At 40.7% G+C, this 72,089-nt stretch overlaps 5 protein-coding genes and 1 pseudogene across 6 annotated transcripts; 2 read left to right on the top strand and 4 right to left on the bottom strand.

Moving 5' to 3' along the window:
• Positions 1-7,046: 7,046 nt before the first annotated feature.
• On the bottom strand, positions 7,047-7,994 carry LOC101714465 (olfactory receptor 51I2-like). The gene has a single exon (XM_004863479.1). The coding sequence runs from the start codon at positions 7,992-7,994 to the stop codon at positions 7,047-7,049; it is 948 nt and encodes a 315-aa protein (XP_004863536.1).
• Positions 7,995-24,360: 16,366 nt separating this feature from the next.
• Positions 24,361-25,317, top strand: Or52d1 (olfactory receptor family 52 subfamily D member 1). The gene has a single exon (XM_004863361.1). It carries the CDS (start codon positions 24,361-24,363, stop codon positions 25,315-25,317), a length of 957 nt encoding a protein of 318 aa, XP_004863418.1.
• Positions 25,318-42,967: 17,650 nt separating this feature from the next.
• Positions 42,968-44,129, top strand: LOC101720963 (cytohesin-3 pseudogene; annotated as a pseudogene).
• Positions 44,130-48,470: 4,341 nt separating this feature from the next.
• Ubqln3 (ubiquilin 3) lies at positions 48,471-51,167 on the bottom strand. 2 transcript variants are annotated; one of them, XM_004863362.3, is made up of 2 exons: positions 51,033-51,167; positions 48,471-50,768 (listed from the first exon to the last, which is right to left on the bottom strand). In XM_004863362.3, the coding sequence occupies exon 2, from the start codon at positions 50,730-50,732 to the stop codon at positions 48,786-48,788; it is 1,947 nt and encodes a 648-aa protein (XP_004863419.1). In that variant the 5' UTR covers positions 50,733-50,768; positions 51,033-51,167; the 3' UTR covers positions 48,471-48,785. The 2 variants fall into 2 exon arrangements, with proteins under 2 accessions (XP_004863419.1, XP_087067960.1); XM_087211834.1 differs by having other exon boundaries at positions 48,471-50,865; positions 51,033-51,143.
• Positions 51,168-55,251: 4,084 nt separating this feature from the next.
• On the bottom strand, positions 55,252-62,762 carry LOC101715180 (olfactomedin-4). Its single transcript, XM_013064935.2, is given in 8 exon segments — positions 55,252-55,561; positions 55,563-55,979; positions 59,062-59,221; positions 59,602-59,667; positions 59,670-59,760; positions 59,962-60,186; positions 60,861-61,013; positions 62,694-62,762. Coding segments are annotated over 8 exon segments (1,491 nt in total).
• A 2,092-nt stretch (positions 62,763-64,854) lies between these two features.
• LOC101715537 (olfactory receptor 52D1-like) lies at positions 64,855-65,871 on the bottom strand. Its single transcript, XM_004863480.1, has one exon. It carries the CDS (start codon positions 65,869-65,871, stop codon positions 64,855-64,857), a length of 1,017 nt encoding a protein of 338 aa, XP_004863537.1.
• Positions 65,872-72,089: the final 6,218 nt, after the last annotated feature.

The following is a 72,089-nucleotide window of genomic DNA, read 5'->3' as shown; positions in this document are numbered from 1 at the left end:
GTAAGTGCAAAGGAATTGAAGTTATCCCCTGTATATTATCAGACAATAGTGTGATGAAATTGGAGATCCATAGCAAAAAAAAATCAAAAAATTTCATAAACATGTGGTAATTGAACAACACACTTCTGAATAACCAATGGGTCACAGAGGAAATTAAAGAAGAAATCAGACAGTTCCTTCAATTAAATGACAATGACAATACAACATATCGGAATCCATGGGACACAGTGAAAGCAGTCTTATGAGGGAAATTTATCGCAGTGAATACACATGTTAGGAAAACAGAATGATCCCAATTAAACAACCTGATGCTGATCCTCAAGCGTCTAGAAAAAGAAGAGCAGGACAACCCCAAAGCTCATACAAGGGAGGAAATTATAAAGATCAGAGGAGAAATCAATGCAATGGAGACTAAGAGAATGATACAAAAAATCAATGAAGCCAAGAGTTGGTTCTTCAAAAGAATCAACAAAATTGACAAACCTTTAGCAAACCTTGTCAGAAAAAGGAAAGAAAAGGCCCCAATCCATGCAATTAGGAATGAAAAGGGTGAAATGACAACAGACCCAGCAGAAATCCAGATGGTCATCAATACCTACTTCCAGAACCTATACACCAAAAAGATGGACAACACAGAAGAAATGGACAGATTCCTAGATACATATGAATTACCAAAGTTGAACGGAGAAGATCTAAAAATTCTAAACAACCCAATATCAACCAATGAAATTGAAAATGTAATTAAAAACTTATCAACCAAGAAAAGCCCAGGCCCTGATGGCTTCACTGCTGAATTCTACAAGACATTTAGAGAGGAACTGCTGCCACTACTGTTGAAACTCTTCAATGAAATTGAAAGGGAAGCAATACTCCCAAATTCATTCCTGGAAGCAAGCATCACCTTGATTCCCAAACCAGAGAAAGATCCAACTGAAAAAGAGAACTATAGGCCAACCTCACTAATGAACATAGATGCAAAAATCCTTAATAAGATCCTGGCAAACAGAATTCAGAAGATCATCAAGAAGATCATACACCCTGATCAAGTGGGATTCATCCCAGGGATGTAGGGATGGTTCAATATACGAAAATCAATTAATGTAGTACACTATATCAATAGAGCCAAGGACAAAAACCCTATGATTATCTCCATAGATGCAGAAAAAGCATGTGACAAAATCCAACATGCATTTATGATAAAAACCCTACAAAGAATTGGAATAGGTGGTCTCTACCTCAAACTGATAGAAACCATCTATGAAAAACCAACAGCCAATATCATACTAAATGGTCAAAAACTGAAATCCTTCACACTAAAATCAGGAACAAGACAAGGATGTCCGCTGTCACCACTCTTGTTTGATATAGTTATGGAAACGTTAGCCACAGCAATTAGACAAAAGAAAGAAATAAAAGGAATAAAGATAGGAAATGAAGTCAAATTGTCATTATTTGCAGATGACCTGATACTCTCTATAGAAGACCCCAAGAACTCCACCAAAAGTCTTCTAGACTTAATAATCAAATTCAGTCAAGTAGCTGGTTACAAGGTTAACACACAAAAATCAATAGATTTCCTCTACACCAATGACAGACTCACTGAGAGAGAAATAGGGCAAATAATTCCTTTCACAATAGCATCCAAAAAACTGAAATACCTAGGAATCATCCTAACGAAAGAAATCAAAGACCTCTTCTCTGAAAACTATGGCATTCTGAAAAGAGAGATTGAAGATGATATCAGAAAATGGACAGACATCCCCTGCTCCTGGGTAGGAAGGATTAATTTAGTGAAAATGGCCATACTTCCAAAACTGCTCTATAGATTTAATGCAATTCCAATTGAGATCCCAGCAGAATACTTCATAGACCTCGAGAAAACAATCCAAAAATTCATTTGGAGCAAGAAGAGACCCAGAGTAGCAAAAGCAATTCTAGGGAACAGAGACATGACAGGGGGTATCACAATCCCCAACCTGCAACTCTACTACAAAGCTACTGTGATAAAAAACAGCATGGTACTGGCAAAGAAACAGACTTGAGGATCAGTGGAACAGATTAGAAGATGCAGAAACAATGCCAGACACACTCAGCCATCTCATCTTTGATAAAGGAGCCAAACACCCTCACTGGAGGAAAGATAGCCTCTTTAATAAATGGTGCTGGAAAAATTGGGCTTCAACTTGCCAAAGATTGAAACTAGACCTATATCTCTCACCATGCACTAAACTAAAATCAAAATGGATTAAAGATCTAAATATTAAAATAGAAACTCTGAACCAGTTGGAACAGAGGTTAGGTAGAACCCTTGAAGACAGCAGTGTAGGAAAAGATTTTATGAACAAAACCCAAGTTGCCCATGAACTAGCCCAAACAATCAACAAGTGGGATCTCTTCTTATTAAAAACCTTCTGCACAGCAAGAGAAACCACCAGCAGTGTGAAGAGACAACCTACAATGTGGGAAAAAATCTTCACCTGCTCTTCCTCAGACAAAGGTCTACTATCTCGAATCTATAAAGAACACAAAAAGATCAGGCCTCTCAAATTTAAAGACCCAATTTGAAAATGGGCATCTGAAATGAACAGACATTTCTCAGACAAAGAAGTACAAATAGCAAATAAATACATGAAAAAATGCTCAACATCACTGGTCATTCCAGAGATGCAAATGAAAACAACACTGAGATTCCACTTCACTCCAGAAGGAGTGGTTGCTATCATGAAATCAACCAATAACAAATGCTGGCAGGGCTGTGGGGAAAGAGAAACCCTGCTCCACTGCTGGTAGGAGTGTAGACTGGTGCAACCACTGTGGAAATCAGTATGGAGATACTTCAAAGAACTAGGACTGGAAGTCCCATTTGACCCCACTATTCCACTGCTGGGGATCTTCCCCAAAGAATTAAAAGAATCATACTACAGTGATATATGTGCACCCATGTTCATAGCAGCACAGTTTGTAATAGCTAAAACTTGGAAACAGCCCAAATGCCCATCAACTGGAGACTGGATAAAGAAAATGTGGTTTTTTTTATAAAATGGAGTACCACTCAGCCATAAAAAATGAGAAATTAGAGACATTTATAGCTAAGTGGATGCACATTGAGGCGATACTTTTAAGTGAAATAAATAGGACACACATGTGTAAATACCAAATAGTTTCTCTGGTGTGAGAAACTGAAAGTGTAAATAAGGACTAAATGTATAATAGGAATGTGAAATAGGAAGAAAAGGGGCAAAGGGGAAGGAAGTGGGAGGGCTAGGGGAAAGGATAGAAGGGAATGGGATTAATATGAGAAAATGGAAAAATAGGAACAAAATCTTTGTAAGTGGGGAGGACAGGAGGGGTTGAAGGGAGGGCCGGAGCTAGGGTGAAAAAATAAGAACCAAGAGAGATTATTTAAAGGTGCAAATTTCCAATGATGAATGTCATTCTATTTTATACCTAAAATGTACCAATGATTAGAATGAATAATTGATAATGTAAAATAGGAAGGAAAGGTCCAAAGGGCTAGGGGTAGTGGGAGGGGCAGGGGAAAGGAAAGAAGGGAAAGGAAAAATGATGAGAAATGGAAAAAATGGAAATAAAGTCTTTGTAAATAGGAAAGGGTGGAGGGCGTGAAGGGAGAGCTAGGAATGGGGAAAAAATAAGAACCAAGATGCATTATGTAAAGGTACAGTTCCCAATGAGAAATGTAATTGTGTTGTATACCTACAATGTACCAATAAAAGAATTTTTTTAAAAAAGTACCTATAAACTTAATGAATAAAAAAAATTTATTCGAACACTATTAAAAATCAGACACAATGATGTCAATCTATTGCGTTGCTATAGGTATGCACTACAATACATAAGATATAAGCAACATAAATATCCAGTATACATTTGTGACGTTTGAATGTACAATTTGTTATTTATTCATAGTGACTATGATATTTAGATTATTATCAAAAACAAAAACTTCATATAGGGCCGGGGATTTAGCTCAGTGTTTCTGCCGCCTGCCTTGCAAGCTCAAAATCCTGACTTTGATCCCTGGTACCAAAAAAAACCCAAATAAACTTCATATAAAATGTTCTTTAATTAAACTGTAATCTATTCTTGAGTAAAATATTTTAGGATTTGATAACACGATGAAGAATAAATAGTGGCTGATCTGTAAATATAATCATTTATTAATTTATTTCTCAATTATTTTTGTTTATTTCAGGTCCTTTGTTAGAGGGTGAAAAGTAAAATGATAGAGAAAATATGATCCCTCCAGCAGAACAGATTAGAAGATGCAGAAACAACTCCAGACACAGTCAGCCACCTTATCTTCCACAAAGGAGCCAAACATCTTCACTGGAGGAAAGATAGCCTCTTTAATAAATGGTACTGGAAAAATTGGGTTTCAACTTGCCAAAGACTAAAACTAAACCTATATCTCTCACCATGCACTAAACTAAAATCAAAATGGATTGAAGATCTAAATATTAATAAGATGAGATCCCAGTTGTAGATTCTTTGAAAACAAATAATTTATAATTTGAAATAGGAAGAAAAGGTCCAAAGGGGTAGGGGTGGTGGGAGGGGAAGGGGAAAGGAAAGAAAGGAAAGGAAAAGTGATGAGAAAAGAAAAAAAATGGAAAAGAAGTCTATGTAAATAGGGAAGGGTGGAAGGGTTGAAGGGCGCACAAGTAATGGGGAAAAAAATAAGAAGCAAGATACATCATGTACAGGTACAAGCACCCAATGATAAATGTAAACGTATTGTATACCTAAAATGTACCAATAAAAGAATTTAAGGGAAAAAGATCTAAATATTAAAACAGAAACACTAAACCGGTTGGAAGAGAGGTTAGGAAGAACTCTTGAAGACATTAGTATGGGAAAAGATTTTATGAACAAAACCTCAGTTGCCCGTGAACTAGCACAAACAATCAACAAGTGGGATCTCTTCTTACTAAAAAGCTTCTGCACAGCAAGAGAAACCACCAACAGTGTGAAGAGACAACCCACAATGTGGGAAAAAATTTTCACTACCTGTCCCTCACACAAAGGTCTACTATCTAGAATATATAAAGAACTTTAAAAAATCAGACCTCCCAAATTTAAAGACCCAACCCAAAAATGGACATCTGAAATGAACAGACATTTCTCAGACAAAGAAGTAGAAATAGCAAATAAACATATGAAAAAACATTCAACATCACTTGTCATTAGAGAGGTGCAAATGAAAACAACACTGAAATTCCACCTCATCCCAGAAAGAATGGCTGCTATCATGAAATCAACCAATAACACATGCTAGTGGGGCTGTGGGGAAAGAGGAATCCTGCTCCACTGCTGGTGGGAGTGTAGACTGGTGCAAGCACTGTGGAAATCAGTATGGAGATATCTCAAAGAACTTGGACTGGAAGTCCCATTTGACCCAGCTCTTTCCCTGCTGGGTATCTTTCCCAAAGAATTAAAAGAATCATACTACAGTGATATATGTGCACCCTTGTTCATAGCAGCACAATTCGTGATAGCTAAATCTTGTAAGCAGCCCAGTTGACCATCAACTTGAGACTGGATAAAGAAAATGGGTTTTTTTTTATAAAATGGAGTATTACTCAGCCATAAAGAATGAGAAACTAGAGACATTTATAGCTAAATGGATGTACATTGAGGTGATGCTCTTAAGTGAAATAAATAGGACACAGATGGGTAAATACCGAATAGTTTCTCTAGTGTGAAAAACTGAAAGTGTAAATAAGGACTAAAAGGTATAATAGATAATGTGAAATAAGAAAAATCGGTGCAAAGGGGAAGGGGAAATGGGTGGGCAGGGGAAAATATAGAGGGGAATGGAATTAATATGAGAAAAAGAAAAAATGGAAACAAAGTCTTTGTAAATAGGGAGGAGTAGAGGGGTTGAAAGGAGGGCAGGGGAATGGGGGAAAAATAAGAACCAAGAGAGATTATGTAAAGGTGAAAATTTTGAATGATGAATGTCATTATACTGTATACCTTAAATGTACTAATATAATTAATAAAAAAAGAAAACATGGTCCTTGCTCATGAGTTGCTTACAATGTCATATAGGACACAAATTACTTACACAGGATGTCACCTCCCATATATAGTTCTCCTACAGAGGGCTTATCGAGCACAGAGAGAGAAGAAACATCTCCCAAAATTAAACTGCTTTGAGAAAAATCACTGTCTGTTCATATATTCACTTATTAATTTATTTAATCATTATTTTATTCTCTTATTTATTCTATCACTATTCTTCTTCAAGTACTTTTTCACATATTCTTTATTCCCTTGCACTATCAGATGATATCTGAATGATGGGCACATGTTAGCCTAATGGTGATGAATACTTGAAACTAAGACAAAATTGCTTTGCTACAGATATCAGATTCCACCAGAGGAAGATTATAAATATGAAGAATGGTTGAATGGTCTCAGGATTTACCTAAGCAAAGGGCTGGTGGGCTCAATGGAGGCAAATCCAAGTGCTTACAAATGTCTGACTCTCCCAAAGGGAAAAAAATGCTAGGAATCCTAAAATCAAATTTTGATGTCACAAATATCACAGCTATCAAATTAAAACATTACATTTGCAGACACCGTGGTAGCAAAGGACCTGGCCTTTGGCAACATCAGAAATTAACAGTTCACATTAGCCTTGCACATTGACAATGACGTATACTCACCCCATAATTACTTCTGGATGTCCTCTAGTCTTTTTCAGAGTTGTCCCAGCATACCCCCAAATATTTTGAAGTTATTTTCCTCCAGAACATAATCCTGCCCTGTAGTGTTGCTCGATATTCTTTTGTAGCTATTAAAAAAGACCTTTTACCTGCCTCTAGAGGACACTGACAGAGTTAATTTCTGGATACAAGCCAAAATGGTCCTGTCAGGCCTGTCCTAGTATTAAAGATTAAATAATTGATCATTGGCTCTAGAACTTGAATTGCAACACCCACTTCCCAATGGATCTATTTCTACTCTGAGGTCTTGGTTGCTATACTCTAGATCATCCAGGACTTTTAGTTTTGCCAGAGTCAGAACTTGACCCTAAAAAGCATCTTAAGCAGCCTGCGGTGTATTTCCTTTGTCTTAATGGAGTAGATGACAGGATTTAGCATGGGAGGCACAAAGAGGTAGAGGAGTGACATGAGGATATGGACAGAATGGGGCAGGCCAGCCCCAAAGCGATGCACAATGGACACACTGACCATGGGCACATAGAAAATGAGCACAGCTGAGATGTGGGACACACATGTGTTGAGGGTCTTGACACGCTCCTCCCGAGCTGCAATGGCTAGCACGGATCTCAGGATGAGCACGTAGGAAAGGAGAATGAGTACAAAGTCTAGGCCAAAGGTGAGCAGCACAATAGATAACCCATAGTGACTGTTAAGAGAGACATCAGTGCACGCCAATTTAATCATGTCCACATGAAGGCAGTAGGCATGGGAGAGGATATTCTGGGAGTGGCAGAAGGGCAGTCTTTGTAGCAGCAGTGGGAAAACTAGGATGAGAACAAAGCTGCGGAGGACAGTACCCAGGCCCATTGCCACTATGCGGGCACTGGTGAGCACTGTGGCATAGCGCAGTGGGTTGCAGATGGCCACATAGCGATCAAAGCTCATAGCCAGAAGGATGCCAGACTCTGTCCAAGAGAAAAGGTGGATGAAGAACATCTGGGTCAAGCAGGCATTAAAGGTGATTGCTCTGGCATGGAAGCAAAGGGCAGCCAGTACAGTGGGCAGTGTGGAGAAGGACACACCCAAGTCATTGACTGAAAGGAGGGACAAAAAGTAGTACATGGGCTGGTGCAAGCTCTGCTCCAACTTGACAATGAGAAGGATCAAGGTGTTTCCCACAATGGAGATGGAGTAGAATAAAAGGAGAGGGAGGAATAGCCAGGGCTCCGTGGCCTCCATTCCTGGAAAGCCTGTCAGAATAAAGCTGGGAGCAGCAGAAGCATTGATCCTGAAGTTGCCCATGAGAAGATGCAAACATTTGTCATCAGCCAGCTGGGTCTTTCAGAGAAAGTACACTATGTGTTTAAGATTGCTGATGTTCCTAAGGAGGAAAAGGCAACACACGGGTTTGTAAACTGATATTACATGTGGACTTTATTTCTGAGATTCACTGGGGAAATGACTAGGATATTATGGAATGCTAGCTGTTGAAAGTATCTGACTTCTTGAGTTTCAGAAGAAAGATTAGCAATCTTTTTCTGGGATGTGGTGGCTGACTATCCACTCAGAGTCACCAATGGGACTCCCTGGATGCCCTTCTCTGGCCTTTTCACAGCTTTCCTTTGTATGCCTCAAATTTCCCAGGCATTACCTCAGGTGATCTAAAAGTGACGTTAACACTTTCAATCATAAAGAAAAATGAAGAATAGACTTGCAATGGGTTGTGTATACTACCTATTAGCAAGAATTAAAAGCATGCTGCTCTTCTGATATTTAAAAGAATGCTTAGATGAAAAATTGAGTGTGCATTTCAGTTTTTGGCAAAAATCATTGCATATGTTTATATAAAACTTATACTTTTAAAGCCTACAACATCACATAACAGATTATAGTCAAAAGAGCAAAAGTATATGTGCTGCTGAAGTGAGCACTCAAAAAAGCAAAAGTAAAATAAGAAAGATTGAGAAAAGTCATAACATTGAAAAAACTCTGTCCCTTACCTTATTTTTCCTATAAACTGATAAAGAATGACATTTATTCATTTCCATAGCAACCATTGCTGCTCCTCCTACTAAATGTCATACTTCACAGAAGAACATGAGAAATGTGTTACAACAGCTCAAATGAGGTTGTGAGAAGATGCAACAAAGGAGTAACAGTGCATTTTACATCCTTCGCCTCACTGTCTTGCACTGTGGTGTTTGAGGAACAACCATTTGGAGAAGGAATTCCATTAAAGAATATTTCGTATTTTTTCTGTGCCATATCTCAGAACCTCTGCATCCTTCAGGGAAAAGTGGCTTCATTCACTTTCATAATTTAGGTATTAGCTCCCATTTGGTTTCTCACAGACAGTTCCTACCGTTTGAGTGTAATTGCCTAACATCCAAAACTTTAGTATATCACTGTCATATTTATTATTTTATATGATTCTCAGAAGCAAAAGCTAAGTATTATATTAATGGAGAATCACATAAGACATTGGGGAAAATTCTCTTCTGGGAGTTAAGTGTCAGGAAAGAGCACTTAGGACCTGCTGCTGCTGAATGGGCTTGCTAGAAAGCAGCTTGGGGGTTAAAGAGGTAAAGGCAATGAACCAGATAAGCCTGGGGAAACCTGTGTGGTCAAGCCAGCCCCCACTACTGTCATGTGAAAGAAAGGACCCTGAAGACTTTAGAGGAGATTGTCTGAAGGTCGCCTACTTCTTCAAAGAGCTGCAGGAGTTTCTTTCCACCACGTAACATGTTTCAGTATAAGGAAGTCTAAAACTGTCCTAAAATCAGCCATTGCTCAATAAGGTCAATGATAGTATCTCTTTCCTGATGTAACTGGAGACGTCAGAGATCAGCCGAGGGTCCCTGCTGACACTACTGTCCTCTCTGTTCCTTAATAATCTCCAAAACAGTTGGGGTAGAGTAAAAAGAGAAAGACAGGGACAGAAGGTCAGGGGATAAAGCAGTGAAGGAGAAAGAGACAGAATGGTAAAGAATATAGAGGAAATAATATGGACATGGGGAGCAGCAGGTGAGAGAAGTGGAATGCAAGATCAGAGGAGGAACTGTGGGGAAATGGGGACTGAATCATGGAACATGGTGAAGAAGAAGGGGAGGAAGACAAAACAGAATAGCTATAAGGAAATGTTCCCAGTGTGCATGCATGGAAAGGGCTGTGCTCCCCCCAGGCCAGGCCAAGGCTGTAGAAGACCCAAGACTCACACCACATTACACGGGAGCCACTGCTCACCCTCTGAGCCATGGAAGGGCTCAGCAAGCCCTGATGTCCACTGGCCAAACCGTGATGGGATTAGGCTCCTCAGAGTGGAATCCCAGAGTTTGCTCTCTATTCCCCTGTGTGGTTCCCAGCTCTGTGCAAAGGATGAAGCAACACCACCTCTCTCTCCTCCCAGCCAAGCAGGACTTACCTATCCCCACACTATTATAGTCTCTTGTCTCCTGAGGTCCAGCAAAGGAAGAGCCCTAAGGATCCTCTGTCAAATTTAAAGTGAGTACCAAGAAGGCCCAGGGCCTCCATTCTTCTCGATCTCCAGCTCCAAGGTGTCCTTGCCACAAGCCAAGTTTTCACTCCAGGGCCCTTTTCTCAGGGGAGTTTTAGAAGCCAGACTATTTAGTTGCTTCAAGTCAAGTGTGTTCTAAAACTGTAACAGCCATAAATTATATCAGTGTTTTGAGTGGTTCCTTTACTCCATCAGGAGCTTTAAGTATGTTCTTTTTTTCAGTCCTAAAAATGAAATTTATACAGAGGGAATCTCTTCCTGTTTGCCATATGAGACAATGAAAGAGGTCAGAATACCCTCAAAATTATAATATTGTATCACTGAGTAGCAAAGCCACATTTAAATACGGGCCATCATTTATTCAGCTAACATTTTCAGAACACATAATAAATCCTGTGCTTTATCCAGCAAAGATTCTGTTAATCGTTACCATTTTTATCTTTCTTTCTTGTGTATCCTTCTCCTATTTGACTGATTATCTCTGCCTTTGTTTCTCCCCCTGCCTTCCTTCGCCTTCAAAAATAGAGTAAACCAAAAAATTATGAATGAAATTGAAATCAATTTCTCTCACCTTTATGACTAAATCCCTGGCTTTCCTTCTGATAAGGCCACCAGCTAAGATCTGGAAGACAAACCTGACCCTTTCTGTGACATTTAGATTGCTCTCACTGGGAGCTATTATGTCTAGTGGGCTTTTAATATTTGTATCCAAGCCCTTTTCTCAAAACATGTTTTCAATTTTTCAAGTATATACTTGGAAGTGAAATTCCTGGGTCATTTGGTCTCTCTATGTAGTTGTTTGGAGGAAAATCAAACAGTTTTCCAAAGTTACTGTACCAATTTGCATTTATACCAGTGAACATAAGAGGATTTCAATTTTTTTGCATCATCTCCCACACTTGTTATTTTCCATTTGGTTTTTGTTTTTGTTTGCTTACAGACATACGTGTATGGGGAGTGGTATTTTACAGTGGTTTTGATTTGCATTTCATTTCCCAAGTGATTAATGATTTGAATATCTCTTCATGTGTTTACTATTTGTGTACTCTTTGTGGAAATCTGTTCAAGTTATTTATCCATTTTTAAAACGATTTGTCTTTTTTATTGAATTGCAAGTTATTTATGTACTCCAGATAACAACCATTTATTAGATATATGACTTGCAAGTATTTCCCTTAATCTCTGAGTTTTTCTACTTTATTTTTTAAAATATTTTCATTTTTGTTTGATCAACATTTATTTATTGTACATATTAATAGGGGTTAGTGTCATATTTTAACATGTGAATACTTCATATACTAATTAAATCTAGCCTTCCTTTATCTAAATGCTCCCTCCCATCCCTTCCAATCTCAAGTTATCGTCATTCTACATTCAGGCCAACATTGTTTTTTACCTTCTGTATATGAGAGAACATGAGGTACTTCTTTTTCTGTGCCTGGCTTATTTTACTTAACATCTCATTTTTACTTAACATCTCATTTCTTCCAGTTTCATCTACATTATGGCCAGTGACAGAATATTGTTTTTATCTAAGGCTGAATAATATCATATTGTGTATATATAACACATTTTCTGTATCATCCATTCAACCATTGATGGTCACCAAAGCTGATTCTGTATCTTAGCTATTGTGAATAATGTCACAATAAACTTAGGCATGTAAATATCTATTTGGTATTCTGATTTCATTTTTTAGCTATATACCCAGAATTAGGAGAGCTAGATTTTATGCTAGTTTATTTTTAACTTTTTGAGGAAACTCTATAGTGTTCTCCATGATATTCATACCAGTTTACATTCATACCAACAGCATATGAGAATTCCTTTTTCTCAACATACTCACCAATATATCATTTTGAGCTCTTAAAGTAATAGTCATTATTAATAGTCAACTGGAGTACAGTTGATGACAAATCTTTCACTTCTCAGAACTGTCCTTCAAAGCACAACAGTTCATGCTTGATAGAGTTCAATCCAATGTACCTTTGATTGCTTATGCTTTGGTTGTCATCAAGAAAATCACAGCTTAATACAAGCATAGAAGAATTTACACCTAAGTTTTATTTGAAAAGTGTTATAGCTTTACATCTTATTTTAGATTGTCGATCCATTTTGAGTTGATTTTTGTATGTAGTGGAAGGGAGTAGTCCAACTTCATTCTTTCATTTGCTCATATCCCATTAGCCTAAAAACATCTGTAAAAATATTACCCTTTCCCCATTGAGCAGTCTTAACACTGCTATATTTGACAAAATAGTTTTGGGATCAAACTGAAGCCAGTCACTCAACAATTGTATGCTCCTAAGGAACAATCTAAAGCTTAGTTTCCTCAATTTTGAACTAGAAATAATATTTTCCACCATTAGGTAGTCGTATTGAAGGGATATTTTCTGTTACTAGAGATGAATCCAGGGGTGCTCTACCAATGGGTAAATTCTTGTCTTAGTTACTTTTCTCCTTGCTGAGAAAAAATACCTGACACCCAAAGTTAAAGGAGGAAAGGTTTATTTGGCTCACAGTTTATAGGGGTTTCATTCCATAGTTGGCTGGCTTTAAGGCAGGGAGGCATGGCAGAGGGGCATTGCAGAGAAGAAGCAGTCCTCTGGCAAGCAGACAGGTGAGGCACCTTAGCCTTCTTTCTGTCCCTTATATATTCTAGCTAGGCTACATGGTTTAGAGTTGGTGCCAAACCAATCAGTGGACTAATTTAATAATCGCACATCCTTAATCCACCCTTAACCCTAGCATTGCATGAATCAATCCCAGCATCATGCACTGTAGATCTAGCCACCTCTGAAAAAGCCTCACCTATGATTGCATGAGCCTCTGCAGGAGCATCTAAACACAAGCCATATAATCCCTAACCCCTTTAATATTTTATTTGGAAGCAAAGTCTCAAGAAGTGGCCCATCTTGGAGTAGAACTTTTGAGATCCTCATGCTTCCACCTTGACAGTTGCCAGAAATGACATAAATGTTACTTCCTTTCCTTGAACATCATTTTTTTTTAGTAATAAGAAAGGAACTAGAGAGTGAAAATCTGAAACATAATCAGAGGTGATGAGAAGCGAGTTCAGGCATGGACACTAGAGATCTGAAAACATCTTTGGATTTCTCTGAGAAAAAGACAGATAAAGGACCTATCTCTTCTCTCCGAGTTTTCTCATTAGAAGCACTTACATTATCAGCTATGGCTGAAAACTTCTCATTTTTAACAATTTTCTCTCAATTTATGATGTCCAATTTTGCCACATCTTGTAATATTCCTTCAAATAGTTTTGTCATTTGTCTCTCTAAATTCAGACCTTTACCCTCTAAATTACCAAAAGGGTCCCTGTAGCAGAACTCAAGCACTTAATCATTCCCTGCTTCTGTTCAGAGTGATTGCTAATAATGAAAACCTTCCTGCTGATCCTTCTCAGACAAATAGGCCTTTATTTAAAAATCTAAATAGTGACTGAAGCATGCATAGTCCTTCAGGAATGAATCTTAACATATCTTTGTTTCTGTACTATGAGCTTTTAGGTTGACACACCTACTCTCTTCTGTTCCTCCAGTTTTACATGGAGGTGTTCATCTCCTATGGTGAGTCACTGCACGTGACCTACTCACAGATGAGTTTGTGGTCCATTCACATATGATTATTGCCTTTTTTATTCATTTACTCCATAGTGGGTGGAGGTGGGATGCTAAGATTTGTCCAGGGGTAAATACCAAAGTGCTAATTCTATGAAAGAAGGAAGCCTGTCCTTCCAGATTAACCATGTCTGGGGGCAAAAGATCAATTTTCTATGACATTTGTTTTGCTAGTATGATTACAGGTTTACCTATACAAATGCTGTCACCTGATGATATAAATTTCAGTTTTGTTTCTGAGTATTCTCTAGAGGTGGTACACCTCTCCTAGGCAACAAATTTTTAAAATGATTTAATTATTAATTTAGAGCAAGCTACTGTAATTATTCATTAAATCACTACATAACTATGAGGGCATATTTTCTCTGCCTTATTATGTCGTTTACCTTAAGAATAATGTGTGGCTTTAGAACAAAATATTTTGGCAGTGTTTTGAAATTCTAAAATCAAGTGCTTCTGAAGCTTCGTCAAAAGGAAGCATTCAAAGTATCTTCAGAACCTGGAAGAAGTATGAGGGATTTAGTTTTCTTCTTGCCTCTGTGCTCTTGTCATTGTGACCACACAACTGTCTATCTTAGGCAACAGAATCAGTGTGTCACAGCGTGGTTTTCTTTTGCTTTGCGTTGTCTTCCTTTGAACCAGCCACAATATATCTTTTAAATATACCAACACCAGCTCTCTGGGGTTCATCCTGACAAGTCTGGCTCCTAGCTCTGTGGACACCCTAATTTAAGCTTCCAATAACCAGAATTTCTTTGGGCAGAAACTGACTCTGGCAGTTATTAAACTCTGCATTCTTGCAGTGTTGCCTACATTGCAAACATCATCCACTCTCAGCTGGGTTATTTATATAAAAACAGGGGTTCTCAGACCTTTTATGAAAAGTGAATTAGAAATAGCAGGGTTAATTCTGTTGCATTCCATTTATACTGGCTTTTGAATGCATAAAATAATTGAATAAAATATTAAAATCTCATTAGTGAATTCATTTATTCCACAAATAGGTTTATGCTTAGTAACTTGTGAAATTTAAAGTGCTATATTTTGCTTTCAGCCATCCAATGGCAGAGCTGTGAGGGGTTCTGGCCAGAGGACTGATAAGTTGTGTTTTTCTCCAGGGTTTGCTTCATAGGTATGAAACCTGCAACAGGACAGGGGCCCAATCTCAGAAGAGTACTGAGTTTGATTCAACGCTCTGCTGCTATGTTCTTAAAATCTTTTAAATGTGTTTTGTGAAACAAAGGCTAATGTGATTATTCCTTGCCACCCATTTTACATATAGCATTAGAATTGCCCTATGTTCACAGAATATCATGACCCATAATATACTGGAATTCAGTGACACAGCATTAAAGGACCAGGGATTTAGCTCAGTGGTTCCACTGCTTGCCTCGCAAACATAAAGAGAAAAGGAGAGAAAAAGACGAGCAGAGAAAGAAAGAGAAAATCAGTATTAAAAATTGGTAGATGTTTAGTTCCATTTTCCTTGGAAATTCTCTATGGAAAATTTCCCTTACTCATTTCTTTTTTTTTCCTCAGTACTTGCTCTTCTCTCTCTAAAAATGATCACTATGGATCAATTCCCTAGAGCGGAATTTCTGGACTTTACATCTGAGTATCACAAACAGTGACCTCTTGAACAAGAGTCTGGAACTCAGGGGTAACATGAAGACCCTCACTGTGTCTAAACTGCAGAAGGATCATTTTTATCCAGATTACACACTCAGACCCCAAAACACACCTTGCCAACCTGCACAAGGACACAGCTTTCACACCCCTCAACCACCCATTGTATTCAGTTACACGTAAACTGCACAAGCCGCTTTTCCACCACATACCCTCCCACAAGTCTCATACTCATGCACGAAACCTAACACGGGGCTCCAACCTGGAAACACATATCACTTAAATAGGAATGTTCTTGCAATTAGAGTTCCCCAAAAACTGTGTTCAAAGAAAGATTTCAGGGTTTAATTATTGAGATTTAGGTAGACACAAGAAGGAAAACACCCAAAACACAGATCTCATTATGACACAGAGACTGGGTTGAGTGGACAATTTAAAGGGGAAACCCCACCTGCTCCATTCAGACCAGAACGGTGCTCTATCTCAATGTCATTTTCCCAGGCTTTTCCCTGGAATACAACCTTGCTTGTACTTCAGCTTATCAGTATCTACATCCATAGATGCTCACAGAGTAGCTTCCTCACAGTAGCCATTAGAAATATTCATCTGCTCACAAGAATAGTCTGGGAAAAGGACAAGGTAGTAATTCCTGCATTCCACTCTCTGCCACACAAGATTTTTCCCCCTAGGAGCTGGGATTATCAGAGCAAGCATCCATGAAAACAATACGGCCTCTCTAATTTGATGTCTCTTTGGAAACAGGATAATAAGTGAAGGGATTTCAGAATCAGGCACTGATATTATACTAATTACCTTGTAAGAATTCATTAGGAAGTCTAGTACTGGCCCATAAATAAGATAAGGGAGGTAAAAATGCCAAACTTTTAAGAAAAAAGACCTGAAAGCCAGTTTCAATTGACAGTAACAAGCTTTGTGATCTGTATTACATCTGTATATATCTATGAACCTGGACATTGGTATGGGAGAAGTGAGAATGATTATTATATTTTGTACTTGTGCCAGTATGCTAGCTAGGAGGCAAAGAGCTTACAACAAATTGGGGAGAAGATTGCTTTTGATGTCCTAGTTTTAATCTCATATATGTTACTTTTCTCAGCAACAAATATTCTGTGGGATAAATAGGCAAATTATTGCCACTTTTAATTTAAAAATTAGAATCTGAATCTCAAAACATTGTGAGAATTATCCAGTATCAAATACGAAAGAGATAGACAAGCTGAGACTGGAATTCTAGAGTCATTGGACAAAGACTACTTAGAAAAATAAGAGATTTAACCATAATAATAAGATAACCTTCTGTCAGAAACAAAACTGAGGTTCAGATTTCCTGACATCCAACAAAGAATATTTTAAACTATACATCACTGAAGGAGAATATATATATATATATATATATATATATATATATATATATATATATATATAACCCCATATAGCCCTCTACAACAAAAAAGAATTCACTCTTCCAGAATGGTTAATTGTTGGCAACACCAGGACCTTGTCATCCTTCCTTGCATCTGGCTCCATCCATCATTGGCATTCTGATCTGTCACATCCAGCCATTGAATGGGTAAATTTGCAGGACTATCAGCTGACTTTGCAGTAGTTAGGAGGGCTATCTCCACATTAGTATGTTTGTGCACTTCATGCTTTCTTATATAAGTGTGCTCAAATTACATTGCACATTCAACAATGAGTTGTCTAACTTCTTTCTAGGCACTTCAGTAAGATATAAGAAAAAACTATTTGGCATAAACTTTGATAAAAACTGGACAAACACAAAAATTAAGTCGACAAAGCATACCACCAAACCAAAAAGCTGATGGTATGCTGCTAAGATAATCAAATTGATTCTCTTGTAAATTTTTTTTAATTCTTTTATTGGTACATTTTAGGTATACAATACGTTTACATTTACCACTGGGTGCTTGTACCTGTACATGATGTATCTTAGTTCTTATTTTTTTCCCTATTACCTGTGTGCCCTTCACCCCCTCCACCCTTCCCTATTTACATAGATTTTGTTTCCTTTTTTTTTTTCTTTTCTCATAATTTGTCCTTTCCCCTCTTCCCTTTCCCCTTCCCCTCCCACCACCCCTACACCTTTGGACCTTTTCCTTGGTTCTTATTTTTTTTCCCCTTCCCTTGCCCTCCCTTCACCCCACCCCACCCTTCCCTATTTGCAAAGACCTTGTTTCCATTTTTTTCCCTCTTCTCATATTTTTTCCTTTCCCTTTTTTCCCTTCCCCTACTCCTCACAATTCCCCTGCTCTTTTAGACCTTTTCTTCCTGTTACACAATATCAGCTATTGTTTTTCGCCTCCAAAACTAGTATCTGTGCTCTGCTTATGGTGCAAAGCCTGGAACCAGATTTTCCTTTGCCAGCCTGCTGCTCACTAGGCTCTGCCAACAGAAAGTATTGGAAGAAAACTGGAAAATTTAAAAAGGGATATTCATATGTTATTTTTGTCAGTATCACTCATGCCTCTTTTTTTTTCTTGGCAGCAGCAGTTAGTGCAAAGAGAAACAGATTATTTCAATTTGCATTTTTCAATTATTTGTTCCTTAGTTTTAACCAACCTTACCACATCCCTCAGATACACCAGTACCACCTCTCCCCAGAGTCTAGATCCCAGCCATGTGCGTACCTTCCTCTGAATTTCAGACACACCATAACACCTTTCTTAACACAGTTACATGTAAACAGAGTGTAAATATTACACTACAGAAACAAATCATTTGAAGCTAAGTTATTTATGAGAATAGCTTTTTAGTTTCTTTTGTATAACATGATCAAGAATCACAGAATGTAAACCTATTTTATTCCATTAATATTGGCTTGTTGATAAATGAAATATAGTAAAAATAAATATAAAGTTCTATCAAATTCATCATGATAAATATGTCTTCCCAAATTGGGCCTTTGTTTAAAAATGTACAAAATTTAAAGATTTTCATACTTCTTTTATTAATGTATTTTTGTGCTTTTTCTAATAAAATATTTCCAAATTTACAGCCTATTTTGTAGAAAATAGAGCAAGTAAATTTATATACATAGCATTAAATAAGAGAGAGAGAGGAAAAAATAGTAATAGAGATTGAGATATTTAAGCCAAAATATGGGGAAATGGACAAACTTCAAGGTGCCAAAGCAATAATATTACACTTCTGACAGCTAAAAAAACTTTTTCTTATATTTTAAGTGGAAAACAGTCAATTGGAAATATCTAAGGTCAAAAATTTCATTGGCTATTTTTTTCCCATTAAGTTTATTGGTACATTTTAGGTATACAATACAATTACATTCATCATTGGGATCTTGTACCATTACATGAGTATCTTGGTTCTTATTTTTTTCCCCTTCCCCTGCCCTCCCTTCACCCCCTCCACCCTTCCCTATTTGCAAAGACTTTGTTTCCATTTTTTTCCTTTCCCATATTTTTTCTTTTCCCTTCTTTCCTACCCCTCCCACTTCCCCTGCTCCTTTAGACCTTTACTTCCTATTACACAATATCAATTATACATTTTTAAAATTACAATATCAAGATCTAGGAGACATTACCACAGATTTTACAGAATTTAAAAGGATAGAGAAAGCATATTACAAAAATCTGTTTTGAAATAAATTTGACAACTTCTAAGAAGTACCTTGGAAGACAAATTAATGAAACTAACTCTGGAGGAAATAAAAAATTTGAAAAGCACCTGTTAAAGAAAATATATTCCTAGCTTGAAAACCTACTTATATGACAACAATAGGCTCATATACATTTTAACTGACCAATTATATCAAACATTTGAAGCAGAAAAAAAGGAACACTTCTCCCCTCATTTTAGGAAATCAACGTTATACTAATCCTAAAACTGGTTAAAAACAATAGAAGAAAAAGTATGAACAGAGATAGAAATTTGTTTAACAAAACAAACTATTAGAAGTCAGATCTGGCAGTATGTAGAAAGTGGTCTTATTATAGGGATGGCAGTGTTGGTTCAGCATTGGAAGATTCATCCCCAAAAGTCATCATTTTAACAGAGGAAAGGAAAAAGCCATATGATCCTGTCACTAGTTGGAAAAAAAAGTATTGGACTAAATTCTACAGCTGTTCATGGTAAAAGCTATCAGGAGACCAGAAGTAGAACAGAACCTTCTCAACAGATCAAAGACATGTACTCCATACTTCCAGCAAAAATGGCTTATATGGGGCCGGGGATCTAGCCCAGTGGTTTTGCCACCTGCTGCTCAAGTGCAAGGACCCGAGTTCGATCCCCGGTACCCAAAAAAAAAAAAAAAATGCCTTATATGAATGGAGAAGATACAATGCTTTTTCCCTAAGGTGGGGAACAAGGGCAGATATGCTTACTCTTCATCTGTCCATGAAACTTTGAAACATAGGCCTAAACCAAAATAGTCTGGCAAAAAAATGACACAATTAGGATAGGATTGGCAAGGTAGATGCAAAATCTTTATATGTAGATGAAATGATCATCTACAGAGAAAATACTAAAAAATCTCTTGAATCCCCTAGAACTTGTATTTGAATTTAGCAGGATTAGAAAACACAAGGTATATATAAAAATTCAGGTCTATGTATACTTGCTGTAAATGAAGAATTGGATGCTGAAATTTAAAAGTTATGTAGGAGTACAAAGGACCTAGAAAAGTAAAAAGAAAAGAAAACAGTGTTGGAAGATGTTTAGTACCTAATTTTAAGACTTCCTCTAAATCTACAGTATTCAAGGCAATGTTGGTGTAAGGAAAGACATATAGATCATTCGAATAAAACGGAGAATCTAGAAATAGAACCACACTTATATGGTCCACTGAGTTTTGAAAGATTATTTAACATTAGCATTTTATAGAATATAAACTCGATTCAAGAGCTGAGGAAGAGATAGTGTCTTCAGCAAACGGCACTAGAACACCTAGTATCTATATATAAAAAAATAACCTCAACCCTTTGTTTCCATAAAAATAACTTGAAAGGATCTATGACCCTAAATATGAAAGACTAAAACTATAAAACTTTAAGAAGAAATTATAAGGGAAAATGTTTATGAATTTAGGGTAGGCAAGAACTTCCTAAGATACAAAAAACGTAATGCATAAAAGAAAAAAAATGATAAATGAAATTCCATCAAAATTTAGAACTTTAAATGACATCATTAAAATGAAAAGTGGTCCTTAAACAGACCATATTTACAATGCATATAACCTATGACCAGAATATATAAGAACTCTTACAGCTCATTAATAGACAACCCAATTAAAAAGTGGACACAAGATGACAAATAGCCAGTATAGCAGAAGGAAAGGTGTGCAACACTAGGATCAGAAAAATACTAATCAGTACAATAACAAGATTGAGTTATACACTCATTAGAGGGATGAAGTTAAAAGTTTTTAAAGCCTTGTCATGACTTTTTCTTTTTGTTGGATTCTCCCCCGCTGCATTTAATTTGTCACACCCAATGGATTCATTCTACTGAGTTTCCTGAGGTTGTGATCCTCATTGTCTTTTCCCAGGATATTGTCTAAAATTGTTGGAGTGCTGGTTTGGTATTCATGAAGTTCCTAAGGAGCTCTTTGTCATGAAAGTATCTTATTTCCCCATCAATTTTGAAAGATAGTTTTGCAGGGTACATTAATCTGGGTTGGAGGCTGTTTTCCTTTAGGGCTTGAAATACATCACTCCAAGCTCTTCTTGCCTTGAGGGTTTGTATTGAGAAGTCTGCTGTGATTCTAATGGGCTTTCCTTTGTATGTAATTTGTTTCTTTTCTCTCACTGCTTGTAGAATTTTGTTCTTCTGTTGGGTTTCTGGAATCCTAACAATTACATGCCTATGTGTAGACTTTTTTTGATCAAGGCCAGCTGGAGTCCTATATGCCTCACTTATCTGTATGTCAGGTTCTTTTGCCCTCCTTGGGAACTTTTCTTCCATCACTTCTGTGAAGAGTTTTTTTATGTCACCTGCACTCTGTCCTTTTTCTTCATTGACTCCAATCAGTCTTACGTTATTCTTCTTTGCATCATCTAGCAGCTGCTGGATTGATTTCTCGTGGTCTCTTATAATTTTAAAGCAATTTTTCTTTTCCTGGTCACTAATTGCAATCTTATCTTCTGGGATGGACTCACCTCCTCTGCCCTGGGAGCGGTGGAACGTCATTGTATATTTTTAAAATCATATAATGCATTAATGTCAATGTTTGTATATACTTCAATTACATAAATTTGCTACTATTTAAACTTTTGAAGATAAATTTTAGATCAACTAAAAGTTTCAAAGAGGCATATATATTTCGAAAATTATTTTAGAAAATATTCACATAAAAACTTTGAACACCACTGGTTTGAATCAATTTAAGAACAGATGTCTTAGAAGAGAAGGCAGTACTCCCGAGTAAAGAAGGAGAAATTAATTAATCCTGGATGAAGACTTTGGTGGAAGTTGACCCTGAGGCAAGGCCCTAATGGTTGGACAGTTAATACCATGAAATACAGGAATCTGGCCAGAACACTGGTATTACTCTCCAACAGGGTTGGCTTCACAGGCATTCAGCCTGTACTGTTGCAGTGGGCCATACTCAGAAAGGTCATTTGCTTTGCATAATGCTCTGTTATCATTGTAAGAAATTTTCAGTAGTTTTATCTTTGAACATGTATTTTCTAAGTGAAGTCAGATGGTATGATGGCATGTTTACCTGTCCAGTGCCATTATGTGCTACACTATTCACATAAATGGTGCCCCATAGGCACAGAATTCTGGTGGCTCCACAATAAATGAGAATCCAAGAAGACCCACAGAAGAAAAGTGGAGAGAAAAAGGAGACAAAGAAGAGAGAAAGTGAAAAATCAGAATGAAGAGTAAAACAGCCACTAGATATTTAATTTCCACTTGGCTTGAAAAGTTACTGAAACCTTTTCGTCACTCATTTCTTCATTTGTCAACTAGTCATTTTCTTTACTTCCCTCAACAGATACACCACAGATCAAATCCCTAGAGGAAGGAGGCCACAGGAGTTTTCACACCTGAGCATCACAGGCACAGTCAATAAATAACCTCACTTGCCAGGCCCCAGCACCAAAAGAGGCTGAAATACAGAGATGAGCTCAAGATATTCAGAAAACTGAAAAAGGAGCAGACAATTCAACACAAATTACACATTCAATCTTTCCACTCTCTCATACCACACCCATCTTAACTTGTAAAGAAACATAGCTTTCACTCTTCTTAACAAAACTCTATACTCAGATGCACACCTGTTGCCCAAGCCATTGCATTACCACATTCTCTCCCACATAGCTCTGCACCATACAGCACACCTTTCCTCAGAGCTCCAAACGCAGCATCCTCCATGTGAAAATTCATGACTCTCACACAGGTAAGTTCTTGAAATCAGATCTCCAACAACTTCTCAGTGAACAAACTCAAGATTAAGTTATTGTAGTTGAGTCTAAGTCTGACAGTGGGATTGCAAAAATTCAGTCATGATTGGAGAATCCGAGCCATGATGCTGAGATAAGTTTAGGAGGAAGGCCCCCCATTGTGAAGCAGAGTAGTACTCCAGCTCAGTTTCCCAAATGGGTTAAAAAACAAACAAACAAACAAAAAACCCCTGATCTTAGCCCAGTCTTTCTGATCCTCACATTCATAGCAGCTTACAGAGAGCAGATGCTTACAACAGTCTTCTGAAGTCTTCCACCAGGGCAAGGATAAGCCAGGAAGGGAGAAGAGAAGATGTAGTGACTCCAATTCTTCAAACTCTACCATCCAAGCTTTTTTCCCTAGTGTCACAGGTCAGTACAAAGGCTGAGCCAGAAATCATCTGGCGTCAGCATTGAAAATCTCAGTCCAAATAAGAAGGGGTTTTTGGCTCTCTTTATCTCTTTGGAGTTTGGATAATGAATCCAGTTATTGCAGCATTAAGAATAAATAAAATGGTTTGTTTTAAAGCAATAGAATTTCAAGTATTGACCATATTGATGGCTAGTAAGGTAAAACACCAAACTCTAAATCTGGAGATACGAGACATTGTTTGAGTAACAAAGCTGTGGAAGAAACAACTGCATAAAGACATAATCCCAGGTAAAAAAGACTTTGTAACAGTGGAAGAATAAAAAAACCAAAGTTTAATGATTACTAGAGACAAAATTAGAAAAGAAGGACCTCTGAGAGCTAAGGAAACTTTTCCTAAAAGAATATAAAAATTTAAAAACTAGAAACAAGAAAAATAAAGGAGACTGCCAACATATGGGAAAAGACATGAGTGAAAGATGATTTATCTTATATGAGAAACCTGTGATATAAATAAATTAAAAGAAAAATAAAACATAATAGAAAACAAGGAGATAGATCTTGTGCAAAAGGGAAGTAGACCCAGAACTGGAGGGAGGGGAAGGGAAGGAAGGCAAAGGGGATGTAAAACAGAATTAAGATGTATTATGTATCTGTACCAACTCCCCATGATGAATACAATCAGTGTATACTGCAAACATGTACCAAATAAATAAATAAGGTAAAGAAGGTCCCTAGAAGTGGGCAGTCTAATGGTCAATAAATGATATACAGGATGTGGGGAGAGATATGTCAGAAGGGTCAAGTTGAGCAGACAAATAAATACTTAAGTCGATGCTTTGATTACAGCATGCAGAACTCCATATATCATGTTGAATACTGTAATACCAAAGTTTTAAAAATAAATTTTATATGAAAGATTATTTTCAGATGTTTGCACAGATGATTAAAAAAACATTCTAAAAAGATTACTTTGTAGAAAGACCATCATTTTGTGTGAATTGACTATGTACCTAACATTGCAGGGCAGCCATGCCATCACCTTTTGAATAGAACCTTTCGTTTGCCAAGAAGGATGTCAGCTTTCAACATCAGTGATGACGGTCTCCCAGCCACCCTCTTCCTGACTGGGATCCCAGGGCTGGAGTCTTTCCACATATGGATTGCTATCCCATTTTGTGCCATGTACCTGGTAACCCTTGTTGGCAATGCTACCCTCATCCTTGTCATTGGGACAGACAGTGCTCTCCATGAGCCCATGTATCTCTTCCTTTGTCTTCTCTCACTCACTGATCTGGCCCTCAGCTCTACCACTGTGCCCAAAATGCTCTCCATTTTGTGGCTCCGTGCTGGTGAGATTTCCTTTGCTGGATGCCTGGCCCAGATGTTTTCTGTCCATTCTATCTATGCTCTGGAGTCTTCGGTTCTTCTTGCCATGGCCTTTGATAGATATATGGCTATCTGCAACCCACTGAGGTATAAGACCATTCTCAGTCACACTGTCATAGGCCAAATTGTCTTTGTTGGGCTATTCCGCAGTGTGGCTATTGTCTCCCCCTTCATCTTCTTGCTGAGGCGACTGCCCTACTGTGGTCACCATGTCATGGCACACACATACTGTGAGCATATGGGCATTGCTCGACTGGCCTGTGCCAACATCACTGTCAATATTGTCTACGGGCTGACTGTGGCTCTGCTGGCCATGGGTCTGGATTCCATCCTCATTGCCATCTCCTATGGCTTTATCCTCCATGCTGTTTTTCATCTTCCATCTCGTGATGCCCAGCACAAGGCTCTCAGTACTTGTGGCTCCCATCTTGGTGTCATCCTGGTTTTTTATATCCCTGCCTTCTTCTCCTTTCTCACCCATCGGTTTGGTCACAACCGAGTTCCCAAACATGTACACATCTTTCTGGCTAATCTCTATGTGCTGGTGCCTCCTGTGCTCAACCCCGTCATCTATGGGGCAAGAACCAAGGAGATTAGGAATCGACTTCTAAGACTACTTCACTTGGGGAAGATCTCACTGTGACTTCTGAGCAGGAGATGGAGAAACATAAATGGTATGATATCCATCTAGATGCATGTACACAGATAGAGACTTTTGATATGAAAGGACTGGGTTTATGTGGTTAGAAACTCTTAAAGGAGTGGATTGGCCACATAAGAAGGAAACTTCAGTGATAACTTGAAAACAACATTTTCCTGAGGCTCCTTGAAGAACTTTGAATAGTTCAGAAAGGTGATAATTTTTTCACTCTAGTCTCAAAAGTGCTAAGACTTTCTAAGAAGCAAGTCAGTTGCTTATCTTAAGTGGATGCTAGATTTTCTGATAGGAATACTTTCCTGTGAGTCAAAGTAGAAAAGAACTGGGTGGCAGTTAAGGGCACAAAGAATAAAGTCAGAGTGCCTGAGTTTGTGACCTTGAGGATATCACTTAATGTTTCTATGCCTCATTATGTCCAATTGTTCAATAGGGACAATAATAACATGTAACTTCTGATATTGTGATGAGAAACATATGAATTAATAAATGCAGTAAAGACAGTGCCTTACAGGTAAAGTGTTCAATAACAAATGAGAAAGTTAGGTAACCTCTGGAAACATCAAGAGGCAAGTTAACTTATCTGAGACTTTTAAGATACTGTCTCACCTCAAAGAATTATGTTATAACCATGTTATATCACAGCTCTATAATATTTAAACGGTTCTTATGATATTATTATTAGTGCTTGGTGAAATTGTATTTTCTCTGAATCTTCTTCTAGTCCTCCATTTTGAGATTCTTTTTATTTTAACCATAAAACTATACCTTATTAAGAATTCAAGGCAGGGCCGGGGATTTAGCTCAGTAGTTCTGGCGCCTGCCTTGCAAGTGCAAGGTCCCGAGTTTGATCCTCGGTACCAATAAAAAAGAATTCAAGGGAGTCAGATCAGGGTCCAAATTCTTGTTTTTCAATATTGCTTCAGTGCTTTAGTAATCTCAGTTCCAAAATACACAAATCCACTGATCATCCTCAAAACTCTTCAAAAGAAAGATTGTTGTTATTTTCATTTTAGGTTAAGAGCCTGTAATCCAGAGAAACATACAGCCTAAGGTTATGCCTTTGAAAATGACAATATATCAGAAGTTAGCTGTCATTTTATAATGGAAAAATTATGAGATCTGGATCCACATGATCACGGGCTTCAATCTCAGTTACGTCTTTTATTACTTGCATTAATTTGGACATCCTACTTCACCATCTCGAGGGTTAGAAAATGCTTACTATAGTATTTGAAACAAAGCATTCAATAGAGTTTGGGGTCATAGTATTTAGTTAATAATCCTTTAACAAAAATCCTTAAGTTAAAGTCTCAATATTTCTGTACGATTTAAAATAATCTGTAGTGTTTATCGCTGTCTTGATTATTATTCCAAAACTTCATACATTTAATTGATGTCTTACACACATGTCAAAAGCACTCAATAAGTATTAAAAACTATGAATCTTGCTGGTGTATATCAGTCTTTGTTGAATTAATAAATGAACAATATTTCATTATACTACTGTGATGAGTAATGAAAATGTACATCTAACATAGTGTCTAGCAAACAATATTTAGTCATTTGATTCTTATTTGTTTATATTATGTTCAAGCTGTTCAGATGGCGGCACCTCAGATAGATTTAAGGGAGAGTTTTTACCCAGGAAAGCAATTAGTGGAAACATCTCAAGGTCCAGTGGTGAGAAAAGAAGTGTAGCTCTGCCCATGCCGAACTCCCACTTGAGCAACGAGCAATGAGCAGCGAGCAGTCATGGGCCAGGGACAGAGAAGCATGGAGGAAAAAGATGAGGAGTTTGAGTAGAAATGGAAAGACAAAAAGGAACAGAATGATGATGCAAAAAGGAGAGAGCAGAGGGGCTTATGGCTTGAAGAAGCTATAAGATTAGATATAAGGGTAAGATTAGATTTCTAGGGAGAGTTCTAGATTCCTAAGGATCCTCAAAAGTGAGGTGCAGAACAAAGACAAGACCAGCTGTTAGAAATTTTCTGATTCAATGTATATTGAAGCAGTGATGGGCAAATCTCAGTTGTAAATGAAATCTAAAGTAAATTAAGGCTGGTGGTTAACAAAATAAGACAAAATTCCTTGATGACCACTACCCAGTATTTACATCATCCCCCCCCTTAATAGGCATGATATGTTGTTTATATATGTACTCAAAAGAAGTTCAACTTTTTAGATAGGCAACTGCTAGAGAAAAGGAAGGGAACCAAGGGAGAGGGGAGAGAAAAAGGCAAAGTGGCTCACTGGGGTGAAAATGATCCAAGTATGTTATCTGCTTGTATGAAGCTGCCAACACAGATGTCATTAATCTGTATAACTCTGCATAAATAAAAGAAAAATTCACCTTTCGGGGCTAGACAAAAGTTATTGCTACTAGAGCATGTGCAAATCACTTAGCCTACTGTGAGAACCTGGCCTTATTCAAATACATAAAAAGTCCTTCTCCTGGGCTACTTTGAGAAGTGTGTTCATATTTTTACATATATAATCAGTGAAATCCAATCAACTTCAATGTGGAAACTTGCTTTATTAAGTATACTTGTTTCTTTTTGTCTGAGTCTAGCTCAGCCAATTCAGCCCTGACGGAGGCACCAAAGTTTTCCTACCAAGCACTCTCAGTGACATTTCCCAGACTGTACCTCACCACTCCCAAGTCTGTCTGTTTCTCTCACCAAACACACATCAGACAGACACAGCCCCACACCCTCAGCCCCACACACATTGTTACACACATTTGTGATGATGCATTTATCAAACATGAAGGAACCTGAATGTAAATTTTGAAATCATGAACTAAACAAGTCCAATAAAATATGAGCATTTAATGCTTTAATTAAAATAGCTAGCCTGAATTTGGTTAATATATGTTTTGCGTATTTGAAAAAACATACTTACGCAGTTGTAGGGCCCAGTGAAAGATTATACACCACATAATCATTTAAGTTTTCATGAGATCATCCTTTACATTCTTTTTTCCTTCCAATTGTCTTTTTATTTATTTATTATTTTGTGTATTTATATAATACAAGTAGATTCTTAAACATGTACAGTTTGAAAAGAAAAACAAATTCTTTTCTCTGATCCCTTAGGAAACTCCCCCATCATCTCCCTTCCATCCACTCCACAGTGACATTATTTTGTTTTGTGCTGATATGGTAACGATTCTTAGCAGCAGGGAGAAATTCAGTTTGCTCTATTACAAACATATAGACAACATCTTCCTTGTGATTTGGAATATTCTCTGAGCTTTTCCTCTCTACGTGAAATTCTTGATTTCTGAAGAGCAGGAAACAATTTTTTCCTTCTGCTGTATCTGGTCAAGGCAAGATACACTTTCTGATCACTAATTCAGAGAAACATTGCTTCTCTCTGAGAAGCATCGTAAAGTGAAGAGCATAGTCTCTGGAATCTGAGTTTGGATTCCTGTACCTCTGTCAATCACAAACTGTGTGATGCTGGAAAATTATAAAGCTTCTCTCTGCTTGCTTCTTCGCCTTTATAACCTAATGTAATTTTTCTTACTGTTTAAAGCAGTTAATGTAGCTGCTGTTTTGAGAATATTGAGAAGCATGAGGAGAAAGGATGATGATACTGGCAGGACTGTTGTTGCAATGGTACCCGTGGAAGTGGTTAATGTCAAGATGTTGACACGTGTGTCAAAAAATATAGAGTCAGGAAGTTAAGAAGGCCAAGAACTCTACATACACACCTAGGATAAAGACATTATGAATTCCCTGAAGGGTTCATGGGCACATATGCTTGTCTCTAAAACAAGGACATTTCAAAATACAGCTTGCCACGTATGTGACAAGGACAGCTATGTAGATGCCCAAGGACACATGCCTGACAGACCCCTTAATGAACTTATGTCAGCTTCTGAGATAATCCCCCATGGCCAGTGTTTCCTTTGGCTGGAAACAACTTAGATAACCCTCCTTATTTTACCTTTAAAAGCATTTGTCTTCCTTTGCATCCCTGAATATACCCATTGTTCACTACAGCACATGCATTCCCATTGCAATGCTCAGATATTCCAATTAAACTCATTAGCTTCAAAGAATCACTGCCTTATTTAATTTGAAAACAGCAGTTTGGACAGAGTAATAGAAATAGAAATAGTAAAAATAGTCAGATTCTGAGTATATTTTGAAGTATCCACAGGATTTTATAACAGATTGACTCTTAGCAAAGAGTAAAAGAAGTCAAGGATACTTGTAAGGTTTTTGATCAGAACAGCTATAAAAGTGAATATACCATTTTCTATTTTTATTTTCCATTGAGGGAGGATAAAACCAAAAAAATGGAAAAGGGGACAAATTTGTGGGAGAAAATAATGAGTTCATTATCTCTAAGGTACCCTAGAGAAAGGCCTCATAGTTTTGCTGTAGACATCTTAGATTCAGAAGAGGAGTCAAGACTGGAAATATGAATTTGGAACTCATCTTTATGTACATGGTACTGTACTTGAAGCCACACAATGTGGCAAAAGCCTAAAGATGTGAAAAGAAATGAACAAGGACTTCAAAGTTAAGAAGTCATGGAAAGGAGAAAGAACAAGCAGAGAAACAAATAAGAAAAACTCCTTGAGAGAAGTGTTAACTTGAAACTGTGTAAGCCCAAAACTATGAGAGAATGTGTTTCAAAGAATAAGTGTGGCAGGTAGAATGATTACTGAGGAATGATGATAGGATTCAGCAACAAACCTCTTAAGTTAGCTGACAAAAGAGGATCACAACTTTGGAGTAATACCCGAAGGCTTAACTATAGTAAGTCTAAGAAAAGAACAGAGTAATCAATGTCAATATGAATAATTCCTTTGAGTAGCTGCTCTTCCAAAAGAGGTGAGCAGAAAAATATAATGGCAGATAGAGGGATAAGTAGACCCAAGACATGTATTTTTCTTGTATGCTAGTGTGTTCTTTTTATGATATATATAAAAAGAATAAACCACTAGAAAAGGAAATACGAAGCAAGAAAGAGAGGAAGACTTCCTTAATAGGTGAAAGAAAGGCATCTAGTATTTTAGTGGAAGCATTGAATTTAGGAAGTACATAATTCCATCCATAGCACCAGGAAAACAGACAGAGTATGTACAAAAGTAGGTAGATATGCATGAGTAAGTAGAAACTTGTAGGTGTTCTATCTCAATTTTTTCTCAATTCTTTCTGACTGAAATTAGAAATAAAGTCTTCAGACAAACATAAAAGTAGGAAAGAAGGTGTTACAGTTTAGATCACAAATGTTCCCCAAAATTCTCATGAATTCATAGGTAGGGCTTGGATGGAAGAGGCAGGTCATTGGGATATGACTGAGAGGGGTGTATTCTTGTCCCTAGATTTCCTTTCTTTCACTGCTTCCTGGCTGCTGTGGGTGAGTAGCTTTCCTCCACCATACCCTTCCACCATTCTGGTTATCCTTTGGATGTAGGCAATCAAAGACCGAGCCCACTGATACCGTAAGCCAAAAGAAACTTCACCTACTTTCAGTTGTGAATGTCAGATATTTTGCCTTAGCAATGGAAAAGTGACTTGTCATTCTGATAAGCCAGAAAAAAAAAAGAATAATATGAGATAACCCAGGGAGTGCAATATATATTAAAAAGTGAAGGTAAATCTACAAGATTTGTCAATTAAGAGACAACTGCTGACTTTAGTAAGGGTGATTCCATGGAATAGGAAGGCAAATCTAGAAGCAGAAGGAATTACCGTCAATGTAAAGAAAGATTTCTAAAATTTTTATGGGAAGAAAAGAGTTCCTATGAAGAAGAAAAATGATGAGGAAAGTCCTGTTTATTTCATGATTATAAGGGATGGCAGGCACCGTACACCTCTAATTTGTACCTAGTCTGCCTCACAAGCATGCTGACCTGGTCCCTCCCAGGCTACTACAGTCTCCTGCAGCTGCAATGCTAGTCCTTCCAGGAGAAAACAAGCAGTTCATAGGTTCATTATCGAAGCACCTGTTTTCTCTGAATGATAAAATTGCTGCACAGCTACTGCCATTCAACTTAACTATATATTTAAAATTGTTCTGCTCCCATCACATCTGTTTTACTATGACTGTATTGGAGAATCTAACATCTCTTTCCAATATTTTCTAGATACACACTCTATTTTTTTCACTTCTCTCTCCACTCTCACTTGGGCGAAATGACAGAGGCCAGTGTACAATGTCATCATCCTGTAGGACCCACTGAAGGAGAACTCCATGCTTTTGCCTTTACTCCAATCCAAGCAATTCAGTTATTTACATAAGGGATATCTTCTCCAACTACAGCAACTGGAGGAACCAGCTCTGTTCACTTTTCTTGTCCTATCTGTCTCCCCGTGCACTGTTTTAATATAAAGGGCTGAGTCAAAAGAGATCTGACTATACATTATTTTCCATGTCATGTAGTTAGATATAGACTTTAGGGAACTGGGTACATCTTAGTACTTTAGTCACTACATTTTTATTCTTAGCTATACTCCTCCACTTCTACATCTGCATACTTTTTAATGGACTTAAAGGACAGTTATTTCTTTTGCTTATGCTCTTGTGAGCAGCTAACAAACTCTGGCCTTTCGCACCATCCCTTTGGCATATTTGTCCTGCTTTGGTGGCCCTGTGTCTCCACCCTGTGCCTTGTTTGAAGTAGTTATTCTCCAGCTCCTTGACTTGGATGCAGTGGTTCCATCCACTACAGAGGAAGTTTAAGCCTTTCCATCACCTGTTCCAAGCCCCAGCCTTTCCAATCTGGCTAGATTTTGTTCTCTTAGTGGTCACTCTAAATCCTACACACTGGTAATCTGAGTACAGAGAGGGGCAGGGCATAAAAAGAGGATGCTAGAATCAGAAGAACCAGTCTAAAATTTTACCCACATGTTTCTCCACCTGTACAAAGAAGATAAAACCCTATACCTTGCAGGCACTTCAAAGGAATCCCTATAATATCTAAAAGGCGAATGGTCCCTCTTGCTTAAAGAATGGTTGCTAGGATGGTTATCAAGATCCTACCCTGGAATGTATTTTAAGGAGTCACTTTCTGAACTTCCAGTTTTTAATACCTAATAGTAGCTAACATTGACAGTTAAGGCTACAGGCAGTATATTAACCAAAATGATCAAGTATTTTAGTTTATTTCCTATAAGAAAAACTGTTAAGTCAATAATTCAAATTTTACAGTTCTGTGTGTCAGTAGATGTCTCTCTGCTGACTCTGTGTCTGCAAATGAAAATTTGTACGATTTTGTTATACAGCTACAACTGACATATCTACTACTGAGTGGAAATGATTTAATCTCTGTGCTTCTACCTTTAATACCATATGACAGTGGTAATTTATGCCTATAGCTATCACAATTTTTTCTACAACATAGCAACTCCCTGCAGGCCAGTGTTATTTTTTGTTTGTTTGTTTTTTGTTTCTGTTTTTTGGTACTGGGGATTGAACTCAGGACCTTGCGCTTGCGAGGCAGGCGGTGGAACCACTGAATTAAATCCTTGGCCCTACAAGCCAATGTTATATCCTCCATGTTATCTAAGTTCTCCTCTAGTTTACAATGTTACTGTATGTCTCAGTAACCTTTTTATCACAATTAATGATGTGGGTCGATGGAAGTACATGTGGATATTGTGGGATTTGGCCCATCCATTCTGCCCAACATCCTTTTACCTTTCCCAGAATTTTAATCCTACTCCAGTACTGATATTGCTGAACAGACTGGTTTTTACCTAAATCCTCAACTCTCTTTTCCAATGCTGGCTTTTCCAGCAGCTCCTCACCTCTCTTTGTCCTGCTAGAGAGATAATCAGGGATGCAGGGACTGCATAGCTACTAATACCTTGAGGGATCTGGCTACAGTCTGGACCCTCTGCTGGCACCCTGTGAACGTAACACAGGGCAGCTCTTCTCAGTGGTTTCCCCAGTAATGACCAAAGCCTGTGATTGTTAATTGTCTGTGTCAACTTGACTCAAGTGAGAACTTCCTGGCAGCTTAGTAAAGCTCTGTGGAGGCTGATACAGAAGATTCACACATTTGAGTCAAGCCTGGGCAATTGAGCAACTTAGCTACACTCTGTCTCAAAATTTTAAAAAATAATAATAATTTAAAGGGGAAGGGCTGAAGGTGTAGCTAAAAGGCCCTAGGTTCAATCACCTGTAAGGAAAAACAAAACAAAAAACCTTGGTAATATCTTCTGCCTTACTCCAGGGTATGGAAGCCTACTTCTAGGATCTCAGAATACTTCAAGTTCCATCACCTTCACTCCATCCCATGGCCTGTGTCACTCTTTCCTGGGACCAAACATGGGTAACTGATCTCAGAAATTCTGAACAACATCTTGGTGCTAGAGGAAAATAAATAGTAAATTATACCAGAATCATTAATGGGAGGTGAGGCCACAGAGATATTTGATCCACATTCCCTGACCTCCATTACCTCAGGTCTCTAAGTTCATGAAGCACCACCAAATTGTGGTAACTGCTTCACCCATATTTATTCTCCCTAGGCCCAAGGAAGCATGAGATTCATCTGCTCATCATCCTAAATGTGACTGACTCCTAAGGCTGGCCCTGAATGTTTAATCATTTTCCCTTATGGAATTTTCCAAATGTGAGCCTCTCACATGATCATTTCATTAGCCATTATCCTGCTACAAGGCTGCAAGAAGCCACACTAGTACTTTGCAGCATACTCTATCTGCCTATGAGATTGAAAATTTACAGTAGAGGGGGTTGGGTGGATTGAGAAATTATATTTTTATTGATGACTTTCCCTGAGTTATAGGAAATATAGAATAGAAATGAGGCAGGAGAAAAATGCTGAAATGTATTTGGAAATCCTGAGCAAGATTCCCAAAGAAAAGGCCAGTGGGCTGGACAAAGTACAAGTATTGACTAAGAGATTCGGGGACCCTGGATATAGAAGTAAGAGCTAGAGCTTTGGCTGTGAAAACCACCAAATTCTCCGAGAGAGGAAGAAAAAGGTTGTATAATATACTCTCAGGGAGTAGCACTCTGTATGGGAATGTATAAAAAGTAAAATAAAGGAAACATCTTCAGAAAATAGGAGTCAATAGGTAAGATTCCATATAAAAATTTTGGAAGATGAGGCATGAGAAAATTTTGAGAAAGCCTCTGTACTTCACTAGGGGTAATTAACTGCAGAGGGTGGTGAAGCATTGCCTCTGAGGAGGGAGAAACAAGGAAGGAAGGGAGGGGGGAGGGAAGATGTAGAGAAGGAAAAGGAGGTTTAGAAGGGAGGTAAAAGGGCTGGGGATTTAGCTCAGTGGTTTTGCCACAGCCTGCTGTGCAAGCGCAAGGACCCAAGTTCAATCCCTAGTACCAAAAAAAAAAAAAAAAGGGAGGAAAAAACTCCAATATTTTCATCTCATGTTTTAAAACTTAAGAAGACTCTGAGGTTAGAGACATGAGAACAGATGAAGTAAACTCCCAAAATCATGTAACATGATCAGTACCTTTCCAAATAATATTGTATTTGCCGACCCAACAAATTTACGTCACACATGAGAGCCAAGCAATCTTTTTAATGTAGAATAGGCTGGGGCAGTGAGAGAGGGGCTGTCCAAACATGCTTGTGATCTGAGTAAGAGGATTCCCTAAAATAAGTGACTTCACTCCCCCTCCCCTTCCCTTCCTGGTGGTGCCTTGTGAGCATCTGCCAGGGGGACCTAGGCCTGTGGCTCCCCCAACAGTCTCTCAATGGCAGCATGGATGTCTCCCTTTGTGGCTATCAGGGCCTGCAGGTTGGCATTGCGATTGGCAAAACCCAGGGCCTTCAGCTGCTCCAGTTCTTGCTGGTAGTGACTTTCTGTGAGGAGGGATGAGGTTAATGGTGAATGGGTAGACGGGGAGCAAGTCCTGGCCAGTGCATGGAGAAGCTGAAGACTGGCCAGGGTGGGTTGCACAGGGTCTTCTCTATGCCCTTGTCTTCCGCCCCTAGATTCTGGGACTCTTCTGGCTCCATGTGGTCTAGCTGGATCCTGTAAGAATGGTCTCAGATCAGGCACTTCCCTGGACAGTATCTGTAGACCTTGTTCTATCTGTATCAATGCCTGCAGTGCTCGTGGATTGGTGAGGATAGGAAGTAGGGGTATATGATGTCGCAGGGGACTACTGGTTGTCAGCTGGTGTAGCAGAGTTGGATTCTGCTGTAGGACATGCAAAGCTTGGCACAAAAGAGAAGGTGAAGGTCTTGGCTGATTGGTCATAGAGGCTTTCTCTACAGGCTGCTGACTATCCTGGTAGGGAAGATCTTGGCCTGGGTATGAGACTAGCATACCATTCTTAGATCCTGAACTGGCCTGATTTGAGGTCACCCCCCTGCCCTGTGTAAATCCTCCCATACTGACCTCTTGTACCAGTGGTCTGGCAGGTGCGGAAATGGTGGGAATGGTGGTGGTATCAGAACTGCTGTGAGCATTGGCTTCTCCTCTGCAAGGCTCTGAACCTGAGATGCAGCCTTTGGAGGCAATCAACAAGGCCAGAGTGGAAAGCATAAGCTGCTGGACATCTGAGGAGACTAGATGCATAGCACTGTCCCCACTTGGCACTGCCTTCAAGGCCTCCAGCCTCTGCTTGCTTGCTTGCAAGAGCTCCTGTTGCCAGGCTGGCTTCTGTACGGCTTCCAGAGTCTTAAGAGCTGAGTCACGTTTCTATACTGGCCTTGAGGGTTCAGGAATGTGTCTGGCAATGATGGCTTGTTTCTCATTTGCTAGTCCTTGGATTGGAGGGTCTTCGAAGAACTGCACCACAGACTCCAGTGCAGTCATCAGGAGTTGTGCCAGAATGCAGAGCCACCTGAGGACACTGTTGGGCACAGATGTGTAGGAGCCTAGATGTGGCACTGAGCACCCCTGGGTCCAGGGACCAATAGGTGCCCAATGATGTCCTTTCACCCACGTCCTGCAGATGCCCTGTAGTCATCTGGCTCCCATAGAAGGGGCAGCTGCTCTTCTAGGCCAGCCTCCAGGGACATCAGTGATGAGGTGTCAGTGATGAGGTCACAGTGAAGGCAGACCTGAATGGGGGGAAGGCAGAGTTCTCGGTCACCTACCTGAGCTTGGGCTCTCTTTGTGATTTGATTTGAAGTTGATGGAAAAAAATCTACTGTTGAAAATCCTACCAGTAGGTCATTCGAGAGATGCAGACGAAAACAACACTGAGATTCCACCACACCCCAGAAAGAATGGCTGCTAACAAGAAATCAACCAATAACAAATGCTGGCAGGGGTGTGAGGAGAAAGGAACCCTTCTCCATTGTTGGTGGGAGTGCAGACTGGTGCAAGCACTGTGGAAATCAGTATGGAGATACCTCTAAGAACTAGGGCTAGAGGTCCCATTTGACCCAGCTATACCCCTGCTGGGTATCTTCCCAAAAGAATTAAAAGAATCATATCACAGTGATATATGTACACCCATGTTTATAGTGGCACAGTTTGTGATATCTAAAGCTTGGAAACAGCACAAGTGCCCATCAACTGGAAAATGAATAAAGAAGATGTGGGTTTTTATAAAATGGAGTACTATTCAGCCATAAAGAATGAGAAACTAGAGACTTTTATAGCTAAATAGATGCATATTGAGGCCACACTCTTAAGTGAAATAAATAGGACACACATGTGTAAATACCGAACAGTTTCTCTAGAGTGAGAAACTGAAAGTATAAATAAGGATTAAAATGAATAATTCATAATTTGAAATAGGAAAAGGTCCAAAGGTGTAGGGGTGGTTGGAGGGGAAGGGGAAAGGGAAGAAGGGAAAAGAAAAATTATGAGAAAAGAAAAAAAAATGGAAACGAAATCTATGTAAATAGGGAAGGGTGGAGGGGGTGAAGGGCGCACAGGTAATGGGGAAAAAAATAAGAACCAAGATACATCATGTGCAGGTACAAGCACCCAATGATAAATGTAAACATATTGTATACCTAAAATGTACCAATAAAAGAAAAAAATCCTACCAGTAGAGTTTGACAAATGAATATGGCTCAGTAAAAAAGTCAGTAGTCTAAGTCTTAGTTTGGGAAGTACTGATTCTGGTCACTAACCTTCCACCAAACTATTGCACACTAACCATGGCCCAGCCAAAAGCCTTTTCATTGCACCTCATGGCCAGTAGACAAACTACTTGGCCTCTCCTGATAATGCCCATCACACCTTTCCCATGCAGATATTACAGCATGACCAATTCTTTGGTGATTTCCTTTGGATTCTCCCTTGCAGAATCAAATATTTAAGTTAATATTTCTGGCTTTCTCTTAGGAAACACATTGATGTGTAGTAAGGATGAAAGAACATTCCAAATAACAATTATTAAGAAACACCTTTGCATATCTCATTTTTCCAAAGAGTTTTCCTCTTCTAGACTTGGAGATGACATATCCCTCATTCTCCTCCTTTAGACACTTTATTGTCCATATCTGAAGGACTGGGGAGGAGTAGGCTTTCAAAGGGAAATCAAGAATACTGCATTGTTTTGATCATATTTAGTGTGAGGCCCCTGTTATATTTCAGGAGAGATGACAATTCTAGTGATGGGTGCATGTCAGTGCTGGAGATGTAAGCCTGCTCTTGCTGAGTGCATAAGAGTGTTACTGAAAGCCGTGAGAGCAGATCATCTAGGCCAGTGATGGTGAATCTTTTAGAGCTTTCAATGATAACAAGTGTCCTAGGTTCACCACTACTGATAAGCAAACTGTTCAGACAGAAAAAGTATGAATCCTAGAGCCACCCACATCTATGATGATTTATTTTTGTTGGGTAAATTTACAGAATTAGAATTACTTTTGGATAGAAGAATAATCAAAATCTTGAGCTTGTTTAACAATTTAGCAAGTGACTTTCAGAGTGTCCACATTATCATATCTCTCCATTAAAACCAGACACAGTGGCACCAGGACTAATTTTTCACAAGAAGCATTTAAGAACACTTACATTAGAAGGCCAAGAGGTTAAAAAAAAAAGTATATTTTTAGCACATAACTTCTCTTTCACCTTACATTCCAATTTAGAAATTTAGTCCCTAAGAGACTTGCAGCCTAGCACTTTTATGTTAATCAACTGTTATTGTGACAAAATACCTGAAGTAAACTAACGGAATAAAAAGTAAATTTTGGCTCCCAGTTCCGGAGGTTCATTCCATGGTCACCTGGCTCCACTATCTGGGCTGTGACAAGGAAGAACGTCATGGTAAGAAGCACATAGTGGAGCGAATCCACTCCCTGCACAGTGGCCAGGAGACAAAAGGGGGAAAGGACAGGGGCTGGGCTTCCAATGTGTCCTTCAAAGACCTAACTTGCTACTGCTGGTCCCCACTTCTTAAAGTTCCCACTGGCTCCCAAAAGCACCACCAGCTGGGGACTAAACCTTTAAGGCAGGAGTTTTGGGGACACTTAAGATCCAAACTACAATTTTCTTGGGAATTTTAGGTTCAAATGTGTCCCCCTGGGTGAGCAGGTTATAAAGGTTTTTTTTAAAAAAGGTCGGGGATATAGCTCAGTGGTTTCGCTGCCTGCTGCGCAAGCGCAAGGACCCAAGTTCGATCCCCGGTACCAAAAAAAAAAAAAGGAAGGCTAGGGATTGAGGGGTAAAGGGACCAACTCTTTTGTGGATGCGACAATTGTCTTGGGAGGCTGTGTGCCTTCCTCCTCCCCTTTCTTCTGATCAGCGGGAGACAGAAGCTAAGAAACGCAACTTGAAGAGGATAAAGCCTCAACTATGATTACCAAAAAGTGAGGTAGGGTGATGAGGGGAGAAGAATGGGATGTGTGCTGCTCTAGGTAGCTGCAAACCTGAGGAAAAAGAGAAGGAACTTTGAACCTTATGCGCCTAGCAGGTGAGAGTTATGGTAACCATAGTATGTTATTTGTTGATTTTCACTCCTAGACAGGGGGAGAAAATAAATACATTTTGTATACATTCATAATATTTATATATAAACATATAATAGATTGTGTTTGTATACATATATATAATACATAATTAAACTAAAACAAATTTTTAATCACTGAGCAGAGCATGTTGACCAAACCTCTAAGAGTAGAATGTTTGCTGATTTTTAACTGAATAATATCAGTAGCTTAAATAACTTTGGTGACCAGGTACTGGGGCTTAGGTGGATAGATATGGGGGCCAAAATTATGTCCACAGTAACCCATCATAAGGCACTCATTCTTTTCAGAGTTAAGAACAGGCAAAATTTGCCTGTCACATGGAGAAGGAATGAAAATGATCACTCCTTCATTTATTAGGTTTTATATATTTTAATCCTTGAAGCCCTGTTTTAGTTTACACTGGGACATATTCATTATTTTCACTCATGGTTCATGGAATCTCATCTTATCAGGCCAATTCATAAGCTCTAAAGCTCATTTTAATTTTATTATTTATAATGTTAGGGCCTTGTGCCCAATATGAGATATTTGGGGGCAAGGAGTATGATCACTATGAAAAATTTAGACAAGGCTACAGTTAAAGTGAGGCATACCTATTTTTGCTCTCCTGTAAATTTAGTTAGCCACTTGTGATTATAGGGGGTAAAAGGTTTAAATTTAATGGAATTTGCAGGTATAACTATAATTCAAGCTACAGCCTTCACTAAGCATGTCTCTGTACTTTGTCAATTGGTGCATTTTGGCCAGTGTTAAAGTTAACTTAGAATCTATGTTGTAGAGGTACAAAATCTGTTTGGTGTCCTTTTATCTCTTTTGTTATATAAATTATTTAATATTTAAATGTTGAATTTCCAGTTGTATCAAATTTGCAGAGCTATGCCTAGTTCTTAGTGAGTGCTTTATAAGGGTTAGCTATTACTTCTAAGATGTCATCTCCGAGATACTATAAACTCCTTAGAGCAAGAACTATATCTATCTGTTCACCATTTTATTTCTAGCACCAAGCACAATTTCTGACATATAATAAATATTCAAGAAATATTAGCTGGGCATGACGGCACACGCCTGTAATCCCAGAATTTGCGAGGCTGAAGCAGAAGGCTCACCATGAGTTTGGGGCCTACCTGGGATACAGAGCGAGTTCAAATCTGGCAAGACTCTTGTACTACATAGCAAGACCCTATTTAAAAAAAAACACACAAAAAATAATATTTTTGAACTAATGAATTGGAAAATGTTGCTTAATAACTTAGAAAATTTCATGATGTGTTATCCTATTTAAAAGGCAGATTATAAATGTAGGTACAATATAATCACAGTTTTATTAACAAACATGATATTAATGCTATCCGGGGAGTGCAATTATTTTTGTTTTTTATATTATCTGAGTTAATGTATATGCTACCTACAATTTAAATATATAAATTGTCATAGAAGAGCAGGCTTTATAACTTTTATCAAAGATGTCTAGACATTCTTGCACAAAAATCAACACAATATCTATATGAAATAAAAAGATTCATGCAGTAACTGGTGACAGCACAGTTTTACCACAGCAGTGTTCATTCCATATAAAGGGTGAACTCTGCTCAAAATAACAACCCTAAAAATGTAATTTTTAAATACACTCAAATATGTAGGACTTATACAAAATCTCACATTGTTTTACATAGAAAAATTGAATTTGAATAAATGGAAACATTTCTTAAGAGGAAAGCCTGTCTATTGCAAATTTCTCAATTCTCCTTTATTTTGTAAGTGCAATAAAAAGCCAATCAAAACCTAGTTTGGGGGCCCAGTGATTTAGCTCAGTGGTTCCACCACCTGGCTCACAGGGTCAAGGACCCGTGTTCGATCCCCGGTACCCCCCCAAAAAAAGAAAAACCTAGTTTGGCCTTTTCTGAAATTGGAATCTGCTATAAAGTGTGTTTGAAAAAATAAGTTCACAAAATTAGTCAATGGTATTCTGCAACAGAATAATGAACCAAAAAGTTGTGTCATTAAGTATTTTGAGAATAAAATAATTGAAGAAATGTAGTACTTGTAGATGAAATAAAAACCAAAGAAAGAGAAATATACATAGACACATATTCTGCCATGCTTTACTGTTTTACAGAATAAGGATTAAATCATATGTTAATTTTATTTGGTACGGTGGTTAACAGTATGAGCTCTGAAAACTGTCTAATTTTAAATCCTTGGGTCTAATATGGAGAAGCTTTATATCTTTGAGCAATATACTTATCCTCTTACCATATCTCACCTTTCCTCATCTATAAATTAGGGATAATAATATCTCTTGGACTAAAAGACTATGGTATAGGATTAGAATTAAAAAGTTTGGAACAGGGCCTGATATACAGCAAACCCTCAATAGGGATTAGCTACTATTAAATATTAGGAGAATATTAAAAATGGAAAGAACACAGATACATAGAAGCATTTCCTAATTTTGAATCGTAACTTTTAAACTGCTGTTTACCTCCTTAGCTATTTTTGATGCAGATCAGCATGGCAGGACTAACAACTGTTTCATGTTTTGTTCTTGCTTTCTAGAAAATCTTTTGATCAAAGAAAAGGTACGATTCCTTTGGAAGGAGTCAGACACCAGGCAAAGCATGATCAAAGCTGTCTTCATTTCCCACCTATACAATCCCTGAGCCTTGTCCCTCCAAGGCCTGGATATGTGATCTTGAACTGCTGCTGAAAGGGAAGGACTCAGAGCGAGGACAGCAGATGGGAAGTCCCAGGAGACCTGCACTTTCGGTAACATCAACCTGCAGGGATTTCCTCTTCCCCAAATTTCAGTGGCCTTGATTCTCCCAGACACAAGCTCTGGCCCTGTGGCCTCTTCTGTTTGATTTGTATCCACCCAGTCTCCCAAGCCACTTTCTCACTGAGTCACTCCTTTCCTTACTAATAATTCAGTATTTAATCATTCAGTTGTCTATTAAGTGTGTCCCATCTGCCAGATGTTACCTTAGCTCCTGGGTAGAAGGCAGTGATCTTGCCACCACAGCAACCTCCTTCTCCTTGATTCACCCCCAGAGAGTCAGGCATGAGGCTGAGTCTGGCCCCTCATGAGGCTAAAGCAAGGATCTCAAGTACCTGACCAACTGTGGAAGGCTCTCAAGAGTTGGTGGGAATGTAAATTAGAACAGCCACGATGGAGAACAGTTTGGAAGTTCCACAGAAAAACTAAAAATATATCTACCATATGACCCATATGATTCTGGGCATGTATCTGAAGGAAAATGAAATCAGCACACACAAGAAGTGCCTACACATCTATATTTATCATGGCATTAGTCATAACACTAAGACATGGAATCCTTCTAGATGAATGGATAAGGGGCAGGGATTTAGCTCAGTGGTGCCGTGCCTGCCTCGCAAGTGCAAGGTCCTGAGTTTGATCCCTGGTACCACCAAAAAAAGGGGGGAGCCCGACTGCGACCCGGCCCACGAGCTGAGGAGCCGCCCAGTCGCCTGCGTGCTGCCTCAGACAGTGCCTGCCAACCCAGGTCCTTGCCCACCAGCTCTGGCTCAGAAACCGCAAGATGGACAGAGACTGCAGGAGCGAGGGCAGTGACAGGTTCAATCCATGCATGCTCGGTTGACTCCAAGGCAGAAACAGCATGGATGAAGGGCGTGGCTGAAGAAGACTACTCAACCAATGGCAGCCAGGAAGCAGAGGGAGAAGAGAAGAGCCTGGGACTAAAGTACAGCATTCCAGTGCCGGAAGACCTCTCATTAGAAGAGAGAGAAGAGCTTTTGGACATTCGTCGAAGAAATAAAGGAACTTATTGATGACACTGAGAGGCTGAAATATGAAATTGCAGAAGTGATGACAGAGATCGATAACCTAACTTCAGTGGAGGAGAGCTAAACTACTCAGAGGAACAAGCAAATAGCCATGGGAAGAAAGAAATTCACCATGGACCCCAAAAAGGGAATTCAGTCTCTCATAGAAAATGACCTGCTACAGAGTTCCCCAGAAGACGTTGCCCAGTTCCTCTATAAAGGAGAAGGCCTAAATAAGACTGTCCCTGGGGACTACCTGGACAAGAGGGATGAATTTAATATCAAAGTTCTTCAAGCTTTTGTCAAACTCCATGACTTTGCTGATCTCAACCTCATACAAGCCTTAAGGCAATTTCTATGGAGCTTCAGATTCCCTGGAGAGGCTCAGAAGATCCATCACATGATGGAGGCCTTTGCTTCACACCACTGTCTGTGTTACCTGGGTGTCTTCCAGTCCACAGACACATGCTATGTGCTGTCGTTCACCATCATCACGCTCAACACCAGCCTGCACAACCACAACGTGCGTGACAAGCCCACTGTGGAGAGGTTCATCACCATGAACCGTGGCATCAATGAGGGGGGAGACCTCCCTGAGGAGCTGCTAAGGAACTTATATGAAAGTATCAAGAATGTACCATTTAAAACCCCAGAGGATGATGGGAATGACCTGACACACATGTTCCTTAACCCGGACAGAGAAGGCTGACTCCTGAAGCTGGGAGGGCGTGTGAAGACCTGGAAGCGGCACTGGTTCACCCTGACCGACAACTGCCTCTACTACTTTGAGCACACCACAGACAAGGAGCCTAGGGGTATCATCTGGCTGGAAAACCTCAGCATCAGAGAGGTGGAAGACCCACGGAAACCTAACTGCTTAGAGCTTTACAATCGCAGCCACAAAGGTCAGGTCATCAAAGCCTGCAAGACAGAAGATGACGGCCTGGTGGTGGAGGGAAATCAGCTGGTGTATTGCATCTCTGCCCTGAGCCCTGAGGCAAAGGAAGAGTGGAGGAAATCCATCAAAGCAAGCATCAGTAGGGTTCCTTTCTATGACCTGTTGGAAACAAGGAAAAGGAGGATTGCCAATAAGAAATAGAACTGTCCTGGCCCAACAGTGCCATGTTCTCAGACCTGAGCTGCCCTTTGAGGAGGGAGAGAGCACAGCATGGCTTAAGGTGTGTGGCACCTAGGGTTTTCTGTGAACAGTGGAGAGCCCCAAATCTAAACTCGGGTGACCCTTGACATACAATAGAGAGATTGATGCCCCTGCCATTGAGACTGTCAGAGCTAGGCAAGGATGAGGGCACTGTGTGACAGAGCCCCCTCCTGGGGAACTTTGTCATACCTTTTGGGTGCCCATGCATAACACCTGGGCCCTCTTCAGCTTCTTACATGGCTGTCCTCTGGGCAGGTCCTTGGAATACAAAGGTCCTTTCATTCTAGGTCCTTTGTCCAGGAATGAAAACCTCAGACTGAATGCATGTATGCTTTGTACTAAATAGCAGAAATAAGACTTCCCACGAGCTGCCTTGAGGCGGAGACTGAGCAGCCATGGGTCCTTTGCCTCTATGTGGCTGACCTCGGTGCAGAGGGTCCAAGGCTGAAACTCCCTGTCATGCATTAGACTGAGATTTTGATTTATTCCCAAGCTTCTATGCTGTTACTTTACAGATACCTCAGATCTGAAACTTTAGTGTTTGAGCAAGGCAAGTCAGCTGCCCTGACGTGCCTGCCTGGTACATATGCAACACCCCCCCACCCCGCACTGTCTTCAGAGCACTAGTGCTCCCAGGACCCGGCCCAACCACAGTGCCCCCATGCTACAGGCCACCCTCAGGCCAGCCTGCCAGGGACTGCTTTGGGTCAGCATTTCATATGGGGCAAGCCACTTCTTCTCTCCTGAGGGTCTAACCCAGGCATGGCCCTGGGGATATGGCACTGTTTTAGGGTGTTGAGGTGAGCACGAGGTCACCTGCTGGTGACTCTCTCATCACCACAGTCACCTGTGAGCCAACTCTGCCCGATGGCTGTTTACCTAGGATCGTGCAGAAGGCCCTGGTGCTCAGAATCTTAAGTACCTTGCCCTACTGAAAGTATTACATGAAGTCACCTAATCCCAGGTTCTCTTGTGACAGTATTAACCCTAAGGCATCTGCCATCATGTGTACCTGGGCTCCACCAGGCTGCCTAGAAGTGGGGCCCCTCCCACTACAGGGCGGTGAGGCTGTCAGGCTCATAGTCTCCCCACCCAAGGGCCTGCACTCAGTCCTGAGTTACCGGTCCCAACTGTGGCCAAAGACAAAGTTTCCTCCAGAGACAAAGGGCAGTGGGAAGCTCTGAGGAGGAGCGCTGGGTGGGAGAAGGCAGCACCACGGCCCCTCCAGCTGTCTTGCTGGGCCCGGTTATCATTTGGGACTTATTTGGACTGACCCTGGACCCTCACAAGCCACCGTTACCTCCAGGGTCCTGAAACACTTTCAAGTAGTTTAATGTGGCACCAAATGGAATCAAAGCAAGAGCTGTTTATAGATGAAGCAGCATTTAATGGTTCATATAAAGCAATACCCATTTTCAAACTTAGAAGTGCATATATCTACAGATGTGCTTTGCTAAGGAATTAGGTCTATTACAGACCAGAAACCACAAGTTGTGATTTCTCATCTTATTTTTTCCTTAGAAAACATTTCTATTTACCTATAGTTGATATGTAAATAATGTACATATATTGATTTCTGGAGTGTTTTGTTGTTCAATGAATATACCCCCTACAACCTGCATGAATATTCTATTGATATCAAAAGTGAACAGTAAAACTGAAGGGTGTATGGCTGTTAAAACTTGAAAACATTGTCTTCACTAAATAAAAATCACATATATTGTTAAAAAAAAAACAGGTAGATGAATGGATAAAGAAAATGTGATAGATAGATATAGATATATATATAGATATAATGGAATGTTATTCATCCATAAAGAAGAATGCAATTCTGTCATTTGCAGCAAAATGCATGGAATTAGAGAACATTTTGTTTAGGGAAATAATTAAGAACTACATGTTTGATGTCACATATGGAGGTTTAAAAAATCAACCTAAGAGTATAATAGTGAATACTAGGGATTGGAAAGGTGTTCGTTGGAAAGGATGGTTAGATTTTTTTCAATGCAGGCTGCGTGCATGTATAGAAACATCATATAAACATGTATAAATAATGTGTTAATAAAAACATTTTAAAGGAGGACATGACAACAAAACAATCCATTAAATTAATATTCTTTCCCTTCATCAAGACACTTAAAGCTAGCCCTTCTGCTGTTTGCCTTGGTGATCTGAGCTTAACATCATATGACCCTTTAAGCCTCCACTGGCCTGGACAGAAATCACATCAAAGCAGTGAAATTTCTTTCCATGGAGTTTTCCCCAGACCTACCTGACCTTCCAAAGGTAGAAATGATGGGTTATACTGTCCACCTTCCCCAACTGCAGGCCATATTGGAGGACTTGCCTTATGAGTTTCAGGATGTGGAAAGGTTAGTGGTTCTTCTTTTCCTCTATTGCCACTATAAATAACAGTTCATTTTTAATTTGAACAAGCATGCTCCCACTGATGAGGAACACAATGGGGAAATGAGAGAACCAGAAAGACTTGTGCCACACTTGAACCAAAATGACTGGACTTGAATTGTTTCCAAAAGCTGATGTCATCTCCTTTGACCCACATGCCAGTAGCTCAAAGGTAGACAGGCTCCTGTGAGTGTCTTTGGCTCCCAGTGGAGGTTGTTTCTCAGTCCCCAATGGACATTACCTGTACACTAGGTCTCAGACTTCTAAAACCATAACACAGCCAGTTTTATCATAGTAGTGTATGCCATCAGGGACTCTTTTTTTTCTCAACTTTAATGAGAATGAATGTTTGTCTTTACGCTCTCACTCTGTGTAAAAACTCTGAATGTTTGTGTTTTGTATGTATATACACAGGTGCATAGGTTATCTGTGTGAAAGTATATTTAAGTAGATATACCTCATAAGTTTGTGCATTTCTCACCAGCATATGCTCACAAGTTTAGATATAGAATATATGCTGCTAAGAAAAAAAATATATAAAATACATATAATGGATACATATGATGGACATATATAATGGAGATATATATATATCTTCATAAGTATGTGTATGAGTACTGGGAACAATGTTTCATTTGATTGGCTTGTGGATTGTAACATTTTTACCCCTAAAGATAGAGGAATAATGGAAAACACACCTGAAGACAAACAAGAGTTTAATCTGAGATACTAGGGGCACCTCCTGTGGTTGATGTACCTCCTATCTTGGTGCATTCATACATAATGGCTTTTCTGCAGGAATACTTTTCCCTCCCCTTGAAAATTTTACCTATTTAACTCCTATCACTTTTTTTTTTTTCTTTTGGTACCAGGGATCGAACTAGGGAACTTGTGCTTGCGAGGCAGGCACCAGAACCACTGAGCTAAATCCCTGGCCCCTTTAACTCCTATCATTTTTTAAGTGTTAGCCCTGAATACACACAGAAGCTTTTCCTATCTCCCTAGACTAGACCAACAAGAAACCCATTTATACTTTTTTGTAGCTCCTAACCTTTTTCTTCATAGCTTTATCATAAGTTTGTACTTATTTTTTTTAATTTATTTTTTGAGACAGGGTCTCACTTTGTAGTGCAAGCTGGCCTTGAACTCACTATGTAGCCCAGGCTGGCCTCAAACTCTCAGTGATCCTCCTGCCTCAGCCTTCCAAGTGCTGGGATTACAGGCATGTACCACCATGCTCAGCTATCATAAGTTTGTAAATACTCATAGTGATATTCAGCTGTTACCACACCATGAACTCATGAAAGTGGTAGTGTGTCTCTCTTACTGATAATGATTTCTTAACAGCTCACAGATGCTGAGCATAGGCTAGATGTTTAATTTTTGAGCTAAGTGTTGCAAACAAATCAACTCTCTGAACCTGGTTACCAGGGATATTAAAAACTTAGTGAAATTCTGGACTCTTAGGATTTGGCCTGAATCCCAGCTGTTCTATCTCTGTCTACCCAAAGATCAAGATTAAATCCTGAAAGTGACAGCCATTTGTAGGACAGAGTTCAGGGGCAATAGATGTAAGGAGCCATGATGATTCTTTGCATAGGCTGGTGGGAATGATTCCCATAAAACAGTCTACATAGTGGCAGCTACTACGGAACACAAAAGTTCAGGAAAGACACCAGCAAAACTATGAACCTCAGTCTTCAAAGGGTTGCAACAACTTTCCCACCCCTGTGCTATGCCTGTGACTCTTCTAACTTCAAACTTTTAGTTTTCCCTCTGAATCCTTCCCTCCTTAGAGACAGCCCTTATCACCTATTCTTCTCCCATATTCTCCACTTGTCTCATAACCCATAAGAACCAGACTCTGGCAGCAGCTGACATTGGAGATTGCATGTAATTTCATCTCAAGATTGGCATACAGAGAGCTCAGACTGGGGCCCCCACAGTAATACAATGGTGGGGGTAGTTGAGTTATATGCAGAAAAACTCACACACACACACACACACACACACACACACACACTTCTTTCTAGTTCTTCTTCCTCATTGACTCTGGACCCGTACTGTCTTCACAGTAAATTGCATCATAGTAAATTTGGTTTATAGTGCCACTGTATTCAAGAATGGGAGAGTGAGGGTAATAGGATACAGGGGAAAGCCACAGATAAGGTCTGTAAACTAGCACTCCTGTTACTGCTTCAGCTTCTCCACAGCAGCATCTACATCACCCCCTGTGGCAATGAGGGCCTGAAGATTGGCTTCAGGATTCTGAAAGCCCATGGCCCTGAGTTGCTCCAGTTGGACCCGGAAGTGAGCCTCAGGCTGTAGCTGGGGATTGGTACCAGCCATGGCATGCAACATCTGGAGGAAGGGAGTAGAATGGAAATTTGACTCTGTAGAGGCCTGTACAGTGGAAATCTGAAGAGCTGGAGTTGGCTGGGGATGCTCGGACATAAAGACACCTTCTCTAATCTGTGTACCTCCTTCCACACCACCCACCCTTGCTAGGGTAGGCATGAAGCAGAGTAGGTGAGGTTCTTCAGTAGCCAGGGTCTGCAGGCCCTGTTCAATCTGCAGCAGGGCTTGCATGATACGGGGGTTTCCCATGGCTGCTTGAAGGTTCATCGGTAGTGATAGTTGTTGATGCATCTCATCCTGCAACTGGGGAGCCTGATTTATACCAGCTGGTCTCAGAGATCTTGGATGACCTGGTGGTGGAAGCCAGGGAGAGTGAGGGACTCCAGGAGGGACACTCATAGGAGAAGGTGATGAAGGAACAAACGGAGCCATGTTGGCAGAATTGCCTAGCCCAGACACAAGATCAGGCATGCTAGGGCTATGGCCAGTAGAGCTCTTCCCTGCAGCATTTTGACCTCCATCTTGCCCAGTACTGCTCCCTGATTGGTATTTCAGGAAAGCTGGACAAAAAGAATTTCCCTTGATTGCTACTGACTCCTTGGGGAGAGGCTGGCCTGACCTAGGCTCCTGGGATGAGGATGAAGTTGAGGGAACTCGGTTTCCTGATGATGGTGGTTCCTGGTTTGGGCTGTGAGTAGATGCAGTCCCCTGAAGATAGGTCCCCAGGAACTGGGGTGTCTCATGTAATTGCTGCAGGTAATGATAGAGCCCTATGTTACCCAGAAAATTTGGAACTCTATTTCTAATTTCAGATGTATCTTGGCCTCCAGGTTGCCTTCCTTGTCTGCCACCTGAGCCTGCATATGTGGAAGTCCAGGGGTTGGGAAGTGGGTCACAATTCTCTGTCCTTGAAGGTTGGCTGCTGCTACTGATATTAGTAGTAGTGGTAGTGGCAAAAGGATTGCCACCAAACTGCTCCTGAACTGCATTAAGCATTGGGTCCATAATATCTGTGTACATGTTGCGAAGCACATTGTAGCCACCAGGGATGCTCTCGAGGTTACTGAGAGCCCGATCCTGGCTACGCATCATCTCTTGCATCGTGGCAGGGTTATGGAGAAACTCCAGGGTCTGTCGCATGATTTCAGGGTTGTTTAGAATATGTCCAATCTCAGGGTTATGCTGGATCAGCTGCTGGATGTGAGGATTGTCAAGAACCCGCTGGCATACCAGCCCCGTGTTGGACAGCAGACCCTGGATGAAGGAGTCATCAATAAGCTGAGCCAAAAATTCAGGCAGTGATACATGCTGCCATATCAGTGAACTTGGCTGGTCAGGAAAGCTACCAGGCATCAGGTCCAACCCACTGAGGACACCTAAGCTGAAGGTGGGAGGCTCATCTGCTGCATAAATGGAGCTTGGCTGGGGGAGTGATCCAGGACTTGGACCTGGGGTAGGGACTGAAGCAGCTGGGCACTTGGTACCTATGGAGTGGCGCTGCATCTTGATGACCAGGTGAACACTGAGGCCATCTCCTACTCCACACTGTGCCAGCGAGTCAGGGTCCTTGAGGATTTTGCCTGCAAAGATTAGGACCAGCTGATCGGGGTGGGCCTTAAAGCGCTGAGATATCTCTTCCTTCAGCTGCTGAATGGTGCATGTGTCCATAACTGAAAAATCTTCCTTGTCCTTGGGCGTCTTCACTGTCACCTTAATGAGGTGGGGATCCTGGACTGGCGCTGGGGTCCCCTGTGGCAGAGCCTCTCCACTTTTAGCCATGGTGGGCAGCAGAAGGTTCAGTCTGTGGGGACACAGCTGGGGGATGGGGATAGACCAAGGTCATCCTTAGAGTGGTGGTGAAAGTAGAAAAGACAAGTATGAAGAGGGTTCAAGATAGGGGAAGCTGTAGGGCCTACATGGGAGAAACATAGAACAGGATGCTTTAGAAGAAGAATTATAGGTTTATGGGATTGAGATGTTGGGGCAAGGAAGGAAAACCTGAGGCCCTGGGGAAGACGTCATCAGTTGATGATTGAGGGGCAAAGGTAGGAAGAGGGACCCACTTTGGGGAATCCATACCAATCAGCTGTGGCCCCTCCTTCCTCTTATGCAGGGCTCCAAACCACCCTCATCTTGCTGCACAGACACCTGAGGCCATCTGGACTGGAACTCACTCCATCTGATCACCTTTGTGACCTCAGAATGACATCACAGCCTCCCACAATGGATTCTGGTGACTCCTCCAAGGTTCTCTGGATTCCTGGGAACTCCTACCCACCCTGCCTTACCTCTTCACTTCCTTTACCTCAATTTCTTTCTTTGTTTTAAGGGTCCTGAGTGGACCACATTTTCTCAGGCCAAGGGCTTTGCTCCTACAGAACCCTGTAGGTGGCATATGGAGACCCAGAGTGAGACTGGACAATTGTAAAAAGTTTCTTGGTCATTAGGACCTGAATTCAGCTTCTTCCGGTCCAAATGTTTTCTTTCAGGCATCCTCTGTCCCTGTTTTCTGTCTGATTTAAGTAACCATGTATTATTTATAAATTTTGAAAGAATTGACTTGCTCATATATAGAATATGGCATATGAGAGAGGAATCAAGGATGACTTTCCCAGTATTTTACTTTTTCAAAAAAATATTATCCCCCAGAGAAACTCAATGAACTGGATATTTACTAAAATGAAATAAAAAATACCAGAGAATAAGCAAGCTTTTAAGTGGAAAATTATCATGTTGTTAAACAGTTTTATGTATATTTGAGATTCTATTTTACATCTAGATAGTTAGGAAGGTGACTAAATATTATGTCTAGAACTTATCAGCATTTAGAAAGTACTTAAAAATCAGTAACTGGTTAAGATTAGGTAGTTAGTGAGCATAGAGAAATGATAGAGATAAAAAACATCAGACCCTAAAGCATTTAGAAGTGTGGAATGTCACAAGAATTCAGCAAAAAACTGAGAAATAAAACAGGCAGAAAAAGAAAAAGAGGATGAATTTCAAAAAAGAGAGTATAACCAACTATATCAAATGATGTCAGTAAGTCAATAAGATGAGGACAGAAAATCGATAACTGAATTTGGTGAGGAGGGAGGGAGGGAGAGAGAGAGAGAGAGAAGGGGAATTGAAGACCATGATATGACCAGCTTTGAAAGAGTGATGGAGGCAGAAAGCCTGTCAGTGTATTTAAGAGTGAGCTGAAAAGTGAGTAGATCTCACAAGATATTGTAAATGAGAGAAAGGGAACAATGGCTATGTAGGAATGTGGGGTTTAAAAACTTTTTACAGTGGACCCTCTAGTTATGACCAGCCTCACATATAAATAACTTGGACTAAGAGTAAAATTTTAGTTTTAACTTATGACCAAAGTTTTGAGTTACTACCTGAATGCTGATCTTTCCTATGTGGGATTAATTGCAAAATCCTGGGCTAATATCTCTCTAAGGACACTAAGATCTTCCTGGAAGAAAGTGTGGTCTAAAATTATACAGGAGAGAGACTTTGAAGTCTCTGTAGAGGGGCCTGAGCCTTCAACTGACCCTATAGATGATGACTTTGTCACTGTAGTAGAGTCCACAGGCTCGCAGGTAGACAGTAGTGATGTTGAGGAACTGGTGGAGGAACACTCAGAGGAACTGTCTACAGAGGAACTTCAGCAAGTTCTGGCTGAGCAAAGAATTGCAGCTGAGGAGCTTTCTGCAGAGGAGGGGGAGTATCAACAATCAGTGCAGCAAAGTTCTTCTGAAATAAAGGAAATTCTGAAAAAATGGACAGAGCTACACACATTTGTAGGGAAGACCCACCCAGACAGAGAAAAAGCCAATCATTGAATTCACTTGCTTAATGACAATGTCATGTCACACTACAGAACAGTGTTAAAGAAAAGACAGAAACAGACAAACTTAGACCAGTTTTCAGTTCCAAAAAGGTATAGATCTAGTGAGCTAGGAGCACGTCCTAGTGGGCTACAGACTCTCCCAGGGAGAAAAAAGGACACCAGAGAGCCAGATTCCTAATGTTCTTATGGAAAGGGACTCTCTTTCCAAACAATAATCACTTGCCATTTCATTCTCTCTTCCTGCAAACCAAAGTTGTCAACTTGAATGGTGAGTACAGTATGAAATTGCTTCTGGTAAACTAGGCACATTTTATAAGTTTTTGGTGAATAAACTAGAAAATTATTGGTGTTTCTAGTAAATTACACACATTATACAACTTTTTTATTATGAAAAGTTTAGTTAAGGGGGCTTTGGGAAGTTTGGAATTCAATATAGGTATTTCAATTGTTACTTATAGGAAAAATAGTCTTATCCTAGAGCCAACTTGAGTTGGTTACAACTCAAGTCTAGAACTTATCAGCATTTAGAAAGTACTTAAAAATCAGTAACTGGTTAAGATTAGGTAGTTAGTGAGTTACAACCAGCCCTCGCAAATGAATTGAGTTCATAAGTCAAGGGTCCACTGTAGTGCTTTTTGGCTTTTTCTTAAAATGAGAATACCGCATGATGTTGTTTTGTCCTTTGATGGAAATAGTCCAATGAGGAAGAAAAAAATGGTGCCAGAGAAAAGGAAAACGAACACAAGAGTAAGTCCTTCTTTAAGTAGATAGATTAGAAATGACAGGAGCAAGTGCCCAAGAGAAGAGATTGATTTAAGAACATGGAAAATCTATTCTTATAACTGAATGAAAAGCATAAGGTACAGACAGAAGTTGGTTCTTTGTCAGTGGATGCTGGTGGAAGTCCTTTTTGGTCCCTTTTGTCTTCGTGTTAAAATAGGTAAAATATCAGCTGATATTCAGGATAGGAAAATGGGTATTGAAGATTTGAGAAAAGCAAAAAAAAAAAAAAAAAAAAAAAAAAAGGAGAAAAGGCTTGAAAAGGCCATATCAAAAAAAAAAAATAATGAATTGACTGGGCCAGTAGACCTCCTGGTATGGTCTCCAGGCCAGCAGCACCCATAGCACCTGAAAACTTTTGAAAAATGAGAAGTATGGGCATCACACTAGACCTACTGAGTCAGATATCCTTGGACTGTAGCTCAGAAAGCTGCTTTGGCACACTATTCTAGTGATCCTGATGCAAAATTTAGTGAGAGTTATTGACTGGAAATATATAGTTAGGATTACCAGGAGTCCAATTAAAGCTTTTGGTAATAAATTTAAATAAAATTAGCACAGTTGTGTACTTTTTTCTGCCTCCAGAGATGAAGCAGAGTTGGATATAACCTTGGTGAGCTTACTAGGTGATACTTATCCTGGGATGCTTATATAATGGAACAGTGATACTCTTAAAACTGGAGAACTGGAGTCAAGCAGCAACAGGAAGATACAAGAATGACACCTATACACTTCTGAGACCATGGAGAAAGAAAGAGGCAGCCACCATCCTGGAGAAGCAGTATCTTCAGTGGGCAGACACCTGGTATACCAGGGTAAGGGTAAGGAACCTTCAGAAAGAAGGTTCTGTGCAGGAGGGTTGTGCTGCTGCTACATTATGAGTTCCAAATTGTAGGGGGGTGGGAAGGTTTGGAGAATTGGTAAAAGTGGAAAATTGAATCAGACAATGGATTTTCAGAGCATAGTGGGGTGAAAATATAAAAGATGACCCAGAGAGCTGGGACTTTTTATATAAAGTAAGGCAAACAGGTGTAAAATTTAATCAAATTAAAAGATACCTTAGTGGAGAAACAAAAATTCATGTTATTCATAATTTTTTTCTTGAGACTTATGTTTGTGGCAGATTGTGGTAGTGAAACAGGATCTTCAGTGGGCTTGCTAGAGGCTCTGGGAACTTTGTAGCCTTGTCCTCCATTCTTGATGATGGTAAGGTCAAGGCTAGGGAAGGATTGTCTGTGAGGAGCACATAAATCTTTATGGGTCCCCTTTAGAATCCAGAATCTATTTCTTAGCAGCTCCACTATTCCCACCCTAGTCCCAGACACTATCATCTCTCATCTGATCTATTGCAAAAACCTCCTGTGTGGTTGTCCTGCTTTCCTAACTTCCTATTCAGAAGCCAGACTGATAAATTACAGTACTCCTTTCTTTTGCTCAAAACCCACCAGGACTTTCTGTTTCAGAATTTTGTGTGTGTGGTACTGGAGATTGAACCCATGGCCTTACACATGCTAGGGACGTGCTCTACCGCTAAGCTATATTCCTAGCCTGGTGTTATGTATAAGATTTAGAATTTTTAAGGTACGGCTTTAATGATTTCACCATCTCATTTTCCTTTTCAAATAAAAAAAATCATTATACAATTATTTGTAACATATTACATAATAATAAACAATTATCTCAAATTAATACTCCAGAACTCTCATTGAGTTTAACAGGTTTGGGTGGAGCACGAGCCCCAGAGAGTCTTGGGGCTGGTGCTCTTGGGAGCCTGTGCTCCAGTGTCGGGAAGGTGAGGTCATAATTCACCAGAAAGCCACCATTGTACACATAGAGTTTGTGGTCTGAGGGGCAGTAATTGATCCCATGCAGCGTCTCCAACATCTTGTCCAACAGGATGCTAAGGTGGGTCTCCTTCCCAGTGGTAGTATCAAAAGCATAGAAGATCTCCTCTTGGTGAGTACTCAGTGAGCGTAAGGCATAGAGCTTTACAGGCCATGAAGACCCCTGACAGGCCTGGCTTATACTGGCTGGTGTGCCAGGTTTTCTCCACTTCTAGAGTGTTGGCATTGAGACAACTCACAACCAGGTTGCCCTTGCTCTGCTCGGTGGCACAGAGCACCCACAGTCCCTTCTCATCACCTGCAAAATCTATGTCCTTCCAAGGCACACCAGCATAGGAGAAGCGGTTATTGTAGGTGGCACCGGCCAATGGGTGCCACAGCACCAGGGTGTTGGAAGAAAGGTCCACCTTGGCCATGTCGCCAATGCCATAGTAGTTAAAGTACATGAAATTCTTGTACATCATATTGCCACTCCCATCACCATAGCCCATCTTCCACTCTTCATAGTTGTTCAGTAGCATGAGGTCATCAAAGGACTTGTGTAGCCGATAGTAGTCAAAGTACCTAGGCCAAGCCCCCCATCAGAAGCAATAAGTGACAGCAATAATTAGGGTAACAAAGTGCTGTAAAAGTGGGTGGCCTGGTGTACCAATTAAGAGCAAGGGCATTCAAGTCAAACAGAATTGATTTTTAATCCATCTTTTACTTACTACATGCTATGAAAAAATAAATAGTTGTTCTAAAAATAGCAATGCAGTAATTTTAAAAAACCAATAGCTACAACATCTGTTAAGCCCTCTGTATGCATTGTTATCATTTAACTGTGATAAAAAAAAAACCCTATAAAAGCCAGGCATGATGGCACACACTTACAATCCCAGTGCTCAGGAGGTTGAGGCAGAAGGTTTGCCACAAGTTCAAGGCCAGCCTGCAATACAGAGCTGGATCTTGTCTCAAAAAAAAAAAAAAAAAAAAACCTGTAAAGTTTTATCTTTACAGATTAGGAGATTAATCTAACTTTAATCAGAAAGGTTCAGTAATTTGCTTAAGGTCACAAAGCTTATAAGTAAAATCTATAAAAGGAGTAATAAAAAAATGTACTTCCTTGATTGTCAGGACTGGTTAAGATTATGTGGCAAAAGTACAGTATATCCAATTGAGCAATGAACAAATAGCAGTGATTATGTTTTCTTGTTTATGGACAGTCTTCTGTGCCCAGAATCTACTGCCTCCACCTGTCCTTCAGATATCAGTGTCCTGTAGAAGACACAGAGCTGGAGCTGGATCCAAGGAGTGTATGCTTATTTGACTATTCTGGAAAGTCACTTAAATGATCCTGGATTATGAGAATTCTCATTTCTTAATATTGGGCAATAAGTGTTAACTCATCAACCACAATTAAGAGAAGATTCACTGGGCAAAGACATATTGAAAACTTTCATTGAAAACTTTCAACTTTGTATACAAATTGAGAGGAATTATTACCCTTAATGCTCATCTTTTTCACATAGCTTTAACTAGGGCTCTTCAGTAACTGGTTCAACCCACATTTATCCCTCTCTCTGAGAATCTTCTACTCAGTTGGATCTTACCACACTTCTACATGTGCTTACTTGAAATACTTCATGAGAATGACCCATGTGCAGCTGAGAAGAATGTGTATTCTGATTTTGTGGGGTGGAACACTCTGTAAACATATGTTAAGTTCATTTGTTCAAGAGTTCGACTGAGTTCTAGTATTTCATTACTTATTTTTTGTCTAGTTGATCTACCTATTTGTGACAGTGGGGTGCTGAGGTCCCCCACTACAATTGTATTAGTGCATATATGACTTTTCATGCCCGTTAGTATTTGTTTTATATAGTTGGGTGCACTAGTGTTTGGTGCATAAATATTTATGATTGTCATCTCTTCCTCTTGGATTCTTCCCTTTACAAGGATGGAGTGTCCTTCTTCGTCTCTCTTAATCAGCGTTGGTTTGAAATCTACTTGATCTGCAAAGAGGATAGCTACTCCTGCTTTTTTTTGGGTTCCTGTCACATGGAGTATTGTTTTCCACCCTTTAACTTTCAGTCTATGAGTTTCCTTTTGAATTAAGCGTCTTTCTTGTATGCAGCATATTGTTGGATTTTGCTCCTTGACCCATTCTGCCAGTCTATTTCTTTTGATTGGTGAATTGAGACCATTAGCATTGATGGTTATAACTGAAGTGTATTGACTTGTCATTGCCATGACTTTTTCTTTTTGTTGGGTTCTCCCCCTTTACATTTAATTTCTTGTCATGCCAGATGGGTTCATTCTGCTTTGCTTCCTGGGGTTGTGAAGGGAATGGGATTAATATGAGAAAATGGAAAAATAGGAACAAAATCTTTGTAAATAGGGAGGACTGGAGGGGTTGAAGGGAGGGCTGGGCAAGGATGAAAAATAAGAACCAAGAGAGATTATGTAAAGGTGCAAATTTCCAATGATGAATGTCATTCTATTGTATACCTAAAATGTACCAATGATTAGAATGAATAATCGATAATGCAAAATAGGAAGAAAAGGTCCAAAGGGGTAGGGGTAGTGGGAGGGGCAGGGGAAAGGAAAGAAGGGAAAGGAAAAATGATGAGAAATGGAAAAAATGGAAATAAAGTCTTTGTAAATAGGGAAGGGTGGAGGGCATGAAGGGAGGGCTAGGAATGGGGAAACAATAAGAACCAAGATGCATTATGTAGAGGTACAATTCCCAATGAGAAATGTAATTGTGTTGTATACCTACAATGTACCAATAAAAGAATTTAATACAAAAAAAAATCAATCAGTTTTAAAAGGTTTGGAAGGGGGGGCGCAGCCGGGGATCCGAGTTCGCCGCCTGGTACCAGAAAAACATACTGGGGCGGGGAGGGAATTCGCAAAAAAAAAAAATACTTCATGAGTTATGTGCAACTCCCTCGCCAGGGTGACATGTTGAATGACTCAGTCATCTACTCATTTAGACTTTCTTTTACCTAATAAATTTCTTCTCAGTACCTATTATGTTATCCATACTTTTCCATATTATTTCATGTACTCTTCTCATAAATTTACCTATCCTCATTTTATAGATTATTAAGAATGGATGGTTGGGCCGGGGATTTAGCTCAGTGGCTTTGCCGCCTGCTGCGCAAGCACAAGGACCCGAGTTTGATCCCCGGTACCAAAAAAAAAACAAAAACAAAAAGAATGGATCCTTTTTCTCAAGGTCACTTGGAGTAAGTGGGAGTACTGAGAATTAAATTCAAATCAGCTTAACTCCAAGTCTCAAGTTTCCTCAGTGCCAGTCTCTAAACTTCTCCTAAGTAGAAACCTAGGTTTGTAAGGCAAAAGTATAGATGAGTTAAGATCAGATTAGAGAAAAAAAATCTTTAAATCATGATAAAATTTTTAAAATTCAGGCAATGTATTTTTAAAGGAAGTTAGGGCATGCTGGGCCACACCTGTGCCATGAGAAGAGCGTTAGGAGGTGAACAATTAGGTCTAGGATAGATTTACACAGAAGCATACTAAAATAGAGAGAGGAAGCTGGGCAAGAATTACAAAAAATAAATAAATCAGCCTTCTAGGGTAAGGGTAGGAGACCTCTGGAATGAACTTGGTTGCGGAAAACATGTCACTCAGGACTCACCTGCCGTCTGGACGAAGAGGGGCCCCCCAGTAAAGGGAAGAGGTTGAATTGGGTGCTGAGTCTCGGCCCCAGATGCCTGCCTTGTAGGATAAGCCCCTCCAATTGAGCTGCAACACAAGAGGTCTGCTGACCTTCTGGAGGCCTCCATGAGCACAAGAACCTAGAGGGGAGAGCAAGTGAAGTGTGAGCTACATGCAGAATGCAAAGCCACAGAAAGCAGTGTGAAGTATAACTGTGTATACTGGAGAGCATTTTCAGCCACCAGGGGTGGACACAATTATATACATAGACTGGCTGAAGAATAGAGGTGAATGTGTATTCTGAATAGGAGGTGTCCACATGTGTGTGTATAGTGTGTGCCCAGTATGAAAATATACCAAGTTTGGTCTCCATTCCTTGGTAACACATTAAACAAAGAAGATGAAGATTTTTTTCCCATCCAGGTCTTTATTGACCCCTCCCCCAGCTCACTGTCTCCAATCCTGTACTCTCCACAGAGTCCCTGGGGAAACAAGCTCTTGGGAAATACAGTTAACTTACCAGGGGGTAGGTGTGCACCAGAGAATCTGGAGGCCGGTTCATGCTTCTTTTCCTTCTCACACTCAGTCGGCCCTCAAGGACATCTACCTCCTGTTGGAAAGCTCTGGTGCTCTGCTCAGTGTCAACCAGAAGCCTGAGGGTGAGGCTGGCATTGGTCACCTAAGGAAACAAGATGCTAAGGATGTGGATTGCAAAATGTTCTCAAGAACTGAACTCAGGCTCTCATATTTCTCAGTTCAGGGTCTTCTTCCCGAGAAAGGAATGATTTTGGAAACTGTCATATATGTGAGGTTAGATAAGAAAGAAGGCCATGAAAGGAAGGGGCGGGGGGGGGGGGGGTTCTTCAATCTGTCCACATACCTGCTCCTGGAGTTGGTGGAGGAGGTCTGTGGACCCATTAACTCCACTTTTGGCCATAAGCTGAGTTGCCAACTCCTGCATTCTCTTGAGCTCCAGGTGCAGCAGATTAAAGGCTGGGGTTTCATAGGAAGGAACGATGGCACTGGGATTCCTGAACTCCCGCATGTTGCTCATCTCCAGGGCCTGGTTGCCTTTATCTTCCATGGCATGTACATACTCACAGGCCTAGGCATGGGGAATGGACAAGCAGTTCCTTCAAATGTCAACCTCTGTGGCTTTTCCTATCCATTTACATCCTTCCAGGGACATACAGCTTGCAAAACACTTGCATATTTTCTCATTTGCTTCTATTAAGCCCTTGATGTGAGTTTTAGTGTTATCCCTGTTTCACAGTTCAGGACCTCACTTCCTTCTTTATGCTGCAGGAAAAAACCTTTTAAACTCATACCACTTATACCTTTTTCTCCCTTCCCTGATTATAGCCACCCCTCAGGACTGGCTTAGAGGGTAGGAGAATGAATGGACAGACTCCCAGCTTCCAGTCTGGCCACATCACTTCCAGATTCCCCAGGAGCTCTCTAGGGGAAGACACCCTAAGCAATTGTGCATATCTAGCGGATCCATAGCCAATAGTTAGGCCATAAATGTGGTAAGCACCCCTGCATAAGCCTCTCTATACTATTACTACCATTAGGGATCCCAAAAATTGTTCCTATTTTCCCCTCTAAGGATTCATCTCTAAGACAAGGGCTCCACTATCCAGTTTTTAAGCTTCTGCCATACTATCAGGACTCATCCCTTTTTTGAACACCATAGAGCCTATGAGTGGATAACTCCAAGCCCCAACCCGGCCCCAGCCCGGCCCCAGCCCGGCCCCAGCCCACAGCTCCAGCGCTGACCCTGGATAGCTCCTGCTCATACTTGTCAAAGAGCTCTTGGACTGCACTTTGTAGTTTCTCCGGCTGCTCCAGAAGGATGGAGTTGTTGGGCAGGTGGGCCACACACTGGCAGGTGCCACTCTCATCTACTAGGTTTGACATACTTCTCACCAGCTGTAAAAGTACCATAGGCACACTAAGCTTAATAAAGTATGTTGTACCACAATGCACTGTTGGCAAACACGAGGCGGAGAAGCTGAGCCTGCTCTGGAGTGTGTGAAAAGAGGGCACTGCACAGAACCCTCTGCCAGGGTGTCCTTCTGATTATCTAGACACCCTTCCACCAGGGGTTTCAGTCATCCTTCTTTTAATTTCCTTTAACTGAAGTTGTATCTGTGTCTAACTCCTAGTGTTTGGGCCACTCTCACCCTACCTCCTGGACTGCAGTTCACATAGATGGAAACCAGCTTTTCCTTAAGGCACCATGGAAGAGAGCAAAGCTGGCCTCCAGAGAAGTGTGAGGGGTCGAGTTTAAGGAGATTCAATTTTCCACAGTATCTTTGCCCTGGGGGTTTGTAGATCCCCACAGCTTCACCTTGTCTTGAAGACAGCAGAGAACTCCTAATCATCAAAGAAGGGAATTAGCAGTAACAGCACCCTAAATCATCAAAGTCTGGACTAATTATTTAACATTCACAAAAACATTACAGTGTGAATTTTCATCCATATGCTGCATGTCAAAATAATCTGAGACCTTAAAAATATCCAGTGAAGTCACATGTTTAAAAAACAATGGGCTGCAAGCTGCCCCTAGGTTACACGATTGTTTTGATCCTGTGCTCTTATAACTTAGAGGGCAGCAGAGCTGCAAGTGATGTTAAGGCAGGTATGCAGCCCATGCCAAAAAGGTGAAGTAAAACCAGCAAATGCTCCCTTGTCTCAGCTCTTTAGAGCAATGAGGAATGTTCTAGGGCTAAGAGATGCATGATGGGGAGTCTTCTTCACCTTGTCTATCATATGATTTTCATATTTACATAGATCCCAACCCATTGATTCTACAACCTGATTTCCTGAGTTCTCATTTTGGCTCCTGACATTGGGGTAAATTATTTAATCTCTCTTGTGTTCTAGTATTTTGGGGTATATAATAGTGGAAATTATGGCATTTATGTTATTGCTTTACACTGAGAGAGAGGGAGGAAGAGGAGATTTAGAGAGGCATGGAGCAGAAATAGTGCTATAATGGCTGTAGGTATACAGTAGAATTACTCACACGAGTTTTCCTAGTTCTCTCAAACCATCTTGCCAGTCCCATTGGAAAGCTGGATGCGCGTACACTAAATGGAAGGCTCCTTCCCAATTTCTCAATTAAGCCTTATAGAGCATTCAGGAATTAAATGTGTGGCCTCTGTACTTCCCTCACAAGTCTCACCTAGAGCTTTTCTACCCCTGGCACACACAACTTACCCTGACTATGCCTTTATTCTGAAACGCCAGTGAAACAGTTCTGGGGGTGAGGCTAAGACAGGCTCTGTGATAGCCCGGGCAGGCCACCTTCAGGTCTAGGAAGAAGTTGGCAAATTTCTTATAGAAAATGAGACCTCCTAACTGAGCAAGGTGTACAGTCCAGAGTTCTTTTCTCTATCGTTGTCTCTCTTTCACCTTATCCCCATAGAAGCAGAGGGAAAATCAAAGCAAAAGTGTCCCGGTCATCTTCCTTTCCTTCCCAGTTCTCTCTGCCTTCACCATCTCCTGGACACCTGGAAGTTCTGATCAAAGTGCAAAAGGAAGCCAGCCCAAAGCACAGGACCATCTTCCCAACCTTTTGGGGCCTCCTCCACCCTCTGCTTGTACCTGCAGCTCTCTGGGGAGCACCAGAGGCAGCAGCAGTAGAGTGGCCAGAAGAGCTGAGCCAGGCTGCATCTTGCCCAGGCTGCAGAAGTGGAGTAGACCTTGGGGCTCCCCTGGGCTTTTATCTCCAGTGCAAATGAATGGCCTCAGTCCACAGGGGCACAGATTTTGACATCTGAAAGGGCTGAGAACCTGAGAAGATGTGGAGAGGGTCAAAAGGGTGGGGAAGAGGATTATGACAGATTGGTGCCCCCATACATGGATGGGAGTGGATTTCCCTCTACAAACAGGCTCATCCTTGTCTATCTTCAGGCTGAGATCTGCCCTGCCCTGCCAGGCCTCTTGTCCAAACAGATTAAGGCAAACTTGACACCTCTTGTGGGGACCTTGGAATGGGGGCCTTTCAGTGGGGATTATGGTCTTTCTCTAACTTTGAGAAAGGGAAGACTCTAGAAGGAAATGCAACCCTACCTGTTCAATCTCAAGGACAGAAGCCATTTACTTAACTGTGTGTCCTTGGACGAGGGCCAGAAGGTCCACCTGGGAGGACTGTTTCAGCAACACTCCACCTGACTGCCCTGTTACACACTTGCCCTTGCCTCCAGTAATCTGCTTCCTCCACTATCTTAGGTTCTCTAAACTTTTCCATCCCACTCTACTATCAAATGCTCCCCCTACTTTCCCTAGTCTTGCTTCGTGGTCACTGCTGGTGCTCCAAGAAAGCCCCTACCCAATATTTTTTTTCTTCCATAAGTAGCTGTTGAGCTTCAATTCCTCTGACCTCTCAAGTGGATATTCCTATAGAGAAGAAATATTTTGTTTCTTGAGTCTTAGACAAGGCATCACAGCTCAGTGTCAGTGGTGCCAGGCACCTTAAATTGCTCTCTTTCTCTGCCATCTCACTTGAGTACATCTCAGGCAGTGAAGCGTCTTATATCCACCTAAGTGCCTAAGAGAGGCCAGGTTTCCTGCAAATGTCTATATGATTTCCTAATGACAATGTATGATCCCACTTTTCTATAGCTCTACTATCTTCATCCTTTGTTGTTTCCCTCCTTTTCATAGCACCTCTGACTTCAGATACTATGGCCACATAACATTAAGGTCATCTGTTACTCATCTCATCTTTTAGGTTTCTTTTGCTGGCATATTCCTAGTAGAGTAAGTCATATGAAGCCTCTAGAAGAGTCTGGCGCAGGGCTGGATTGGGGAATCCTTGATGTGGTGTCATATTATTATCTCACCCTCTGACTCCCTTCCTGCCCAAGGCCAGATACTCATTCTCCATTAACTCCTGTAGCTGCCCTTCCTGCAACCATGAGTTCCAGAGAAAATGGAGGTTAGGAAAATAATAGAAGTGTGAGTTTAAAAACATAAACTGCATGGAGTAGGAAACAGGTCCAGGAGCTGTGGGTGGGTGAGTGTCACTAGATCTGCAGCACCATGGGGAGGAAGGGAGGGAGAGAGGGATGGGTGGGAGAATAGAACATGAAGCGTGGCAGTGGGTGCTTGAGTCTTCTTCAGTATATTTTCAACTACAGCTGGCCAATGACACAAGGTAGAAAAGTAGGAGTAGCCTCAGTATCTGATCCAAGATGGGAACCAGCCTAGGGAAGTGGCCACAGTATTGTCTGCCATCTCTCCGGTTACCGAGTCCTAGATAACAATCAGCCGGGTCAGAAAACAAGTCACTTTCCAGAGATGTGTTCTACTTTATTCACACTGTAGCATTTCCTCAGACCCTCCTGTCTTCATGGCTTCAGCAAGCATGGAGTTCCTGCTTAGTGCCAGGCACTATACAAAAGCCCCTCTCAGAGCCACTGTTCACTAATCCAGGAGTCTGTCTGGGTAGAGTGATGGAGAAAAACAAGATCCTAGTGCTCAGACTGTGTCCAGGGCCAACATAACTGGCATGTGTGTGATGTAGCTGTGGAGGTCAATGAAGAGTTGTAAAGAGCAGGAGTGGACAGTGCAGGTAGAGCCATGCAGGGAGAGGCCGATTCAGAGTACTCTTCCTTTGTCATGGGAATAGAATAGGTCAGAGTGAGCACAGGGCCACATAGGAGCAGCAACTGGAGGCACCTTGGTCAGAGCTCTGTCCAGACGAGTTCCACACATTGCTTGCACTTCAGAGGGCTAACACTAGAGAAAATGCAGCGCGTGTTCATTCCTGGGGAAAAGCCCTCTCAGAGCCCACCTTCCTCAGTGGCCCTGCCCAGAAAAGCCGAAGCAAGTGCCTCAGCCTCTGAGTGATCTGCTGGGTCTGTACTCCATAGACCACAGGATTGAGGGCGGGGGGAAGCACCACGTAGAGGTTTGCCAGGAGGATGTGGATATGGTCAGGCACTGTGTGGTGACCAAAACGGTGAGCTAGGAAGGAGAAGAGGGCAGGCATGTAGAAGAGAACAAGGACACTGGCCTGGGCCCCACAGGTACCCAAGGCCTTGTGACGGGCACCTTGAGATGGCAGGCTGCAGACAGCATGGAGTATGAGGACATAGGAGGCAGTGATAAGGCCCAGGTCCAGGCATGGGGAGAGCAGTGTGGTGGCCAGTCCATACCAGACGTTGGGGCATGTGTCTCCACATGCCAGGCGAGCCACACCCATGTGCTCACAGTAGGTGTGCGGTAGGGCCCTCTGCCCACAGTAAGGCAGTCTCTGGAGCAGGACCACAGGGGGCAGCATGACGAAGGCACCACGGGTCACAGCGGCTACAGCCACTAAGCCCACCACGCTCTGGGTCAGCAAGGCCCCATAGCACAGAGGCTGACAAATGGCCACGTAGCGGTCCACAGCCATGGCCAGCAGCACAGAGGACTCAGCAATGAAGGCCACATGGGCAACAAAGAGCTGAGCTAGACAGGCTCCAAAGGAGATCTCACTGGACAAGCCCCAGGGCACAGCCAGAGCTTTGGGCACTGTGGATGTGGCCAGAATCAGGTCAGCAGCGTCCAGAAGCCCCAGTAGCTGATACATTACAGTCTGAAGTGCCTTGTCAGTTGCCACCAGCCTCAGTAGAAGAGAATTCTCTATCAGAGCTGCCAAGTACAGTAGGCACATGGAGACAGAAAGCCAGGCATGCAGGGCCTCGAGACCTGGCACCCCCAGCAGGACAAATGGCCCAGGCCTAGAGAGCAGCACAGTACGACTGAAAGCAGGAAGTGCAGGATCCAGCTCCATGTTCTGGTTCCACCTGGATCTGTCCCTACAGGGCATAAATAGGCCCAGTGAGAGGAAAGCACCAGTTCTAGAGAGAGTTTAGTAAGGTGGGGGTGAGGGCCAGAGGTTAAGATGTTATGGTGTTTTCAAGTCAAGAACTGTCACAGAGATCTGTCATATACTACACAATGGATGTCCTAGTGGTCAGGAGCCTGCTTCCCATATGATGGATCAGAGAATTTGGCTTTTGAGAGTTTAACAAACTCCTGGTCACTGGTAAATAGAAGAGATAAAATTTGAGTCAAAATTCATCTGACTGAACACCATGCTCTTCTGACAGAGCTTTCTCGTCTGGATGAAATGTTTCCATATCAGGCCAGACACATGGGGAAGTCATTTGTGTTGTCTAAGCCTAATCCCTCCATTGGCGGAACAGCCTCTCTGTTCCCCTCATCTGAGTGGAGATGTCAGCCAGGAGGATGAAAATATGGAAAGATTGTTTTCCAATTCATTCACTAACATATACCCAAAGTTCCCATTCCATAATCCATTTGTGACAGCTTTTTCTTAAAGCTCAGATCCACTTCTCTAAGTTTTCATTCTCCCTCTCTGTCCAGTGCATTTTCCTGGTACCCCTGATATCCATCCTTCTAGCGCTGGTCTACCACAGCTTTAGAAATTTGGCTCATGGAACTTAATCCCTTTTTGGATCAGTATAAAGTTGGGTCTCTCTGACCCAAGTTTGTGGCTCCTTTCCTCTGTCCTTGATCCCTGGGAAGATACTTTGGGTTCCATGGAATTCAGTCTAGGAACATCTGATGTCCACTAAGGACACAGAGGATCATCAACTAGGTTATAGTAGAAGGGACTGGGATCAGATGCCACAATGATGGTGCCCCTGGTGGCCAGGTTAAAACAGTGGTGGTAGAAAAGGAGGACAGATTTTACTTACCTGAATTTAAGGAAGGAAGGACCCAAGGTAAGTGAACCTTCTGTGTTCCATGTGAGGACCACAGTTATATCCTAGAATTTCTTGGAGTAGAGAATCTGGTGCTCTAACCTGGTCCCAGCCACTAATGAACCTGAAGCTATCAGATTCCCACATAGCCCTCTCTGCAGCAATGCCTCCTGGACTCACCTGCTGCTCCCTTACTCCTGCAGGGCAGAGACAGGTAAAGTCTCAGGCCAGACTTTCCCACATGGGAGTCTTACTGGTTTAGGAACCAGAGCTTCCTTCCAAAGGATGAGTCTTTGCCAAGTCATGGGGCCTAGTCCTAACCCCTTCACCATGGGGGCTCTACTGGCTCTTCTGGACCCTGGGAATGTCTGGATCAGGGCCCAGCTGGCCACAAGGCAAGCCCAGACTTTACATGGAAGGAGAAGGCTGACTGCCACCACGGCTGGGAATGTCTCTCACAAAATCACAGGATAAGCACAACCCATATCCAGGCAAGGGGCTCTTAAGAAAGTCTTGAACTAAGGGAGTGGGCTCTACTTAGACACTTCCTCTCGGCCAAATTCCAGGAATGACTATCCTAGTTCCTCCAGGTCCACACCACACACATACTTTTCCATCCTTTTCCTCCATAGGTTAAGTGAAAAGGAGGAGGCGGAGGCTGGGGATCATTTTAGGACACTGCACTTTCAGCTGTGCCTGGTATCTGTTCTGCATGGGCACAGCTGCACCCTTTGCATCTCCCACCTGCCTGCTCTGCACTTTTGCCTCCCTAGATCCTTGCCCCATACCCAGACCTCACCATCTCAGCTTCCTCTGCAAGCTACAGTTCCACAAGGGCACTCAGAGGGAAAGGAGACTGTCACCTGTGCTTCTCCTGTGCTCCCAGGCACAAGACTGGCACTGGGCTGTGCTTGGAGTCCTGGAGCTTCCCTATGGTGTTTTTGCTACTGCAGATATGTTACACTAGCTTACACTGGTATGATCAGAAAAGTCACATATATTATATATAGACATATATATAATATATATTAATATATATGTATATATATAAAGAATGGAATCACATCACATAGAGCTGGGGTCAAAAGCAAGATCTCCTGGATTCGAATCCACTACTGTTTCTTCTGTCAGACTCTGAGCCTCATTCCTCATGTGACAGCAGTTTCTTCTCAGCAGAAGAAGCTACCCGTGTTACTCACAGGGATCCTAAAACTCTGTTGGCTCTGAGTTTCCATTCCTATTCTAAGGCTTAGCTTTGTTCTAACTCCACTTACACATGAACTACTTTTTCCAGCAGAGGTCCTTAGGGGTATTGTTGGTACAGAGACCTGCAGGAGCCAGCTGCAGCCTGAGGCTTGTTCTTCCATTATTCATTATCTCCTCCCTCAAAGAGATCCAGGGCATAACTCACAACAGCGTCAAGATCTCCCTGATCTTTTTCTTTTCCTTCTCAGAGTGACCCGGGATCCTCAACAACATTCTACTCTGAATAGCTTATATATTCAGTCCTTCCAAAAAGGCCTGAGGAACAAGGTATCCCCTCTAAGTCAGAGTAGAATAGCAAAGAACATAGTAAGTTCAGCTTATGATGTGCAGTTGGGTGCACTGGAGGGAGGAGGGGGTCATAATGGAAAGAGTCCAAGAAATGAATTTGAACAACCTGTGCTCAGTTTCATTTTTCCTGTATGATTTGAATTGAATATGTAAATAATTGGAACCAAAGTTTAATCACAGTACCTACTCTTCATCCTAATTTTGAAAGAGATAGGTATGAGATTGAAACCTAGTACACAGTAATATTTTCCTTGTTCCTGTTTTTTTTCTCATTTCAGCACAGTGGTAAAATCTAGAGTGGGCTCTGAAGTCAGATGATCTAATTATTCAATTCAAATACTAGCTTTGCTACAGAAAAGATGTACAACTTTGGATAACATTCTCAAATTCTCCGTGCCTCAGTTTTCTCATCTCTAAGTTGAGGATAATAGGACTTGGGATGTAGATCGGCCAGAGTATGTGTGCTTAGCATGCACAAGCCCCAGGTTTGATTTCCAGCACTGCAAAGGAAACAAGCAAGTGGGCAAACAAAAAGAGCTACTAAATTGAAGATGATCATAAATGCATCTACTTTACATGGACCACTACAAAGATTAAAGAAGATGGCATATGTCAAACAATTACATAGGACTCAAAATTTCCCGTAACACAATAAATGTCCAACACATATTGGAGGTTGTTATTATTAGAACCTTCTTTACTTCTTAAACCCATCCTCTTTGAGAGCATTTGCATCACATTCTTAGTTCTAAACTTCAGAAACTGATGAATAAACCTTTAATGTATCTTAGTTTTTACACACATAAGTTGGGGACTGAAGTAAGGATGCCTGGAAGCAGAATAACCCTGAATATATATATTTTAATTTGGCAAAAAGGCAGAATGAAAGATTTCAATTAGATCAAAGAAAGAACTTTAGACTGTTTAAAACAAGACTGTTTCTGAGTAAAACAGGACCTCTGGTGGCCCTACCACCAGGACCCCCCTTTCTTCCTCATTCTGATCTGAGACCATGAGAGAAAAGGAATAGGGACACCTCACCTCACTTCTTAGATGTGAAAATACACCTGCCTTCTACTTCCTGCTCTTCTTTGTGCAGGGGAAAAACTAAGATCAGAAGCGTTAAGGAGAGTGTGTAAGGCCCCATAGTAGTGCAGTTATTTTCTGCAAAACCTCCAACAGCTCACTTCATTTCAAAGAAGCCTCTTGGGGCATCTCCCTGAGTGATGGACTTTTGACTTTCAGTCTCTGTAGAGGTTAGAAGAGGAGACCTTTTCAGTAGTTCCCAAACTGTTGTCTGGGGTGTGGTTGATCTTGGCTGAGGAGGTGTTGCAGCTGATGATAAAGGATTTCTCCTCTCTGTGCTGTGGTGGTGGATTAAAGAGAAGGAACGGGCATCCTGTTTCTATCCATCCCATCCTGCGTCACTCCTTACTTCTCCAGCTTCACTGAGCTGGTGGTGCACCTAGAACCTGGAAGACTCCAAATCTATTCCTGTGGCAAGCCTAAGAAAAGCAGGCGTAGACAAATTTATGGACTTCCTCTGTGAGCACCAAAGGGAGCAGGAACACTTAGCCGTTGGAAGGATGGAGGGCCTGGTTGTCTCAGCTGTGAACTGTTAATGAGGACTTAGCAGAGATCCAAGTTATCTCTATGGACTTTCCTAGGTCCCAGGTTTATGTGCCTGGCTGCTCAGGACCTGGGGAGAGGTAGAGGCTGATTAGAAAGGTCTCTGTAGAATGACTGGATAGGACAACAGCAAACTCAGAGACTGGCCTCATTGTATACAAGTGACCAACTCAGTTGCCACCAGAAATTGACAGCTATCGCTCCTTAGTATCAATTCCACTCCTTAGCCCTATAAATGGGCAAAGCGCCTTGGTGTAAAGAGCCTTGGTTCTTGAATAAAGCTTCAGAACTATGCAGTCTTGTTTATTCTCTTTAAACTTGCTGGGTTTTTTTTTTCTTTTCTGTTCTGTACAATGAGGATTCGTATATCTTCCCCAAAAGCACCTGGAAGAATGTCTTGAGGTCAGAAAGATTAATGCAATATTACACAAGGTTGTGTGACTTGGAAAGAGACAGCGTAAAGATACTCTGCCAATCTGGGATGAATACTACTGAAGCCACATGGAGAAACCATTGTGTTATTATTCATTTCCCAATACCCTCTCCCTCAAAACATGCATGATCTCCCATTCAGAGCAAATTAATAGATGCCAATATGTCACCTAGAGATTACTAGTCCCTAGTTGGAATGCAACTTTACATATATATTTATATGTTATATATTTATAACTTTACATATATATATTTATATTCACAGAACAAATTCACAATTTATCAAACAACAAAAATATTCTTATATAAGTATGGTCATGTGTTTTGATATTACAGAACAACCCAAACTCCTCCTCATGTTGGGGCTTTTCCTTGTAGGGAGAGAGAGAAAGATGGAGAGAGAGAGAGGAATTATACTCTAGAGTCTATTAGAGTATGAGGGTGGTTATTTTGCTGTAGCCTGGACAGCATAAACAGCCCCTGGGGAGTGTGATGACTCAGTCCTGGAGTTCTAAATCCAGGCTACACTGCTTCTTATGGTACACTCTGCTCTAGGCTTTCTGCCTATTTTCCAAAGACAATGTAACTTTCCATATCTAGGTACTAGTTCCTAATGTGGAATTCCAACCCTCAGAACAATTAAAGCTCACAAAGCATTTTTCATTGCAACTTGATGAATATACTGACATCACTAGTATGATTTTATATATGCAATGTGAACTGGGCAGTGATGTGAAGAATTATTTTTTCAACTTCTTTACTTGCTGAATCTGAACTCTATATAAAATTAGGGATGAGGCAATAACAGCAAATGTTGTTTTTAAATTTGTTGTAAACGTATATTTTGATGAAACAGTGATAGACTGAGGAAGTACATATTCTTCAATAGTTAGCTAGCAAGATTAAACAGTTTATACCACAATGTAAATCAAGAGCCTTGGTCTCCTAGGGCAGAGAAGTTGAATGGGTCTCAGCACCCAGAAGGAAGCTCCTCCACTGCCATCTCAAGCTTCTAGGGCAGAGAAGGTGAGCCGCGTGGGCGCCAGAAGCACCCCCCACACCCCCCGTGGAAATGAGAAGACACATAAACAAGCCTCAAAAACAGACTTCTGGATCACCTACAGCAACCCCAAAGGGAAACGGGATGGAACAATCTGATACTCAACCACCTGGACTCTCTGAACTGGCAACAAAAGAGAATCTGGTAAAAATGAAATCAGAAATACTCAGATAACAGCAAAGATTTTGCTCATGGTGCAAGACATGATTAATAAATCTAGAGAGGACATAGATTAAAAAAATAGAGGATCTGAGGAGTATGATGGAATTCCAACATAGGAAACAAATGGAATCCATAAAACAGATACAAACAGATTTCCAAGAGATTAAAAACTCCATCGAAAGTCTGCACAGCAGAATGAACCAATGTGAGGATAGAATTTCACATATAGAAGATAAGATGGCAATTAGTGAGGAGGAAAAGAAAAATTGCTTTAAAATTGTAAAGGAACACGAGAAATCAATCCAGCAGCTGCTAGACAATGCAAAGAAGAATAACATAAGACTGATTGGAGTCAATGAAGAAACAGGAGAGAGTGCAGATGACATAAAAAAAACTGTTCACAGAAGTGATGGCAGAAAACTTCCCAAGGAGGGGAAAAGAACT

Source organism: Heterocephalus glaber, unplaced genomic scaffold (genome assembly GCF_053883595.1).
Source record: "Heterocephalus glaber isolate CG9 unplaced genomic scaffold, H.glaber_assembly_v1.0 deba00001428, whole genome shotgun sequence".
Classification (NCBI taxonomy): Eukaryota; Metazoa; Chordata; class Mammalia; order Rodentia; family Bathyergidae; genus Heterocephalus; species Heterocephalus glaber.
This window is presented reverse-complemented; position numbering and strand designations above follow the sequence as displayed.

What these genes read in the sequence shown, in the direction of transcription:
- Or52d1 (XM_004863361.1), top strand. Translation starts at nt 24,361, where the DNA reads ATGTCAGCTTTCAACATCAGTGATGACGGTCTCCCAGCCACCCTCTTC.
- Ubqln3 (XM_004863362.3), bottom strand. Translation starts at nt 50,732, where the DNA reads ATGGCTAAAAGTGGAGAGGCTCTGCCACAGGGGACCCCAGCGCCAGTC.
- LOC101714465 (XM_004863479.1), bottom strand. Translation starts at nt 7,994, where the DNA reads ATGGGCAACTTCAGGATCAATGCTTCTGCTGCTCCCAGCTTTATTCTG.
- LOC101715537 (XM_004863480.1), bottom strand. Translation starts at nt 65,871, where the DNA reads ATGGAGCTGGATCCTGCACTTCCTGCTTTCAGTCGTACTGTGCTGCTC.